Below are 62380 nucleotides of genomic sequence, written 5' to 3' on the forward strand. Positions count from 1 at the left end.
GTCTTTTAATTTCATGGCTGCAATCACCATCTGCAGTGATGTTTAACAACCCAGAATTGTTAAAAGTCATGATTCTTCACATAGAAAGTTCACTCTAAAATCCAGGAAGAAAAATAAAACTAAACCTACACTTAGAGTTGTAAAAGTGGTATTCTAGAACATCAGGGATAAAAGAAAATCTATGAAGCTACCAGAGAGAAAAAGTAGATTACAGGAATTATTTACACTGACCATAACCTTCAGTAAAGAATCCGCCTGCAGTGCAGGAGACCCTTGGTTCAGTTCTTGGGTTGGGAAGATCCGCTGGAGAAGGGATAAGCTACCCACTCCAGTATTGTTGGGCTTCCTTTGTGACAGCTGATAAAGAATCCGGCTGCAATGCGGGAGAACTGGGTTCAATCCCTGGGTTGAAAAGATCCTCTGGAGAGGGGAAAGGCTACCCACTCCAGTATTCTGGCCTAGGGAAGTCCATGGACTGTATAATCCATGGGGTCACAAAGAGTAGGACATGACTGAGCAACTTTCACTTCACTAACCTTCTCACCAGCAGCAACAGATACCGGAAATGCTTAGCAAAAACAAATGACAACCTGGAATTTTTTTTTTAATCTAGCTAATTGATCATTCAAGAGTGAAATCAAATTTAAGATACACTTAGATGAAGGGAATTTCCTACCCACAAACAAACAAAATCAGGGCTCTTGAGGTAGCTACAGCTCTGGCCCACAGGGAGGTCAAGGGTTGCCAAGAAAATGTACTGGCTCTGAAAACAGTTGCCACGAATTTGTGTCCCACATGCCAGGCACCATCTTACTTTATCCTTCAATGCCCCCACCATAGGAGTAGTGGAACTACATAAATGTCAAACGGGGGATATGTAGGTATTCCCTGTTACACGTTACTTTGCCTCTGCAATAACTCATTTGCTTGACATCTTTAGAGGATAGAATGTTATATATTTTCCAGATGAGATGAAAAAGAAAAGAGTAACACTCCCCTCACTAGAAAATTCTGGCCAGCACAATTGCTTGCAACAAATTCCACAATTATTACGAAGAATGTACAACCCCATTATGAAAGCCCAACACCTCACAGATAAGAGCCCCTTAGAATTCAGCCAGACCTCTTCTCCTTTTATTTACTGCAATTCTTCTCTATGTGGTAGCCCAGAAAGCAAAAGGGACAGGAAATGTTAGAGATAGATATGACAACACCAGCAAAGAGAGAGGAAAACGTTTTGAAAGCAAGTCTGGAAAGATCCCTGAAGTTCCAGCCTCACCACAAGGCTGATGTCCACCGTCCCCACTAGACTTTGAGCTTCCTGAGGACAGGAACTGTGCCTGCAGACATCTGTAGCTCCAGACACAGTGCCCAACACACAGAGAGTAGGGCCTTGATACTTACTAGGATGGAAGGGGGAGGAGATGAGGGAAGGAAAGGAAAGAAAAAAGGAAGTAAGCTGAAAGGAACACTCTGGAAAAAAAAAAAAAAAAGCAAAAACCCAAAACCTGCCGAGAAAGCCCCAGTCAGCTGATCCTAAGATGTATTGACCTATTTTCTCTCTCTCCCTCTTTTTTTTTTTTTTTTGCCTGCGCTGTGAGGCATATGGGATCTTAGTTCTCTAATCCAGGATCAAACCCACACCTCCTGCAATGGAAGCACGGAGTTTTAACCACTGCAGGACCACCAGGTAATTCCCTATTTTCTCTATTCTTTATGCTTTTGGGGTCTTGATCCTGGAGAGACTGTCCCTCCCCACCTCCCCCACCCGGACCAGCTAATTCCTAGAAAAAGCAAATGACTCCCCTGCAAGTGTGCCTTTAATATACAAATGAACCAGCCAATTCAGAGCTCAAGCCCTAACCCTCTGGTTTATCAAACTCTCACACACCAAGCCAGTATTCTCCCTGCCCTAAATTGTCCGGGGCTTCCCTCATAGCTCAGCTGGTAAAGAATCTGCCTGCAATGTGGGAGTTCTGGGTTTGACCCCTGGGGTGGGAAAATTTCCCCTGGAGAAGGGAAAGGCTACCAACTCCAGTGTTCTGACCTGGAGAATCTATACAGTCCATGGGGTCACAAAGAGTCAGGCTCAACTGAGCAGCTTTCACTTTCACTTTAAATTGCCCCAGGGCCAGGTGCTGGAAGTTAGCAACCACCCAAATAGCCCAGTGTGTGGGCGTGCTCAGTCTAGTGTCTGACTCTTTGTAGCTCACCAGGCTTCTCTGTCCCTTGGACTGCAAAGAGAGCCAACCAGTCCTTCCTAAAGGAAATCAGTCCTGAATATTCATTGGAAGGACTGATGCTGAAGCTGAAACTCCAATACTTTGGCCACCTGATATGAAGAGCTGACTCATTTGAAAAGACCCCTATGCTCTGAAAGATTGAAGGGGGAGGAGAAGGGGACGACAGAGGATGAGATGGTTGGATGGTATCACTGACTCATGAGTTGGAGTAAACTCTGGGATTTGGTGATGAACAGGGAGGCCTGGCGTGCTGCAGTCCATGGAGTCGCAAAGAGTCGGACATGACTGAGAGACTGAACTGACCTGAACTGAGGCTCCTCTGTCTATGGAATTTTCCAGGCAAGAATACTGGAGTGGATTGTCATTTCCTACTCCAGGGGATCTTCCCAACCCAAGGGTCAAACTCCCCTCTCTTGCATTTGCAGGCAAATTTTTTATCGCTGTGCTAACTGGGAAGCTGTAAATAGCCCAGAGCCTGCTGAAATCATTTAAACCATCCCATCCTAAATCTACTCAGTGTACCTACTCTGCCTGGCGCATTCCTTCCCAAGAGAATCTCAATAAGGCCCTGGGCCAGGCTCTGTCCTCTCCCTCTCTCCTGCCACCTGGCTGTCCCTGGTTGTTCCCCATGTGGCCTTGTGTGGAGGGTGTGGTGGGCCTCCTGTATCTAGGGATCAGCGTGGATAAATGTCTTCAGGACAATCACGGCCACATCTGTGGGTCTTAACTATATCTGATTAAAACAAATTCTAAGTACATCTTTAATGCACAAAGTGACCTTTCTTTCAGTAGAAATATCTTTCCAACTAAATAACAGAATTGTGTAGGGAATAGAGATAGCGTTTGTGGATTTTTCCCTTAATATCTATTTCATTAAGCAAAGGGAAATGAAGAAAACTCCACAAATTTTATAAAAAGAAAACAAACAGCCCATATCTTTGCATCAAGCCAAAGATATGAGTCCTTTATTTTTTTTAATTTTTTTATTTTTTGATAAAAGTCCTTTAAAGAGAGGGTCTCTTCCTTTCTCCCTCAGGTACACCTTGGTCAAGCCCTAAAGAGATAATAACTTGGTCCTGGAATTTTTTTTAAGTGTTATTATCTAGAGAGCCCAGTTCAATTTCCAGTTGAGAGAAGATGAAATTAACAATACAAGTAGCATTGAATTGCGTGAAGCAGCATTGAGACAGAGCTAATCACAGTCTGTTCTGTTCCACTGCCTCATTTGGAATATTTCTCTTTCTTCAGTTTCACTGTGATTCTCTTTTCCTGGAAATTAGTGTGAACAAGATGAACCCAGTTCAGGCTGTTCTGGAATACTTTTCCTATACAGAAATGAATACACTTCAGCTGTGTATCAATACCCTAGTTAGAAAATATCACCTCCATACTTATTTTTTCTAAAGATTGAAATATCTTTCTTTGTTTTTCACAATTCCCTCTGTGTAACTAAGGCCATCAGAGTAAACCCACAACCATAGATCATTGCAACCCTTTTCTTTTCCCCTGCTTTGGTTTATATTTATCTTCTTAAAGTGTATTAATTCAATCAATATGTATTTATCGAGCACCTACTAGCTGTCAGTCCAGTAGATATTTATTGAGCACCTACTAAGTGTCAGTCTACTAGTTGGTTCACTAGATATTGTCCATTTCCTCATGGAGCTAATAATCTAATTAGAGACACAAATGTTAATTTAATAATCACAAGTTAATGATTAAATATTATCTGTATTAAGGCTGAGATTAATTTCTGCCAATCACTGAAGGAGCAACTTTTAAAAGAGCAAGTTCAGGCGCTGAGTGCAGGCAACCATAGGGTTAATCCTGACAGAGAAATACAAGAAGCCAAGGTAGCTAAGGAAGAAAGAAGAGTAGGCTGTGTAATTTCACCCCAGAAAGTATCACTCTTTCCTTGTGTCTCTAAGTAGTCTCTTTCTGCACTCATATCCTATCAGATATTTCTCCACAGCAGTTTAAGCACATGTATGGTCAGGGAAACAAATTATATCCTTAGGTTGTTCTCAGACTTTTTCAGAATTGTTTTGAATTCTTGAAACAGTTCTAGTCAGCTCTCAGGTCTCTACTGGAGAACTGCTAGGGGCAAGAGGACTACACACAGGTGACAGCTGGGCCTGGGGTGTTAACCTAGATGCAGGCCTGGCTTCCACATGATAAGTTCTAGCCATCATGAACCACCGTGGCAGGATATTTTACAGATATTACCTCATATCCTTCCTTCTTCTCTCTCCACCCCTTTCTCATCCACAATGTTTTCCTTTGGTTTCCAAAACCCTAACCCCACTGAGATTAACCTAAGCGTCACCGAGTAACACACCAAAAAGCATTAAGAATGCATTTGATCCAACAAACAGTGGCCTAATAAAGAGGAGTTTCTCTTTTCTTTCAATCAATAGATAGTCCTGAAGTAGGGCTTTGTTATTTGGGTTCAGAAACTCTTTGATACCAAGGACCTGGGGCCACATCTCTTGAGTTCAATCTGCGTTCCCATCGTGGATGTAAGACAGAGTGAGCACGTTGTGTGTAGCAGATGTAGTCACCCCATATCTCTGTGGCAGACTCCATTTTCAGGGATGCTGGCTCAGAGTCCAACTGCCAGCACCTTTCCACTACCCCACTCCTTGCTGATCTCTCTCTGGCCACCAAAACCTCCTAGAACAGCACTCAAGTAATAAATGATGAGCGCTGGTGAGTAAATCCTGCTGCCTTGACCCTGAAAGGGGTGATCACATTAAAGTTAAGGTTCTACGTTGCTCCCCCAGGGGGAATATGTCTCAATTACCCACACTGGGTGACTTGCTTTGAGAATTCATCTTTTATTGTCTTTTTGTCCTTCCTGGTCTCTCTTCCCCACTTTTCTACCAATGTTTCCTGGAAACACCTTCCAAAGAAACCACTGATGCTCACATCCTTATTTCAGCGTTTACTGCTAGGGTAACCCAAGCTAGGACAGGAGGTGATGACACCAGAACCAGAAGCTCTTTTGTCCTCCTGCCTCTGAGGAGAGGGGGAATTTCCCAGAAACCCTCTGGAGATTCCTCTTACAGCCTATTGATCCAAGTGACTCATGTGGACTCCCACAGCTATTGGGAGGCTGGAAGAGCGGCTACAGTGGAGGATGGACGAAAGACTAGGGCTTGGTCATGGTGCTTGAGCTGGCCAGTGTATTTGTCAGCATAAAGCTCAGGAATAAGGGAAGGAAAACCCCAAACAAGAGTGACTTAGACAAGGTAAAAGGTTATTTCACTTTCTCACATAAGAACTGAGAGCCCACTACACATTCCTTGGTCAGGGGACTATAATTTACTTTGTTGCTCCTTTGCTCCACAGGCCTGATTTCCACCCCAAGTTCACCATGTGGCCTGAAAGATTTCCTATGTGGCAGGTATTGTTCTAAACTTCTCATGTGCATTGTTTTGTGTAATCCTCTTAACCTGGTGACTTAAGTGCTATTATTATGGACATACTAAGGGGTTAAGTATCTTGCCTGCTGCAGAGTGGCTGAATCAAGGGCAATCTGGATCCCGAGTTTATGCTCTTAAGCTGTGCTTTTAAGATAGTATCTCCCTGCCTAGAAACATGGATGTATCTGCATTTATTTAAGCATTCTTTAATGTCTTGTGCATTTCTACTATACTTATTACTGTTAGAGACCTGAGTTCTTAGACTCTTGTATCAGTAGAAATTGAAAAGAGGCTAGATGAGGAATTCAGGCAAGGCTTTTTGGGGCTCATGGAGCTGAAGGAGTGGGAGCAAGAACAAGCAACAGGTGCCCTTGCTCCTTTGTGTGAGTGTGTATGTGTGTGTACTCTTACTCCGTGTGTGTGTGTGTGTGTGTGTGTGTGTGTGTGTGTGTGTGTTGGTCGGGGGAGGGGGGAGGCAAGCTGGTCGAGCTGGTCCTTTAAATGCTGGGATGGTGGAGGGGGGTTCTGTGGGGTGGGTGTGAGGGGTGGCTTAGGCGGTCTGCCCACCCCCTTGGTGGTGCTGTGTGCAGAGATTATGAATAATACCCTGCATCATGCTCCCTGCACCTTAGAAGTAGCAATTGGGTCTTGGCCCTTTGGTTTATAATGTGCCTCACCTGTGCATGCGAGCAGTTATTTTTAGTCTCTTATGGTATTCTGTTGCTGGAGGAGATCTTTGTTCAGATGCAAGCACTGAGGTAAAGGGCCTCAGGTCTCAGCCTATCTCATTGATAGGGTCTTTATCTTTCTATTGTTAATGGCATTTTGGAAACTTTTCTTTATGGCTGGCGCATCTAAATATAATGAATTTTTTGTATATTGGCTCTGTATCTCTCCATCTTACTAAATTTATTAATTTGTCTGAATAATCTTGGGTTTTCTGTGTAGACATGATCTGTGAATAAAACCAATTTTGTTTATTCATTTCTAACCCTAATACTTGCCTGCTTTTCTTCCCTCCTTCCTTCCTACCTTCTCTTCCTCCCTCTTCTCCCCTCTTCTTCCCTCTTCCCCCTCCTTCCTTAATTCAATGGCTAAAACTCTAGTACAGTGTAAAATAGAATAGTGTAGATAATAGTGAGCATCTTTTTCTTGTTCTTGATTTTTAAGGATACCGTTTCTCATGTTTTATTAATTAGGATTATTTTGACTGTAGGGTTTTTGTAGATACTCTTTATCTGGCTAAAGAAAGTTAACTCTGTTTCCTGGTTTGCCAAGGTTCTTTCTTCACAAGGGCTTTCTATACAACTATTGAGAATATAGTAGTTTTCTTCTTTAATCTATTAATGTAATGAATTACATTTATAAAACTTTTTAAAAAATAATATTTATTTTTATTTATTTATTTGACTGTTCTGGGTCTTGGCTGCAGCATGTGAGATCTAGTTCCCTGAGAAGGGACTGAACCCCAGCCCCTGCATTGGGAGCACGGCGTCTTAGCCCCTGGACCACCAGGGAAGTCCCCTACATTTATAAAACTTTTAATGCTAGATTGGACTTGTATTCCAGGGATAAACTGAATTTAGTTTAGTTTAATTTATCTTTTCTACACATTGCTGTGTTCAGTTTACTTATATATTTTTTAGGGTTTCTCACCTATGTTCATACATGAGATTGGGCTGTAATTTCCCCTTTTTCTACTATCACATTTTGTTTAGGTATCAACATTGAGGACTGTTTCTTCCTTTTGTATTCTTTGGAAATCTTTTATTAAACTGGAAATGATCTATTTCTTGAAAGCTTAGTAAAGTTTTCTTATTGTCTTGATGATTTGTTCTATTTTTTGAAGATTGTCTTAACTTTTTATTTTGAAATAATTTCAGCTTACCAAAAAGTTGCACATAGACTAGAAAGAATTCCTATATATCATTTAGTTGGATTACCCCAGCTGATAAGGTTTTATCTTATTTGCCTGATATTATCTTTGTATTGCATACATATTTTTCTGAACTATTTGAGAGTAAGTTGCAAACATAAAATTTCATTATCTCTTAATTCTCCAGGTTATGTTTCCTAAAAACAAAAATGCTCTTCTACATAACTACATACAATCAACAAAATTAACATAGATACTGTATTTCCATGTTTCCACAGACCTCATTCAGATTTCACTGTTAATCCCAATAATGTCTTCAAGGGCTGAGATCCAATCCAAGGTTAAAATTGCACTGACTGTTATGCTTCTGAGTCTTTATTCTGGAACGGTTTGTCTTTCACGACCTTGACATACTTTAAAAGAACCATTTCGTTACTTTGAAAATTGTGCTGAAATTTGGATTTGCCTAATTCCTCATAATTATGTTCAAGGTATGCACTGCTGACAAAATATACAAGTGATGATGTGTTCTCAGTGTAACATATCAGAAGGTGCATAATGTCTATTTGTTCCATTACTGGTGATGTTAACTCTTAGCACTTGGTTAAGTTAATGTCTTCCATGTTTTCCCACTATAAAGTTAATTAGTAAGTATTCTGCACTATTAATTAATAAGTAATCAATTACTATTTTGTGAAAAGAGACTATTTAAATATCTTGTTCCTCATTCAACTTTCAGCCATATACTTTAGGATTTATTGACAATTCTTATCTGAATCATTTACTACTATTACAGTGGTGGTCAACTGATTTTTTTTCTAATTCTAATATTCCTTCTATATTTATTTGTTGGCATATACTAAAAGGTAGAGCTTTACTTTTTCCATTTATCTATCCATTTTTTTATCACAATAGACTCAAAGATTCCTTATTCACTATGTTAAAATCTGATGTAATTATTTATAAAAAACAAAATTACTTTTATAGCATAAATTATTACATGTCATACAGTGGGAACCCCTCAATACTTGGTTTATGTCCTTTTGACATGCTCCCCATAATTCTTTGAGGATTTCCTTACTTTTCAGTGCAATAAGAAGTTCAAGGTAATTTCTCCACCCTGGACTTCTGTTTCTATCATTTCTCAAGGAACCTTGATTCCTTTTCCAGGAGAATGATATTTAGTTAACTTAGAAATGAAGACCTGAGTTCTAGGCACGTTCATTGTGTCTGGTGTGTCTTTCTTCTAGTTCTAGGCTTGTTACCGTAGATTGAGTTAAGCTGCCTTTTAAATTCTCTGTACCAGGCTTTGGCTCCCCTGGTAGCTCAGACAGTAAAATGTCTGCCTGCAATGCAGGAGACCTGGGTTCAGTCCCTGGGTTGGGAAGATCCCCTGGAGAAGGAAATGGTAACCCACTCCAGTACTCTTGCCTGGAAAATTCCATGGATGCTTGATAGGCTAAAGTCCATGGGATTACAAAGAGTCGGACATGACTGAGCAACTTCACTGGGGAGTGCAGTTTCCTAGAAGCCCAGCAAGGAACCAGCTACTGATTAGTTCAAGCAATATCTACCACATATCTACCACTATACCAGGCTTTAAATGACTTGAAGCCAGACCTGAGCTACCAGCCTAGTGAGTTCCCACCATCTCTTTGCATCAAGCCAAAAATTTGCATTTGGGATATAATAAGAATTCTAATGGCTTAAATAGAGGATAATAATAGCAACAAACATTACATGCTAGACCTTATTTTGAGTGTTTTGTGTATATTAACTTATTTAATTTTTATAAAATTTTATGAGGTGGTACCATTATTTCCCCCATTTTATTAATGAGAATTTTGAATCATGGGATGTTTAAGTTTTGTGTATATTAGCTTATTTAATTTTTATAAAATTTTATGAGGTGGTGCCATTATTTCCCCCATTTTATTAATGAGAATTTCGAATCATGGGATGTTTAAGTAACTTGCTTAAGGGACTCAACTAGATCCTTGTATCAACAGAATTAATCAAACAAAATAACGGGAACTTCTGCTGTGATGCAATCAGAAATATAATATAATATGTAGTGTTCTTGCTAAAAGATTATGAACAAAGTATTGCATTTCTTTCTCTAAATCTAATTATTATTGAATCTTCATTCCACCAGGCTGGTGAGAAATTCAACCTCAGTCATTCCTGGGGCTCCCTTACCTTCCACACAAAGCTCCAGGGCATCTAGAAAACAACAGAAGACCTCAGACTTCTAGCTCATATCCATTCCATCAGTCACTGCTCATATCCTCATTTCCAAGCCACAAGGTCCCTGTTCAGTCTGGCCACCCTGCAAAGTTAGAGATCAGAAATCCCTGCCGAGGCTGTGATCTCTATGTCTGGGTCTAGCTTGCCTGCCCCCTAATGGGAACACTACCAAGTTTGAGGCCTGTTGCCTACCTCTCCCAGGATCTATTCCGGATCCATCATCCTCCCTGCCCACTCCTGGATTTCTAGCATAATCTCTTCACAAAAGGCAGGAATAGCCATTTTCAAGAAGTTTCTTTAAGTCCTGTAAAAAAAGACACAAGAAAACAAGGACACTTAAAGAGCCTAACTACCTTCTTGGAGTGCAGAAGAGAGGAAATCAAGGAAAACAAAGCATAGAAATTATCCGGCCCCAAATCTAAGTGGTCCAATTGATAACTCAAGACCAAATCCTTGCTGGTTCTAACAGAACAGTGGTGAAATTCCCTGTAAGGTGATGCATGGTCTTCATCTTCTTATATGGGACAGATCCAGCCGCAGCCATGCCATACAACCTAAGCACCAAATCAAAAAGATGATACCGCATATAAAATCTTGACTTGAAAGAACAACCAAGTGGAGGGCTTAAAAATGTGCCGCCAACTAGCCAAGTTCTCACAAAACCCCTTTGGAGGACCAGTGAGAAGAGGATTTTTTCCCGTTAAAGATCCTCCTCTGATGGCAGTCCTTCAAATCCACAGAGTAAAAGCCAAAGTCCTTTCAGTGATTTTCAAGGCTCTACATGCTCTATTCCCATCTGCCCCCAGTCAATGTTCACTTTAAGACTTATCATTGGAAGCATAAGGTCCCATCTGTGTTGACCAGTGTCTTGATGTGGTCACATCATTTTGGGGTCTCGTGCACAGATTTATGGCTCTAGAAATTTGCTTTTGTCCATAAGCCAGAATTAAGCAAACAGACTTAGGTTAACCATACCATTTCTGTTCGTTAATTTTACAGTGAAGAGGATGTAACTATCCAGTGAAGGGAATAGGTGTGTCCTCTATCACTGTATTCCTCTTCTGCCCATAGGGGCAGAATTATTGACCAAAAGGCTTCCTGGAAGCATAGCATCAGGGTATGTATTTCTGGAGGTGAGAGGGCAGGGTCAGACAGAAGATATATTTACAGCTGACCCTTGAACAACACCGGTTTGAACTGTGCTACCTACTTATACAAGATTTTTTTTTTCACTAAATATGTACATGATCTGCAGTTCATTGAATCCCAGGATTTGGAACCACTTATATGGAGGGCTGACTATAAAGTTATAGGTAGATTTTGACTGTGGAAGTTGGCACCCATAACCTCTGAGTTGTTCAAGGGTCAACTATATTTAATCCACGAAGTGGATGTTCTCATACACTTTGATGGCAATGGCAAATTGGTATACCTTGGGGAGCAATTAAGTACAATCTATTAAATTTTAAAATGCATATAATAATCTCACAACTAGGAATATAGTGTGGCTTTCACTTATGCAAAGGACATATATGCAAAGATATTCACTGGAGCATTGTTTAGAAACAGTCTAAATATCTATTACCAGGGAATTGGTTAAATAAAGAAATGGAATATCAGTTGATAAAAAAGAATGAGTTAGTTATGAATTGAAAAATAATAATGTCCAAGGTGAACTTTTAACCACTTTGTTAAAAGTTATATAGAAACACTATGCATATACTTCTATAATCCATGACGGGTACATGAGAAATGGTGATAATGGATAGCTATGGACAAACCACCTGTACCAGTCAGGGACCCTCACCAGCTCTGAGGTCAGGTAGGTGAAATCTGCTTAGCATCACTGTGATAGTGAATAAGGTAAAGCCCTTTTAGTGACCTTTGTCTCTTTGTGTCCAGAAATGTCCCTCTACCTTGAAAAGTACTTTGGGCAGTGTGATTAGATTAAGCAAATAGGCTGGGAAGTCAGTTCATCTGGGTTTGAATCCCAAATCCACTACTCATAAATCCTGCAATGTTGTTTAACTTACTGAACTCTGTGATACAGTGTTCTCATCTGAAAAATGAGATCATAAACTGAAAATATTCTGAGAGCTGTGTGTGTGTGGTGGGGGGTGGGGGTTGAATGAGTTAATATATGTAGGAAGTTTAGTTTTTGGCACACAGTAACCACTAGAAATATGTGATCTATTGTCATATTATACCCAGAGAGGGAAGGAAAGCAGTCTCTAACTCTGGCCATATTAAGACAAGAATGCTTGTTTTCACTGTATAAACACTAGTAATGTTTGATCTTTTTTTCTTAATGATGAACATGATTTCCTCCGGGAGAAAAAAATTATTCTGATGAATTGAAAAAAAAATCCAGGCATGGTAGATTTGAATGAACTATCTAGTTCTCTCCCAAGGTACACTGGGGCAGGTCATTCATTCATTCATGAAGATTAGGGTCAGATTCCTTCTCTCCATAGAACTGGCTAAATGTACCCATATTTATCATGCATATTATCCTCTCTTTATTAATTCTTTCTTGAAGGACAATATAAAAGACAAAAATTTTACATTTATATAAATATAAAGTTTGATCTTTCTTAGTTATAACCACATCAGACCACACTGTCCTGATATTTCATCCAGATGATTTTAATTGACTTTGACTGCCCTGAAGTCAATCTCATCTTCACAGGCTGCTTCATACCTCAGTACTTCTCATCAGGTCTCCCCATTCCCAGGTCTCCTCCTGAAACTCCAGCCCTCATATTGATGAGCAGAGTCCTTCCCTGCTCAGAATTTTCATTGGCTCTCTCAACTGCTTAGAGAAATAAGTACTAATTTAAAAGTTTTAATTCCAATCCCAAAGAAAGGCAATGCCAAAGAATATTCAAACTACCACACAATTGCACTCATATCACACGCTAGCAAAGTAATGCTCAAAATTCTCCAAGCTAGGCTTCAATAGTATATGAACTGAGAACTTCCAGATGTTCAAGCTGGATTTAGAAAAGGCAGAGGAACCAGAGATCAAATTGCCAACATCCGCTGGATCATAGAAAAAGCAAGCGAATTCCAGAAAAGCATCTACTTCTGCTTCATTGACTATGTTAAAGCCTTTGACTGTTGATCACAACAAACAGTGGAAAATTCTTAAAGAGATGAGAATACCAGACCACCTTACCTGCCTCCAGAGAAATTTGTATGCAGGTCAAGAAGCAACAGTTAGAACTATACATGGAACAACAGACTGGTTCCAAACTGGGAAAGGAGTATGTCAAAGCTGTGTATTGTCACCCTGCTTATTTAACTTATATGCAGAGTACATCATGAGAAACTTTGAGATGGATGAAGCACAAGCTGGAATCAAGATTGCTGGGAGAAATATCAATAACTTCAGATATGCAGATGACACCACCCTTATGGCAGAAAGCTAAGAGGAACTAAAGAGCCTCTTGATGAAAGTGAAAGAGGAGAGTGAAAAAGCTGGCTTAAAACTCACAATTCAAAAAACTAAGGTCATGGCATCTGGTCCCATTACTTCATGGCAAATAGAGGGGGGAACAATGGAAACAGTGAGACACTTTATTTTCTTGGGCTCCAAAATCACTGTGGATGGCGACTGCAGTCATGAAGTTAAAAGATGCTTGCTCCTTGGAAGAAAAGCTATGACCAACCTAGTCAGCATATTAAAAAGCAGAAACATTACTTTGCTGACAAAGGACTGTATAGTCAAAGGTATAGTTTTTCCAATAGTCGTGTTTGGATGTGAGAGTTGGACCGTAAAGAAAGCTGAGTGCTGAAGAACTGATGCTTTTGAACTGTAGTGTTGGAGAAGACTCTGGAGAGTCTCTTAGACTGCAAAGAGACCAAACCAGTCAATCCTAAGGGAAATCAGTCATTGGAAGAACTGGTGCTGAATCTGAAGCTCCAATACTTTGGCCACCTGATGTGAAGAACTGACGCATTGGAAAAGACCCTGATGCTGGGAAAGATTGAAGGCAGGAGGAGAAGGGGATGACGGAGGATGAGATGGTTGGATGGCATCATTGATGGACATGAGTTTGAGCAAGCTCCAGGAGTTGGTGATGAAGAGGGAAGCCTGGCATGCTGCAGTCCATTGGGTCACAAATAGTTGGACATGACTGAGTGACTGAACTGAACTAATTAAAACCAAAATAGAATAGGAAGTTGGGAGTTTTTATTTTATTTGTTTGACTATCTTGTTGGCAAAAATTTAAAAAGTAAAGAGTTCATATATTGCTAAAGATGTTGAGAAACAAGAATTCTCATATACTACTGGTGTGATTAACCATCTCTCTGGGGATACATCTGAGAATATGTATTAACATTTTTAATGTGCATGTCCTTTGCCTCAGCATTTCCCCTCTGGAAATTTAATTTAAGAAAATAATCCAAATATACAAAGATGGTTGCATAAGAATTAAATGTAGCTTTAAATGATAATAATAGAGAATTTGTTTTCCACTTGTGGCGTATTATAGCATGGAATACCATGTACCCATTAAAATGACTATACAGATTTATATTTATTGACATAAAAAAAATCTAGTATATAAAACAATGTTTGGCGCATGGTAGATATTCAATAATATTTATTGGATGAATCAATCTATAATGGTAGTTATAAACAATATATATATTTCTATTTTTGTTTTTTAAAAATATATGTATCTCTGTGTTACATTGTATTATATATACGTCTCTGCCTCTCTCTGCCCCACCCCCTTTCTCTATCTATCATTTACCTATCTCTACCTTACTCTCTGAAAAGAATCCTAGAAAGGTATTGATTTAAAAGTGAAGAGTAGAGTTGGGAGAAGCAAGGTTTCACTTTCTGCTAATTGTTCTTCAGCATTGCTTAATTTTTTTAATTAGCATATATCAATTTTATGATTTATTTCAATTCTGAAAGATCAAAATCATATTGTGTGGAATGTACAAATAAATAGAAATTCATACATATGATGGAAGGGTAAATTCCTACAATCCTTATAAGGATAATTTGGCATCTTGTTTCCAAATCCTTAAACATTAGCATAGCACATGATGCAGCAATCTCACTTGAAGGAATTTGTACTAAGGAAGCAAATAAAAATTCCCACTAAAGTGCCTAATAAGAGAAGGTAGTTAAGTAAATTATAATATCCATATGAGAGAATAATGTCAGCCAAACAATATGTAATTACATTTTGGGGATATTAAGAAAGTGTCCCCCACATTTCCTTGAATCATTTGCTCTCTTCCCATTAAGTATGTGTAGTTGTCATCTCAGTAGAAGAGCGAAAGATTTTTAAGGTTCAAAAGGTGAACAGGCCAATGTAGATAGATGAAAATGAGCTCAGACCAGATACTAGTCTTCTATTTCCTTCCCCCAACCTTGGGCAGAGAAAGGGGAAGGATATTTAATCTACAGAGAGTCAGTTTCCACTCCTAGATGGAAGGGGGCTTGAAAAAAATATTAAGTTCACTTATATAGAAGAGTTTAAAGAGTTATGATTTTTTTCTTGCACAGCTGAGTTTATATCTAACAGAATTCTATGATTTTTTAAAGTGTGCATGAAGGGGAGTTCCCTGGTGGTCCAGTGGCTAAGACTCTGCACTCCTGATATAGGGGGGCTGGGTTCGATCCCTGGTCAGGGAACTAGATCCCACATGCCACAACTAAGATTCTATGCAGCCAAATAAATAAAAATAAAACGTTTAAAAAATAAAAATAAAAACTCATCAAAAAAAAAATAAAGTGTGCATGAAGATTGAAGAATGTATATCAAAACATTCACATAATGAATTTTTCTCAATTTTGGCTCTTTTTAAGAATTAATAAGAATTACCTTTGGAATTGAAAAATAAAACAGTGTTAATAGAAATGCTCCTAAGTACAACTTTTCTTGCTTTTCCTTTTAATAATATACTGTAAACACTCAGTCTCCACTTTGCTGTCACTATCAAGGTGCTATATTAACAGCTTTACCTTTGCCAAGCTTACCTTTTTTACTTTGCATTAAATCCAGTTTTCTGGGAATTTTTCTCTCAATCATGTTTGTTTTTTCCATGTTTCCATGGTGAAGGCAGAAGTAGGCACTGGCAGCTGTTGTCATGGATATAGATGACACTAAGTTGGCTTAGAAGTATGTGATGACAAGATAACAAGAAGTAATTATGTAGTCTCTGAGACAAAATTGTCATGTTTTTTGAAAAAATTGTCAGTGAAAGAAGATTTGACTGTGATTTCCATAGAGCATTTTCTGCTTTCATTGTCCTTTTACAATTATATGGCTATGAAGAGAGATGCCTGGTGGTGTAAAGGTCAAACCTGGACATGACACAAAGCTGATCTTACTTCCGTCACTAATCCACTGTGTTCAAGGTCCTCTGAGCCCATTTCCCAAAGGGTTTAAACAGTGACCTGGAAGAGCATCCCAGTGTTCAGAATAGCGCATTAGCTCCAGCTTTCAAAACCTTTTTGCCTGCAGGTTTCTCTGCACATTATATATTCTGAAAACAATAAGGTATTTAATTCACAGACAATGAAATTGAGAAAGAGATAGATTAAAAGTTGGCTGAGGTTGAGGCTTCTCTGGTGGCTCAGTGGGAAAGAATAGCCTACCAATACAGGAGACATGGGTTCAATCCCTGACCTGGGAAGGTTATACATGCTGTGAAGCAGCTGAGCCCGTGGGCCATAACTATTGAGCCTGTGCTCTAGAGCCCAAGAACCACAGCTACTGCGCCCACATCCTGAAACTACTGAAGCCTTCATGCCCTGCAGTCTGTGCTCCCCAACAAGTGAAGCCACCACTTCACTGCAAGTGAAGCCTCTGCACTGCAATGAAGAGTAGCCCCTGCTCTCCGCACAGCTAAATAAATAAACACAACTATTTTTTTAAAAAGTTGACCAAGGTTGCTCAGCTGGGTTGGGAGGCAACGGAGATCCAAACCCAGGACTTCAGCTAGAACACTAATCACTACAGGAAAAATACACAAGCAACGACGTTTGTGAAGTGCCTCCTATGGGCAGGAATACCGCAGGACTTGTTCATGGTGCTTTAAATTTCCCCACAGCCATGAATGCTGAGGGAGAATTATCATTCCCATTAAACAGATGAGGAATGGGAGGAACTAAAAGCATTTGTGACTCCCCCATAGGAAAGGGCATCTCAGGCATGAATGCAGGAATTCAGCTTCTACGTCAAATGACCTTGAAGGAGTTTTGAACATCCTTTTCCGCAAGGCTTGTAGGACCCTAGTTCCCTGCCCAGGGATTGAACCCAGGCCCACGGCAGTGAGAGCACAGAGTCCTAACCACTGGACCTCCAGGCAACTCCTGAACAACTTATAACTTTAACATTATGGTTAAAATGAAGGTCAGATTACCTCTGGGTAGGGGTGAGGCTCGATTGGAAATGCCCATGAATGAACTCCATGGGAAGTAGGGAACGTTCTCTACCTTGATCTGGGTGATGGTCTGATAGTTGGATCCCTATGAAAGCAGTCATTGAACTGTAACTGTAAACTTAAGATTTAGGCATTTGATTGTAAGTAAATTTTATCTCAATAAAGTACCACAAAAATATTGCTCACTGTTCTACCCCAACACCTGTTTTACAGCAGTGTCATCAGCTATGACAAACCTAGACAGCATATTAAAAAGCAGGGACATTACTTTGCCAACAAAGGTCTGTATAGTCAAAGTTACGGTTTTTCCAGTAGTCGTGTATGGGTGTGAGAGTTGGACCATAGAGAAGGCTGAGCACTGAAGAATTGATGCTTTTGAACTGTGATGCTGGAGAAGACTCTTGAGAGCCCCTTGGACTGCAAGGAGATCAAACCAGCCTAAGGAAATCAGTCCTGAATATTCATTGGAAGGACTGATGCTGAAGCTGAAGCTCCAATACTTTGGCCACCTGATGCAGTGAGCTGACTCGTTAGAAAAGACCCTGATGCTGGGAAACATTGAAGGCAGGAGGAGGAGAGGACAGAGGATGAGATGTTGGATGACATCGGTAACTCAGTGGACATGAGTTTGAGCAAGCTCCGGGCAGTGGTGAAGCACAGGGAAGCCTGGTGTGCTGTGGTTCATGGGGTTGCAAAGAGTGGACATGACTGAGTGACTGAACAAGATCTGCACGTATGTGCAAGGATGTGATATCTTCTTTTTCACTTATTTTGATAAGAAAATATTTTCCCACATTGTATCATAATGTGCATATTTGTCATCTTGAAATGATGATGTTGACATGTTTAGAAATATTCTCCTATCCTTTCACTTGATTCTCAAAGCCACTCTGCCAGATGGGAAAAACAGACATTATATTCTCATCTAGTAAATAAAGAGAAATAAGACTCAGGGAAATAAATAACTGATTTTATTTATAATGATTTATTTTCAATCTGCTTTCAAAAAATATTAGAGGTATCAGTTAAGAGACTTGTCCAAAGCCCTGAGGAAGGAGGGGTAGAACAAAGGCTAACTCTGGGATTGTTGCTCATTCCTCTGGGCCACAGGTTCTCATAGCTGCTCCCATCTGTGCATCTGACAGGTGTGTACTAGGGCTCAACGCAACTGTTCATGTGCACCTGGACATCAAATTGGTCTCTGATCCTTTCAGGTGAAAAGATAAGAAAGAATATGCAGCACAGTTACATACCTAAGGTTCTCCCCCTTTGTAAGATTACATAAACTACACATTTTAATTGTAGAAGAATTAGAAATCCAGATTTGGCACAAATTCAAATAATCACTGAAACAGCAATGCTCAGACATAACCACTGCTAATATCTTGGCCTGTGTCCTTTCAGACTATTCTTTGTATTGGTATATGCATAGCTGTATTTTCTTTAGGTTTCCACCATATCACAACATTTATCCATATTTATAAACATAAAACTGCGTCATCTCAATAATTACACAGGTCTCATGATATAACCACACAGTTCTTTTGATGTAACTAACCTTATTTTAGCATCACAGGTTACTTCTAATATTTCTGTATTACAAATAATGCTTTTTTTGAATACTCTTAAATGGATATATATTTTATATTTAAATATATATTGTATTTGCTTTATTTTCTTAGAATACATTTCTAGAAATAGAATTGTTGAGTCAAATTTCTGGGTTTTAAAAACATGAATATATTTTAAAATTACTTACACAATCATGTTTTATCAATAATGACAATTCATGAAAAAAGCCATTTCATTTTTACCACTTTTCTGATATTTTTGTTTTTCTTTTTAAACCTTGTCCATAAACATAAATAATTTATATAGCTATAGTTTGCTAACCTTTCTGTCTCCTTTTTTCTTGTAACTTTATTATAACATTAGCACCTGCTCTTTGTAATTTTCATTTGTAATGACTGTATACTAGTTTATCAGCTGGAAACACTGTCTGTATTTAACAGGCCTGTATTGCTGGACATTCGGATTGTTTTCAAACTTTCAATTTTATGCTATTTTCATTGTTGTAGATGCAGGCCTAATAATATTTTGGCTAGTTTGAGAAGTCCAGTATTGGCCTAAAAGGCATGGTTCTTAGGTGAGTCCAGTGACCGACCACAGCTTCATGATGACTGGGGCACACCCCAGACCTTGCAGAGCAGGGCTCTCAGCACCTGGAACTATGGCCACCCCCTGTGTCAGCACAATCAGGAAAGGCTACCGAGGGCCTAGGTTGGGCTTACCTCCTTCTGCTTCTCTTGATTTACCTCTGCCTCGAGAACTGGTTTTAAAACCTACTGCTTCTAAGACTTTCTCTAAAGACTCCTCATCATGTAGAGATGCCTGTAAATACCACCAATCCCATCCCTACCCCACCATACTTGGTTATACAGATACTGCTCTGCACAGCCCTGGGGCTTGCAACCCAATGGGATACTCCCGTTCTTACCTCAAATCCAACCCCACACTAAAATACACACTTAGGAACTCAACTGTTAAGTTGACTCTGTGGCCCCTACTTTGCAAGGAAATTAAAATCACTTAGAAATTTTAAACAATGCAGTCACGAGTAGGGGTTATGTAATAGATATTATATATTTGTTAATACAGATGGTCCCTGACCTAATGATAGTTTGACTTATACTTCTTCAACTTCGAGATGGTGCAAAAGTGATACAATCCAGTAGGAACTATACTTTTTTTATTGAAGTAGTTGATTTATAGTGTTGTATTAATTACTGCTGTACAGAAAAGTGATTTAGTTATACATACATACACACACATATATGTATTCTTTTTTTAGTCATTGAGCTTTTTATCCACGGGTTTTTTTTGAGTGTATCTGAATTTTTTAGCAGCCTATAAAACTTTCCAGTTACATTTTATTATGGAAGTATATTTGATTTACAGTGTTGAGCCAAACTGTTGTGCAGCAAAGTGACTCAGTTATATCCATATATACATTCTTTTTAAAAAATATCCTTTTTCCATTATGGTTTATCCCAGGAGATTGGATACAGTTTCCTATGCTATATAGTAGGCCCTTGTTCATACCTTGAATTTTGAATTGTGACCTTTTCCAGACTAGAGATTCATAGTATGACACTCTCTCCTGATGGGCAGGGCAGCAAGCCACAGCTCCCAGTCGGTCATACAATCATCTAGTTAACAACCATACACTTACAGCCTTTCAGTATCCAAACAACCATTCTGCTTTCCACTTTCAGAACAGTATTTAATAAATTGCATGAAATATTCAACACTTTATTACAAAATAGGCTTTGTGTTAGATGATTTTGCCCAACTGTAGACTATTGTAAGTGTTCTGAGAATGTTAAAGGTAGGCGAAGCTAGGCTATGATGTTAGGTAGATTAGGTGTATTAAATGAATTTTCAACTTAAGATACTTTCAATTTATGACAGATTTCCTAGTTGGGACATAACCCCATTATAAATTGAAGATCTGTACTTTATTTATATTATTTTTTTGGTCTGTCACAGACATCTTTCTGCCTGTAAGCACTGACACTATTAACATTATCCCCATTCCCCAGATAAAGAAACTATAACATAGAGAGACAAAAATTAACTGGCCAAAAGTTATATAGTTTTTAAGTGGCATAGCTAGAGTTTTTAACTCCAAACCTATTATTATGCTAATCTTATGAGAAAACACCTTCTGTTCTACCTGCCCCACCAAAAAATTCTCCCATAACCTCACCTCTCAGTGACAGTCACAAGTAAAATTTCATGCATACCCTCTTTCCTTTCAGTTCAGTTCAGTTCAGTTGCTCAGTCATGTCCGACTCTGTCACCCCATGGACCGCAGCACACCAGGCCTCCCTGTCCATCACCAACTCCTGGAGTTTACTCAAACTCATGTCCATTGAGTCGGTGATGCCATCCAACCATCTCATCCTCTGTCATCCCCTTCTCCTCTCGCCTTCAATCTTTCCCAGCATCAGGGTCTTTTCCAGTGAATCAGCTCTTCTCATCAGGTGGCCCAAGTATTGGAGTTTCAGCTTCAGCATCAATCCTTCCAATGAACATTCAGGACTGATCTCCTTTAGGATGGACTGGTTGGGTCTCCTTGCAGTCCAAGGGACTCTCAAGAGTTTTCTCCAACACCACAGTTCAAAAGCATCAATTCTTCAGTGCTCAGCTTTCTTTATAGTCCAACTCTCACATCCATACATGACTACTGGAAAAACCATAGCCTTGACTAGATGGACCTTTGTTGGCAAAGCAATGTCTCTGCTTTTTAATATGCTGTCTAGGTTGGTCATAACTTTCCTTCCAAGGAGTAAGCATCGTTTTATTTCATGGATGCAGTTAACATCTGCAGTGATTTTGGAGCCCCCCAAAATAAGTCTGCCATTGTTTCCACTGTTTCTCCATCTATTTCCCATGAAGTGATAGGACCAGATGCCATGATCTTTGTTTTCTGAACATTGAGCTTTAAGCCAACTTTTTCACTCTCCTCTTTCACTTTCATCAAGAGGCTCTTTAGTTCCTCTTCACTTTCTGCCATAAGGGTGGTGTCATCTGCATATCTGAGGTTATTGATATTTCTCCCAGCAATCTTGATTCCAGCTTGTGCTTCATCCAGCCCATCGTTTCTCATGATGTACTCTGCATATAAGTTAAATAAGCAGGGTGACAATATACAACCTTGACGTACTCTTTTTCCTATTTGGAACCAGTCTGTTGTTCCATGTCCAGTTCTAACTGTTGCTTCCTGACCTGCACACAGATTTCTCAAGAGGCAGGTCAGGTGGTCTGGTTTCATCTCTTTCAGAATTTTCCATCTCTTTCAGAATTTTCCAGTTTATTGTGATCCACACAGTCAAAGGCTTTGGCATAGTCAATAAAACAGAAATAGATGTTTTTCTGGAACTCTCCTGCTTTTTCAATGATCCAGCAGATGTTGGCAATTTGATCTCTGGTTCCTCTGCCTTTTCTAAAACCAGCTTGAACATCTGGAAGTTCTCGGTTCACGTATTGCTTAAGCCTGGCTTGGAGAATTTTGAGCATTACTTTGCTAGCGTGTGAGATGAGTACAATTGTGTGGTAGTTTGAGCATTCTTTGGCATTGCCTTTCTTTGGCATTAGAATGAAAACTGACCTTTTCCAGTCCTGTGGCCACTGCTGAGTTTTCCAAATTTGCTGGCATATTGAGTGCAGCACTTTCACAGCATCATCTTTTAGGACTTGAAATAGCTCAACTGGAATTCAATCACATCCACTAGCTTTGTTCGTAATGATGCTTCCTAAGGCCCACTTGACCTCACATTCCAGGATGTCTGGCTCTAGGTGAGTGATTACACCACCGTGATTATCTGGGTCATGAAGATCTTTTTTGTACAGTTCTTCTGTGTATTCTTGCCACCTCTTCTTAACACCTTCTGCTTCTTTTTCCTTTAATGCATTTTATTAGTGTTACATGTTCTACATATAAATAGTGTAATATTCTATATAGTTCTATATTAGCTGTGTACCCATAAATTTCTCAATTTCAGTGTTCATCATCAAAATTCTTTCAAATGGCTCCATTAAGAGTTCATAATATATCTGTGTCATAATTTACCATTCCTCTAGTGATTGACTTTTTATTAGTCATGTGGCATTGGAATTTCATTTTTATACATCATTTAATAATTTTATAGGAAAAAGAGTTCAATGTATAATTATTGAGTCACTTACCCCCTGAAGACAGGTGAGGGGAAATACATAAATGTTTTATCTTTCTTCTTTGTCTCAGTGGACATGTTCAACCTAGCATAGTTGCATGGGTGTAGTGAAATTTTAAAAATGATATGGATGTTAATACTTCATTAATAAAGAATAAACATTATAGGAGCAATCTAATGAGGTATTATTGCTGCTGCTGCTGCTAAGTCGCTTCAGTCGTGTCCGACTCTGTGCGACCCCTTAGACGGCAGCCCACCAGGCTCCGCCATCCCTGGGATTCTCCAGGCAAGAACACTGGAGTGGGTTGCCATTTCCGTCTCCAATGCGTGAAAATGAAAAGTGAAAGTGAAGTCGCTCAGTCGTGTCCGATTCTTCTTAAAGGATTCTTCACTTGCTTGATTTTCTGTCCTGGGTTTATTTATTTATTCTCATGCTGGTGTTGTGCTAGATTAACAAAACTAGCTTCATCCAGTTTTCTTAGAGTTCTCTGTGTGAAAGACAAGGAAGTCATCTGTATTAGTTATCTATCATTGCATAACAAATTAGCAGCTTAAAGCAGAAAACATTTATTAGCTCACCCTGTCTTCTGAGAGTCAAGGATCTGGGAGTGGTTTAGCATAGTGTTCTCACCATATAATGTTCCTCTGACTCCAAACTCAGTCTGGCCCTGTCATAATGGCATAGCTGACACACCGTTCATGCCTATCTTTCTGCCACCACAGTGCTCATGTCCTCACTTACTCTGATGGAAACACAGCTTGATGCTATGTTTCCTGTATGTCCTCTCCCATAAATGAAACCAGTCTCTTCAAAGCAAGACGCATTAGGGAATAATGGTGGCCAGGGAGTGTGGCAGACACTTTATATAACACCAGTGAACCCAAACCAGGGGTTGTTACCCTCCGGGGAGAACTGCCAACATCTGGAGACATTTTTGGCTGTTCCAGCAGGAGTGGGTATTACTGGCATCTAGTGGGCAGGGGCAATGAATGTTATTTAATGTCCTACAATACATGGAGCATTCAATATGTCAGCAAATCTGGAAGACCCAGCAGTGGCCACAGGACTGGAAAAGGTCAATTCTCATCCCAGTTCCCAAGAAGGGTAGTACTAAAGAATGGTCTAACCATCGGACAATTGCACTCATCTCCCATATTAGTAAGGTCATGCTTATAATCTTGCATGCTAGACTTCAGCATTATGTGAATCAAAAACTTCCAGATGTCCAAGCTGGGTTTAGAAAAGGCAGAAGAACCAGAGATCAAACTGCCAACATTCGCTGGACCATAGAGAAGGCAAGGGAATTCCAGAAAAACATCTACCTCTATTTCATCGACTACACTAAAGTCTTTGGCTGTGTGGATCATAACAAAGTAAAAAGCTCTTAAAGAGATGAGAATACCAGGCCATCTTAACTGTTGCCTGAGAAACCTGCATGTGGATCAAGAAGTAACAATTAGAACCCTGTGTGGAACAACTGATTAGTTCAAGATTGAGAAAGGAGTATGACAGGGTTGTCTCCTGTCACCCTGTTTGTTTAATCTATATGCTGAGCACATCATGAGAAATGCTGGGCTGGATGAGTTACAAGCTGGAATCAAGATAGGCGGGAGAAACATCAGCAACCTCAGATATGCGGATGATACCAGTCTAATGGCAGAAAGCAAAGAGAAACTAAAGAGCTTCTTGATGAGGGTGAAGGAGAAGAGTGAAAGAACTGACTTAAAAATAATATTAAAAAAAAAAACTAAGACCATGGCATCTGGCCCCATTACTTCATGGTAAATAGAGGGGAAAAGGTGGAAGTAGTGACAGATTTCCTCTTTTTGGCTTCTAAAATCACTGAGGATGGAGACTGCAGCCAGGAAATCAGAAGACAATTACTTCTTGACAGAAAAGCAATGACAAACCTAGACAGTTGTGTTGAAAAGCAGAGGCATTATTCTGCTGACAAAAGTCTGTATAGTCAAGGCTATGGTCTTCCCAGTGGTTGGTCATATACAGTTGTAAGAGTTGGACCGTAAAGAAGGCAGAGTGTCAAAGAATTGATGCTTTGAACTGTGGTGCTGAAGACTCCTGAAAGTCCCTTGGACAGCAGGAAGATCAGATCAGTCAGTCTTAAGGGAAATCAACCCCAAATAGTGAAAGGACTGATGCTGAAGCTGAAGCTCCAGTATTTTGGTCATCTGATGTGAAAAGCCGACTCACTGGAAAAGTCCCTGATGCTGGGGAAGATTGAGGGCAAAAGGAGAAGAGGGCGTCAGAGGATGAGATGGATGGATGGCATCACCAATGCAATGGACATGAATTTGGACCAACTTTGGGAGATGGTGAGGGACAGGGAGGCCAGGCATGCTGCAGTCCATGAGGTCACAAAGAGTCAGACAAAACTGGGCAACTAAACAACAACAACAATACATGGAACAGCCCCCACAACAGTAATTATCCAGCTCCAAATGTCAGTAGCGGCAAGGTTGAGAAACCATGCTATACACTGTCTCATTTAGTCCTCACAGGAGACCCACAAGGATCTTATCCTCTTTTTTCCAGATAAGGAGGCTTTTCCTTTCCTTGGTTTCCTTTTCCAAGAAACTGAGGCTGAGAAGTTTTTGCAGTCCCACCCTGTGGTGTTAGGAGAATTTGCACTCATGTTTCAGTTTAGAAAAGCTATGGTCTTTTTTTCTGTTACTTCCTACAAGGAGCAGGGCTCTCCTGACTGCCATTTAGGAACAGCTGGGCAGGACTGAGCATGCTCTGTGCCAGTGTTGTTCAAACTGCAGTTTCCCATCTGCTAATAGGTTGTACATAAAATTAGTGGTGGTCGGGATCAGCAAAATAACAATCATCATAATAAAAGAAAAATATTAGAAAACATGTAGTATTGTTTTGTGAAACTTTAATTTCAGATATGTGGGTGGGTGGGTATATACACTTCTGCTTATGTGAAATTTATATCTTCTTAAAATATATATATCTTTATATCTTAAGATATATTTATATCTTTATATCTTAAGATTTACTATCAAAATGTTTGAGAAGCCTGCTCCACATAGTTGCTGAGTTGTGGGTGTAACCCATTAAGAAATCCTTAGCCATGATCCTTGAGGATAATGAAGCCAATTTGATCTAATTCATGGATGATAAGAAGGAAAAGGTAAAATTGGGTTAATTATATACTGGAGATACTATCTCTGCAGTAATCACCCATTCATCAAATATTTACTAAGCATCTGCTCCACCTGGACCTGCTGTAGGTGGTAAAGGTACAGTGGAGAACAAAACAATTATGTTCTAATGGAGCTTACATTCTGGTGGAGGAAGGCAGGCAAGTCATACCAGACAAAGAGTAGAAATGACCCACCTGATAGAGACTGCAGTCAGAGCTGCTGTCTTTCTGGGAACTTCCTTCCCCTCAACATGCCCAGTCAGTCATTCCATTCACAGGTGAAACCCTGGTTTCTGGTGATTCTAGTTCATATCTCCCTTCAGAATCAGTGCAGTGATCAGCCTCGGCACACACAGAATTCAGAGACAGGAGAAATTAAAGAAAAGGGCTGAAGATGAGTGAGAAATTGGATAATATAATCCCCAAGCCTTATAATTTACTAGACCTTTTAAAATACTGTTAAGATGCTTCAGAATTGCCATCAAGAGATGGCAATAAATTGTAGAGTTTTTAGCCCTTTAGTTAAAAATATTACAAATTCGAGAAACTTGTCTTCCCAATTTGTTTTTTGAAGAGTTGGGTTCTTTATCTTTCAGGGGCATCTATCTCATGCTTATAGATGATGAACAATGGCGTCTGTACATAGGAGTTAGGAATGAGCTGTGAATTATTGATATGGCGTTAATAAATAACCAGAGTGGTGCTTCCTTTGTTGCTGTGATACAGTAACACTGTTTAATATAGATGTACTGTTAGGATATGTTACACATATTTGGAATTTTACAAGATGTATACATGCATGAACTGCATCTGACTAGGGCTGGAAGTGTCTGGTTTGTGAACTGAGTTGAAAGTTTTAGGTCAAAGGGAGGTAAGGACATTACAAAGGATAACACGTTTACATGGAAATAGTCTTTAGGCTCTGGGAGCATGTGGATGTGTGTGGTGCTTGAACAGGTTAACTAGTTGAGCTTTTATTTACATCTTTGTCAAATGGTTAATCAGAATCAGTTGTGTGTGTGCTAGACACAGAAGCTCAAATGGTGATCAAGGCATAATCCCTGCCACCTAGGGGCTTGTCATAGGAAGACAGGCAAATGAACCAGCATTTATATCATGAGAGGTAAGAGGTGCTATGGGGCAGAAGCAGGAAGCTCACGGTAGAAAGTCTAACTTACGAAGTTCTTTTTAGAAGGGGAAAGATTTGGTAAGAAATGGAGGAGATAAATAAAAGAAGGGAGATCACAGAAGGGCAGGGCGTGTCTAAGTCTATGTGAGCATTGTAAGGGGCATTTTGAGACCTCTTGCCTACCAGCAATTCCAGTTTGGGTTTAAGTAAGTGTTAGTCACTCTGTTGTGTCCAACTTTTTGCAGCCCCATGGACTGTAGGCTCCTCTGCCATGGGATTCTCCAGGCAAGAATATGGGAGTGTGTTGTCATTTCCTCCAGGGGATCTTCCTGACCCAGGAATCAAACCTGCATCTCTTGCATTGGTAGGCAGGTTCTTTACCTCTAGTGCCACTTGGGAAACTTTGGGTTTGGGTATTGTTACAATGATACTGTTAAAGTACACACATATTAAAAGGATGGGGAAAGAGGGTTAAAGTATTTCTTTAGTTTGCCTATTTTACTGTGGAAAAATAATATTTTTGGAATGGGTAATGGGACTCTTTTTAACATAGTAATTAAATTCCACCACAGAAGACACTGCAAGATTCTTTCCCCTCTTCCACTGAACAAATACAATTGAATAAAAATACTTTCTTTTGCAAGCAAACTGCCTTTCTTCCCTCTACAGATTTCATGGGAGCCTCCTGTGGCCACTCTTATGTAGCTACAACACTCACACTCGAGCCCCAGCTGTGTCCATGTCCCCTCTCACAAACCTCTTTTCCCCTCAATGGAGATGGCTACCTCTCATTTAACATGCCTGCAAATATTACTTAGATCTGGTTCTGAAAGATAGAAACAGGACATGTGGCTTTGAAAAATGCTGCAGAAAAGAACTAAAATAGTAGTCTGAAACCAACTTTTAGTTATAGAAGTATTTGAGAATGTGTTCCAATTATGGGCTCTTCTCCCTGACACACAGACACACACACACACACACCACCATTCTCCCAAGACGCACACACACACACTCTCTCTCTGTTTTGCATAGGGCCTCTGGCATCAGGTCAGGAATGTCTGGTTTAAGGCACAGGCATGGGTAGTCCCCTGTAGAGGAGACCAGGGCAACTGTTTAGGAACCAGTGAAGGAAAGGAGAGTCTCAGGGAGCGAGGACGAGGGACTCAGAAATCTCGTGATTTTTCCAGATATTGGCCCTGGAAGGTAGTAGTGTACCATGAATAAAAAGAAAGCTATGCCTCACTAATAATGTAGGGTAAAGATTCTTAACCATTCTTTTAGAAAGAAGGTTTATTCACACACTTAATGCTATAGAACAGGCATTGGCAAACTACTGTCTTTAGGCCAAATCTGCTTGTGCTTATTTGATCAGCTACCTGTTTTTCAGTGATCCAAAAGCAAAGAATGGGTTTTACATTTTTAAATGGCTGAAAAAAATATTGACAGATACTTAATGACTTGAAAATACATGAAATTCAAATTTTAGTATCAATAAAGAGTTTTTTTTGGAATATAGCCACACTCATTCATCTATGGCTGCTTCCCTGCTACAGTGGCAAGGTTGGTAGTTACCATAAAAATCATATGGTCCACAAAAGCCAAAACTATGTATTATGTGGTCCTTTATAGGCAAAGTTTGTCATCCTCTGCTTTAAATAAAGGTATAAGGCATGGGACTTTCCTGGTTGTACAGTGGCTAAGACTCTGTGCTCTCAAAGCAGGGGTCCCGGGTTCAATCCCTGGTCAGGGAACTAGATCCCACACGGCGCAACTAAAGATCCCACTTGCCGCAACTAAGACCCACTCAGTGCAGCAAAATAAATAAACAAATGTTTTTAAAAATAGGCATCAGAAGATTTAAGTGATGAGATGAATTATTTGGGGCTAATATCAATGAAATAAAAACAGACCTCTGAATTTCTTATACACCAGTTGGACTAGAGAGATATTTTACAAAGATCTTTCTCATGTACTCACATTCATATTAATTCTTAGGGAACGTATCATTAGAGCTAAGACAGCTTAAAAAATGCAATAAATCTACATATGAACTATTAATCTAGGGTGATTCCTTACTTAAAATACAGGGGGAAATCAAGGGATATAAACATCAAGGTATAATTTTAGAGTTGACTCACTCTACCTTCCATCCCCTTAACAAACAGAACTGCCTGTTCACTGATTAGTATGTATAGTCATTCTGCAAACTTCAGTGCTGTCATATTTATTTTAGCATCTCTAACATCTTTGTATGCTACAAATCAGAGTACTGTGACAATCACACAACTTTAAAAAAATTCTTCTAAAATTTAGTTGACCAATTTGGTACAAGAATTCTATCAATGAGCGTGAAGTATGATGCCTCTCAGGAAAATTTCAGTTAAGATCTAAGGATTCTTTTATGATTTGTAAACTAGTGTAAGTGTTAGTCTCTCAGTCATGTCTGACTCTTTGCAATCCCATGGACTATAGCCCATCAGGCTCCTCTGTCCATGGAATTCTCTGGGCAAGAATACTAGAGTGGGTTGCCATATCCTTCTCCAGGAGATCTTCCCAACCTAGTATCAAACCCGGATGTCTTGCAGCACAGGCAGATTCTTTATCGTCTGAACCATCAAGAAAGCCTGTTATCCTAAAGATATTTATTTCCTGTGTTTGAGAATTAAACTGCCGGCTTGTTGTTGCATAGGAACAAGTTGATAATAATAGTTAATTTGACACGTTAGGAGAAATTATTCTAAAAATTTGCCAACTTTTTTTTTTAATACTTTATTGTAGGGTTTTTCTTTGGGTTAGAGATTGCTTTGCATGTTCATTTTGAAATTTGGTGGGGCAGAGGGAAGGGTCAAGGAGAAATCAGTAAAAATCAATTTGTAAACAAATGATAAAAAAAAAGTGGGTTATTTTTTAACTTTCTGTTGAAAACCTGAAAGTCTGCCAAAGTTAAAAAATTGTTGAGCCTTCTCATATCCCAGCCTTTTCTTTAAAAACTATTGATATAACTTACATACCATAAAATTTACCAGCTTAAAGTGTACGATTCAGTGACTTTCAATATATTCAACCAGAGGCATGACTCTTAAATGTGGCACATTCTTTTTTCTGGTTGATTGAACATGGTTTCACAACTGAATGTCTGTTTTATTCAATGCTTTATTTTTAGGTCAACCTGATTGGGTATTCTCACTAGTGTCCATCTTAAAATGTAAATGCCACCAGGAAAAGAAGTATGTCTAAAATAGACCTGCATCCACCACCTAGGACAGAACCAAACAAGAACAGAGAAAATGAACACTTATTCCATAATAATTGTACCATTTTTAATTGGAACCTGTTTGTTGGAAGGGATGATTGTGATTTCCACCATAGATTTAATTCATCCGCGAAAATGAATATGTACTCACAATCTCTACATTCTTACTTTTCCTCCTTTCTCTTACTTCTTTCGGCTCAAAACAGCAAAATAGGACCCTTTGAGTCCACTTTTCTTGGAATATATATGCTTAATGGGGAATGTGTATTTGCTACTGAAGACAAATACTTATGCTCTGGTTAGACAAATGAGAAGTAATAGAAATTATCAGAAGTTTAAAAAACATTGATGAGCACAAGGGAGACCATTGCAAATTATGTGAGGGTAAATGAAAGTAGGCTTCATGATTTTGAAAAAAAAAAAAAAAGAGTGAATGTTCCCAGATATATTTTTATTAATTCAGGCACTTGACTCTCCCAAAATACAGCACTTTAAATTTTAAAATATATAACTTTGCCCTTTTCAGCCTTAATATGAGGTCCATATACAGAGCTTGCTCGATTTAGGGGTTTACTATTTTTTGCCTTTTTAAAATTAAGCTAAAATTTTTTGTTGAAGTATAGTTGATTTATAGTGTTGTGCTACTTTCTGCTATATAGCATAATGACTCAGTTATGCACATATATATATTATTATATTCTTTTCCATTATGGTTTATCCCAGGAAACTGGATATAGTTCCTTGTACTATACAGTAGAACCTGGTTGTTTCTCCTTTCTAAATGTAATAATTTGCATTTATTCCAGCTCCAAACTCCCAGTCCCTCCCCCTCTCCTGCTTGACAACCACAAGTCTGTTCTTTATGTGTATCTGTTTCTGCTTTGTAGGTAGTTTCATTTGTGCCTTATTTTAGATTCCACATATAAGTGATATCATATAGTATTTCTTTCTTACTTAACTTCACTCTATATGATAATCTCTAGTTGCATCCATGCTGTTGCAACTGGTATTAGCTCATTCTTCTTTATGGCTGAGTAACATTCCATTGTATATATGTACACCTTCTCTATCGATTCATCTGTCAGTGGACACTTAGGCTGTTTCCATGTCTTGGCTTTTGTGAATAGTGCTATGAACATAGGTGTGCATTTATCTTTTTAAGTTATAGTTTTGTGTGGGTATATGTCCAGGAGTGGGATTGCTGGATCATATGGTAGTTCTATTTTCAGTTTTCTGAGGAACTTTCATAGTGTTTTCCATAGTGACTGTACCAACTTACATTCCCACCAACAGTGTGAGAGGGTTCCCTTTTCCCCATACCTATTTTAGTTTACTCTTTTGACAGATCCTTTTGGAATTTTTGATTGATAGCAACATTATATTTATTACAAGCCCAAATTTAAATCCAGGCTCCCCCGACCCCCTCTCTATCACTCCCTTTCTCAAACAGATGCCAGGCCCTGTTATAGGGGCTAGGCACACTATAAAGAAAAAGACAAGTACTTGCTCCCATGACACTTACATTCCAGAAGAGAAACGTTCAGTTTTTCTCTGCCTTCAATTGGTAACACCCACCTGTAGCAAGATCAATATTCTATTTATCTATGGTAGTATAAAAAAGTATAATTTAAGAAGCCTCTCCTATTAGGTGCTCTGGTGCTAGAAAGTTGCTGAGCATGGCTTTCTCTGGAGAAAAACTGGGACTTCAGAGTAAAACTGAGTTTTCCTTTGTATTGCCACTCTGTACACCAAAAATGCAAGAAAGCTACAGTATTCCCTCTGCAAAATTTACACTCTTATCCCTTTCAGCACATCAGAGATAAATTTCTAGAACTCTGAAATTCCTGGTGCAGAGGTATTAGATGTCCATGAAAGCTAAATAAAGAGACCAGAGGAGTGAGAAGGTGTAGTAGGAACCTTATGGTGACACTGTTTGCTAGAAAGATGATTTCACTTAAAAGTGAGTCCACCCTGCGATTTATCCAAGGATATTCAGTTACTGAAATATCAAAAAGGCCTTGTTAAGTGTGGGCCTGAATCCTGATGTAATATGTATCTTTTTTGGCTTATTAACCACAGTTTCAAATTTTTCAGTGCCCATTCTCATGTAGATTCTGCCCCTATCCAGACATCTGCCTCTTGTTTCTCTTTCCACTTGATTCTCTCCTACTGCTCATCAATGGCTAAGAGCTTTGAGATACTAAAAAGTGAATTTGGAGAAAAATATAAGCTTAACATACCACAACAACTACTTCAGGACATTGTATTAGGGTGCTATCAGTATCCAGTAAAGGTGTCAGGGGAAGACATAGGAGATGGTGGATACCAATGCGCCTGATATATATAGTCATATTGGAGTATGCTGGTAATGAAAAAGATTGCTATGAAAGGTCACTTTAGTTTCAGTGTCGTTATTTTCTCCTTTAAGAAGCTAAAATGCAGGATTTATGAATAATGATAAAAGATTGAATGTATGGTTTTATTTTTAAGAAGTGAGGAATGACATCACCGAGACGGCACAATAATCCATTCCTGACTTCGGTCCCCCTGACAAGAACAACTTAGAACCATTCAAGAATAAGACATCACTGAGAGAATCCTAGATCATGAGAGTGAGACCCTTGCACCACATGGCCATGCTGAGGGGTCTCCTTTGAACTTCTATTTCCCGTAGCAATCACAGAGCTAAAAGCAGTTTTAAATATCAATGTTCTTGTCTTACTCTCACAGGTCACTTTTCCCCCCAATACTTATATTTAAGTAAAAGGGCAGATTTTCAACCTTCATTTGGAGTTGGTAGGATGTTCTACGATGTTCTAAGACACTGAAAATATTCACATTAGAAGTTTTCTAAAAGGCAAATTCGAAGGGTATTTTAAGAAGGTGTTTTCAAATTGGCTGAAATCCTTTGCATTATACATTTTGCTCATAAAAAACATCTACTTTTTTTCTGCAAAGCACTCTTCCAGTGATTGATCTAATTGTATTTCTCCACCCCTCTGGTTATAGTTGATAGTTACAGGGAGGGCATCTAACCCAAGCAGATCTCTTACAGGATTTTGAATTGGGCATCAGAGAAAGAAAAATTTTCTATAGAAGCAGACTTGGAGATCTGGGAGATGTTGTACTTCTGTTTTTGACTTGTAGAAATCAGTTCCAAAGAAGAGAGCCAAAAACCAGAGATGGTGAGTCTTGGGGTTGTGCCAGTCCAGGGTTGCAGTCATCCTGAGGTTTACAGTGGAGAATGGTAATATTTATCTGGTCCTTATTAAGTACTGGAGATTCAGCTCTAGGTGTTTTTCATTGAACATTGAAAAATCCTAAGAGATAAAAACTGTTATGATAATCCTCCTAGTTTTATGGATAATATTGAAAAATAGGTTAGGCTTCAGAACCCATGCTCTGAACCACTGTTCTTTTGTCTCCAGGCCAGCAAATAACTTCCCTCATCAAAGTTTTAGTTGTCCCACTTTTGGCCAAATTATGTAATATGTGTAGTAATACACTAACCAAAGGAATATCTCAATATATGTCCAAAGCCACTTTTAATATCCTCCCCCCTCACGGTTTCTCCTAGCTTCCCTTCCTCACTAAATGACATTGTCATCCATTACAGAAAAAATGGCATCTTAGGAATCATTCTGGATCCCTTTCTTCCTTAACCTCCACGTCACCTCATTTTATATGCAAAACCACTTTATTATACAAGCACATACTGGGCAGTCACTACGGACAAAACTCTTACCTTCAAGCCAGTCCCCTCTTCTTTATTCCCATAGTTAATGCTCTGGTTCACACAACTGACCTTGACTTTCCTTCAGCCTTTTTGTGCCCTTTTTCCTCACTTGTAATCTGGGGTCAATAATACCTATTCCAGAAGGCTATTTTGAGAATTAAATGTGATAAAGTATAAAAATCAGTAGTCATTCAACTATCAGAGTATTTCTTCTAAGAATGAAACCATTCTTACATGTGATCAAGGAGATTTTCATACTGCTTGCTTTTACAGTAAAAACATGGGTTGTAATGGCAAAGATTCCATGAAAACAATTTCATATTTTTGTACTTTTCCAGTTAACATGATTGCCTGCAGAAATCTTTTAACATAAATTCTTAGAATACACACATAAAATCCCACCATAAAACCCAACAACTCTAAATCCCCCCTCCTTATACTCAACTAGCAGATATGCTGAAGATTATGTATCTGAATAGTGCAGCACATTTACAAGAAATACATTCATAAGGCAAACTGAACTATGAAGTATTATTAATGGGATAGATAGGCACCTACTACAACCTCCTTAGATATACCAAATCACCTACTGGCGCTTTAAGTTAAAATTGCTCCGCTTGTTTAGCAAATACTCAAAGGTACAAATTCATTTATTAAACAGAAGAAAAGGGTCTATGTATCATATATGGTGGGGCTTTCCTGGTAGCTCAGCCGGTAGAGAATCCGCCTGCAATGCAGGAGACCTCGGTTTGTTCCCTGGGTTGGGAAGATCCCCTGGAGGGCATCGCAACCTACTCCAGTATTCTTGCCTTGGAGAATCCCCACGGACAGAGGAACCTGGCAGGCTTACACGGAGTCCATGGAGTTGCAGAGTTGGACACAACTGAGCAGCTAAGCACACCATACAGTGGACGTACAAATACACACACTATTCACATTCAACTTACAGAGATTTTTATCTTTTCCTTGATGCCAATCTGTCCAGGTATTTGAACACATTTCAGGCCTTTTATGAAAAAGAAAAACTTCAGTTTTATATGTGGAGCAAATTTTTCTTTGTAGTGGCATTATTTTCTTCGATCCATGAGATCAAGGAAACTGCTATCTACACATCTGACTTCTTCAGAGGCATTGATGTCCATCTTGGAAAACAAAAATCAGAAATGTTCACAATATGGAACAAAATCTCTGGCTAAACACCTGACTATAAAAATGCAAGGAAGAACATGAAAATAGAAGAAATTTTAAGACTATCCACGTAACTTCAGCTTCAGAAAGGGAGAGGTATTTTCAAACATGACATGAAATCCAAAGACTGACAAGAGTTTCCCTGGTGGTCCAGTGGATAAGATCCAGTGCTCCTAATGCTGGGAGCCCAGAGTTTGAACCCTGACCAGGGAACTATATCCTGCATGCCACAACTAAAGAACCCATGTCACAACAAAGATGGAAGACCTTCATGCTGTGACTAAGACCTGGTGCAGTCATATACATTTTTTTTAAAAAGTTGACCACATAACATTTGTTACAACAAAAGGATCTCATAAATCATGTCAAAAAAATTGGCAGGAAAATTATTTGTAACACAAAAAATATTACTACATAAGTAACTCCTATCAATTAAAAATAATTTGTAAAACTAGCAATTTATTGATAAGGAAATGCAAACGGTATGAAAAGGATGCTCAACAAAAATATCAGACATGCAAATTAAAACAAGATGCCACTGGACTGGCAACAAAATCAGACTCAGTATTAATTTGCAGTACAAATGAAGATGTGGGATAATGACTACTGATAGAAGAGTACATCAGTACAAGCTTGACTTCAAAAATTTCTGGGAATCCATCTGTAACTACTCAAGTCTTACTATACATTATGGAAAAGAATGTTCACAAATCATCTAAAAGCATAAAACTACAAACAACCTAAGTGTTCATACTCAGTAACTGATTCAGTTGGGGAACCTCCATACAACAGCTCACAGTGTCCCTATTGAAATCAGATAAAAAATTCTTTTTACCACTTACAAGACACTGTGTCTCACACAATTATTACTTCATCATGATTTATGTTTTACAGATGAGGAAACTGAAGTACAGAGAGGTCAAATAATTTGAGACACTACACTACACTGCTGGTTTTGAAGAAGGAAGGGGCCAGGAACCAAGGAAGAGATGGCCTCTAGGAACAGAGACAAGCAGATTTTGCCATCAGAGCCTCCAGAAGGAACCAGCCCTCACACTGTATTTTGGAATTCTGACCTCCAGAACGAAAACAAATGTGTTGTTTTAAGCCACTCAAGTTCGTGCCTAAAGCACCCACAAGAAAGATAAGGAATATTAAAATACATGGACATTTTGCAGAAATGGTTTAATGCTCAATGCAGGGTCATCAATTTCTGATCAAAACAAGTTTCTGTATCACTTACAAACCCACTGTTCAGAGCAAACAGGTCTACAAAAAGGTTAACAAACAGTTTAGTATAAATTTTTCCTTTTCTCTGTATAAACTTTTGAAATTAGTAATGTGACTGTCACAGCAATCCTCACAATACCTATAATTTAAGATGGCAGTTTCAACAGCCTAGAAACTAAGTATCAAAATTTCACTCTGATGAAAAGTTCCTCTTTAGCATCACTGGAAATTTTAGTCAGAAAATCTTTTCATGTTAATACATATTCCAGTTGAAACTACTAAACTCAAAGGATCTAAAACAGGTACTCTAACGCCTTAGTGGTGAGTCAATTCCTAGGTAGCTTGATAAGTCCAGGGTTCCCAAAGACAAAAGGGTCTGGAGCCCTAGAAAAGGAGAATGGGGTCTGGGGCTCTCAAGCAGAAAAGGACAAATTCTTTTCTACATTGCTTTGTCTTGGTCAATATACCAATGTAGTCTTGCTAGCTAGAGGATGTTTCTCCTTAACAAAAACCTGACTAATCCTGTCATCTTAAAATGTATACTATGGAGTGGGTCTAGTAAAATCTATTGTTCATTGTAATCTTGTTAACTAAAGATGTATGTTGTGGGAGTGGGTCTGAAAAAAGCATGTAAGGCCTTGGTAAGACTAGCTTGGGAGGCATTCCCCGTCCCCCTTCTGATGTCTGTGTCAGAAGCTTCCTCTGTCCCTTTTCTTACTTTAATAAAACTGTGCTACACAAAAGCTCTTGAGTAATCAAGCCTGGTCCCTGGTCCCAAAGCTAAATCTTTGGAGATCACAAATCCGACATCGTTCACAGTAAGCTATCGGTGATACCACTGATCGTATTTATAAACATGATGTTATTGATTCAATGAATGTGTCTCTACTCCCACCATAAAGGTCATCAGATAAAGAAAAAAAGTGTAATCACATAAAGGAATATAAAACTATTTATTGACCACTGTTCACCAGTATTTACAATAAAGTAAACAATATACAGTTGAATAACATTCTGATTACTACAAAGTTATTGTTTTTCTTGGCTTATGCTGAACTAGTAACCCAAAATACTGAGAAAATTGAGCCTTCATGTAAGGAATGGATTGGAGTCAAGTCTGAAAAAACATGCAGGTCAAGCATAGATTAGAAAAGTTTGTTCACTCATTTGTTCCTGTAGATTGTAAATTGCCAATATTTATCTGATTAGGTTTCCATGAACAAATCTGAGACATCCCATGTATCACAACCTTTCCTAAATATAGCACAAAGACTTCAATTTCTTGTAAAACAATGGTTCACCAAAAAGAACCATCAAGTGTCTGTTTAACTAAGTTTTGCTTTGCTATATTAAAACATACCAGAATTTTTCTACTTTTTTATTTGGTTGGGAAGGTTGTTGATGGTGATAAAAATTTTCCTTCCAGGGTTTCTGCATATAAAACTGCATTTATATGCAGATATGGATGCTTTAAAAAATTACCCAATTTAAACTGCTTAATTTGTCTAATTAATTACAAAATTATTTAATTTGAAAGGTTCAGACTTAAATTTTTAATCTAAGTTGAAGTTATTTCTTATATTGCTCAAAATGATGTAATTCCAGAACATGGGCTTATCCATCGTTATGAAAGGCTGTTGTTTAAATATATTTACCAAAACAAAAACCACAACAAAAAATTAACTCCCAACCATTTACATGTGTCTTTTATGTATACACTTACAAAAAAACTTAGAATGGTCCTCAGGCATATATGAGTTAAATGCTAAATTCTGATTGAGTAATGACTATGGAGATTTCCTCGAACATTTAGAAAAACTGTTCTCTAATGCTGAGGAAATAATATACCATGGCATCAAATTCTTTCCTACTGAAGGAAGCAACTACAGAAAGCTTTTATTTGTTCAAAGTAACCAGTGCTACAGATGGAAAAAAAAACAAAACAAAAAACCCAATGTAACTTCCCCAATATTACTTCAAAACAAACATATCAAACCTGATTTTCATTAGAGAATGTAGTTATTTCTTCACACTAATAAATCAAAAAACCAAGACCCACATTTTATATATATATATAAATATATATAAAAGGCAATGCAAACAATTATTGAGCTTCATCTTCTGGACAAGAATGCCAAGTTAGTCTCTCTTCATAAAAAGCAATTACAATTTGAGGACACTTCATATTTGCCTCTTTTGCCAGTACCAAGTCTGCCTCATCGGAATCTTTCCTGTCATGAGAGAAAAAAGTATTCAATTAAAAAGCCTGAACATTTTTTTGTCAACTGATAACCATGCATTTAAAAAAATCGTAATTTAATCAAAACATGTTTAAGTGCTTCAAGAGGGTTATGTGGTTACTTGTGGCTGTGTTCCAATAAAATTTCGTTTTCCAAGACAGGTCACAGTTTGCCAATGTCTGCTTTAGCTAAGTAACGTGAATCATTTTTTCAGCAGATAACTACTTTCTACCTAGAGCTTTCCTGGTGGCTCAGTGCCAAGAATCTGCCTGCCAATGCAGGAGACAAAGGTCTGATCCCTGGGTCAGGAAGATCCCCTGGAGAAGGAAATGGCAACCCACTCTAGTATTCTTGCTTGGAAAATCCATGGACAGATGAGCCTGGTGGGCGATAGTTCTTGGGATTGCAGAGTCAGCCAAGACTTAGTGACCAAAAACAACTTGCTACCTAATGATGGTTAACAATTTATAAAGCCTAGGTAGACAGGTTTTTTAAAAATCCACAAGTTTTTTTTTTTTTTTTTTTTTAAACATCTATTCTTACTTTAAAATATTATAATAATAGCACACTCACCATTTCATGAGGAACATTAATTCTCCACTGCTGTCTGTGGCACCAATTATTCGTTCTGGATCAAGACCTCTGGCAAAACCTCTCGGTTTATCAGCCTGTTCAGAAGAAGTTAAATGATTATATAAATGTTCGCACACATTTCAACATAGAGCAAACTAATATTAACTTCCAATTTGTCTTCATGACATATAGCCTTCTGATAGCGAAACAAATGATTAAAGGAAGAGTACTAAAACACCTTTTAATTTACATTAAACTTATAAGCAGAAAAAATAAATCTGGATGTCTCTAAAAATATTCTGAATCATAAATCAAGAAAACAAATTTTTTTCAAATACACAAGGCAGGAAAAAATCCAAATCTCTTATTTTTAATTAATGATTATAAATTCTTGAAAGTAGTATTTCAAGTTACTTCTAGGAATCAGTCTAAATTACATATTTTAAAGCACAAAGTATAAATAGCAAAATCATAAAAAGTTAACAAACTGACAGTAATCAGTACTGTAATCAATCTGAATGATAAGAAACCTTATAAAAATAAACCCGTGGCTCTCAAAAGTGTGGTCTGAGGTACCCCAGGGATGCTGGAAACCTTCTGGACTATTTATCTTCATGATCTCCTTTTTTCATGTATCTGTGACTTTACATAATCTTCACATACTTCTACCAAGCAACATATCACAGCAAACTGAATACTGAACTAAAGTCTTATTAAGACAAACACTGACAAAATTTGCAAAAATGTAAAACGCCAGGCCTTGTTATTCTTAACTGAAAATACAGTATTTTATAAATTCTACTTTAATTTCAAATGCAGTTAGTACTGATACTTATAATCCATATAAACAAGTTTTTTGGGATCCTCGAGAACTTTGTAGATTGTAACAAATCCTTTTGTTCCCCCTTGAGACTTTTACATCATTAACCTCAAGCTCTGGAGTCACACTGCCTAGGTGATAATGATGCCTAACCTTTGTGGCTTTGGGCAAGTTAACTGCTTTGTGATTCAGGCTCATTTTCCATAAAATACATACTATTAATACTATCTGTTTCATAGACATTTCAAAGTATATGAAACGCAAATTTAGTTATTCAGAACACTTCCTGGCACATTACAGGGGCACAATACAGGATAACCATTGTTCCCTGGTGGCTCAGTGGTAAAGAATTCACTGGCAAATACAGGAGATGCAGGTCCAATTCCTGGGTCAGGAAGATCCCCTGGAGAAGTAAATGGCAACCCACTCCAGTATTCTTCCGTAGGAAATCCCATGGACAGAAAAGCCTGGCAGACTACACAGTCCATGGTGTTCCAAAAGTGTACCACAGGACTTAGCAACTAAACACCACTGTTATTAAATGGTGCTTCTGTGGAGCATGTGGTAGACTTTCAATTTACTTATAACTGATTCTTAACATTGCCACCTTTTTGCTTTGGTTGCTAAAGCATTCAGAACCAAATCTGTAGCCCACATCTGTTTTCCTTCTATAAAAACAAAAATAAGACACCTATGATCTTGACACAGTTGTCATTAAGTTAATGGACTACCTGTAAAGTACTTAGAATATAGTTCAAATTACTTATTTTTAAATCCAAAGTCCCTATCAAGAAATCTGTATTGTATGTTAGGTCCCCAAGCCTAGATATAATTCAGACCCAAGACTTTTCCCTAAATTACCATGTTAGCCCAAAAGGCAGGGCAAGTATAATCAGTTTTAAAGTTGAGGGTAGAAGCAAGGATGTAATTTGCCCAAAGCCACAGAGAAATCAATAAAGCAAAGGCTGGTTCAAAATATACACACAGTGAGTGAACCAGTTTTCTCAATTCAGCCAATAAAAAAACTATTATCCAAGATTATATACTTCAAAATTGAAGTATTTTTTGGAAATAGAGGGATCAAACGCCAAAGTTTTGGTCACTACCACTCACTAATGATTTATAATCAGAATGTGCGATGTAGATTGTTTTCACTGTATTGTAAGTGATTTTTGATGATCTAACTTTGTATTGTTTTTATTTAACACAGCTGGTTTAGATCAGAGGAAATTGTCTCATCTGGTGCCAAATCCATCAATGTATCCAAAATATCAGTAGCACAATGATTTAAAGAAATGTAAGTGCTTACTGGACATTTATACAATGTAGGGTTAAACCATGCCTCTCCTTTCATCCTAAATATTATGTATTTAATAAGAGCCTTTTTAATGATATTTTTGAAGTATCCGTGTCTTAAGCCATCCTTTTACAAAGAAGCCAGTCTGCTGGCCAATGTTTTATACTTACAGCATCTCTTTTCTTCTTTGATTTGCTATCATCAGATTCACTGTCAGACAAAGATTTTCTTTTTGTTCCATCTTTTTCTTTACCAGCTTTTTGAGAATTAAGAAATGCTTCAATTAACTCTGGACAATCTAAATTTTCTTCAGGTTCCCAAGTATTGTCTGCACTGTGTTGTTTTAAAATAAAAAAAGTTCTTGGTTAATAACCACCGTCCAGATCAATTTAATAATACCTGACAAAAAGCCCTCTGTACTGCAGATACTTCCCCCTACCCCCTAGCTCCTACATGAAGAATCTGTACTTCATTTTGCGTCTACTTCCACAGTCCGTGCTAAATGGGTAATCTGTTGAACTACCTCCCAGGTAACTGAACCTGACTAGCAGAATAAACGCAGCTAATATTTTTCCAAGTTACACAGACAACTCACTTTGGAATTTCTCACTCTTTCAGAAAAGCAGATTCTGGATTCCACCCCATATTACTTTATCAGATAGTGCCTAGGGTTAAGGCCTCCAATACTGTGTTTTAAAAAACGTAATTCAGAAGCATTCTCAAACATGAGACAGTATTTTCAATTTCTGCTGGGTACTCAAATTGGGAAATGAAGAATGTTTTTTACATTTTTAATTGGTTGGGAAAAAATTTCAAAATAAAAATCATGTTTTTGGGACCCATAAGCAAAAGCATTATTAGAACACTGTTTACTATATTGCCTGTTGTTGCTTTTGTACTACAGTCACAAAGTAGCTGGGACAGAAAGCCACAGCCCCAAAAGCTCAGATTATCTTCTAGTATGGGCTCTTTAGGGAGAAAGCTTGCCAATCCCTGATATAAGGCCAAGATGATCATTTTCATGTTTTTCAGAAGGGCTGGAAAGAAAATGAATATCAATTACCACATGTGAAAGTGAGATCAGCCTGCAACATTTGTGACAAGATTGCCAACTTTCTGTGCTTTGATCCAAAAGACTTTTAGAGAACTACACACAATGAAACGAATCATTTTAGAGATGCTGGGAAAGATGCTCTAAACCTCTGGTTACAACAAGGTCTGTTGATGTCTCAAAGACTCTAAAATTGGCAGACTTAAGAATGGAGGAGGACAAAAGAGCTAAAGTGGAGCCTGCATTCTGCAGTGTTATTATAATCAAATATTACCTAATACATTATACAGCACATAGCAGGTCCTATTCACACTAGTGGCCACACTAACCATGAAGAGAAAAAGGGAGGCGTTAATTTTCCAGTGTTTTGATGGGTAAGATACAGAGACAAACAGCTTTTAATGCCTCACAGGATAAAACAAAAGCCCACAAAACTGTCTGCCATATGAGGGTAATCACTTCTTAGCAAATTGGTTAAGTCTTACTTAAAATACTACAGACTTGGTTCTAATTGCAGGAATTTTTTTCCTAGTGCCTAAACCACAAACTTACATATATATACTTAAGCTCAACTAAGGGTACTGCAAGAATAAAACAGAGAAACATAAATCTTCCACTCAAATCATAATTCCCAAATTGCTGTGGAGGTGATTTTAAATGTGAATGGTAAAAAAAGCAGAAGATAAGAGAACCATCATACTCCCCATCTCAACTAAGCTCAGGAAACTTTTGTCCATCTCCACCTACCCATTTTCAATAGTCACTACTCAGAGTCTTGCTGTTTTTGTGGTGTTAAGATTAGAATTCAAGTAGACTGTACATGATAAAAGTTTGAGTATAATTTCTGCATGTAAGTTATTCATAAAACAGTATCATAAAGACTGGTTTTGATAGCAATTAGTAACAGGGAATATGAAGAACCAGGTCGCTTAAAAAATGACTAGGCTCTACTTAGAGATTAGGAGAATAGTAAGCCTAGAGTAGGATCTGAATTATGATGAGCACTTCCATTTAAGACCCACTAGTATACCTTATATAGCTTCAATATTTTTTAACGTCCACTGCAGGGAAACAATATAATTAATTAGTACAGTATCCAACTACATTAAAAAAAGCAACCTGTACTCTATATAATTATATAAATTTGACTCTACAAGGTGATCAACTAGTCTCAAATCTACTTGTTAACAATTGCAGGCTAAAGACTTGACTCTTTAAAAAAGATACCTTGGATTAAACGTGCCTTTAAATTAAAAAAAACCTATAAGAAAATGGATAAAAAGATTTTAGGCTAAAAACAAATTTTAAACACTACTTAACTACAGTTAAACATATAATGAAAGTACTGAGATTTCTTACTCTGTAAATCCCTTCCACTTCAGGAAATACTCCACCTTCCCATTCACTACACGGCGGTCCAGTACTTTTTCTACTACAAATTCTTCAGGTTCTGCCTCTTCAACTTTTTTACTCTTTCCATTTTGTTTCTTTCCCATTTTTTGCTGAAACAAAAGAGATTTAAGAAATGTCTTTTTCTTTCTTGTTAGATTTTTGAGTACATTTTAAAGGCTAAAAAAAGTAAATAAATAAATAAAGGCTAACACTGCTGGTTTAACACCTAAATTTTCACTTTTATCCCAAGGCAAACACTTTCTGAATAAGTTAACAGATAATCAGCAAAATAAAGGAATGGTTGATTCTGTGGGTTTAGCTCAAACCTATCACCCACCACCCTTCACTGAAATAATTTAATCAAAGACATTTCTCTTGAAAATTGTTTTATCTTTTCATAGTCTTATTTTTACATAGTCTACAAGACCAAGTTTAGTAGAGTTTTCACTCATTGTAACTACAAGACAGCAAAAAACAACTATTAGAAACTCCTAGAGATTAACACAAAGGAGAATAACAGCAACAGGTCTTATTAGGTGAACCATAGACCCATTAAAAATACAGCCCCCAAACACTACATAAGACCCCCTTTTTCAATTCAAACACCAACGTTAAAATCTGAACAATAAACAGAAAAGACAGCTGCAGAACGAAAACGTGGTTCAGAACCCTGATAGCAATTGCAGGGTCAACCAAGGAGACCATGAATAGGTTGAGGACGACAAAACCTTTCCCCATAATTTCTGTAGACATTACCGACCACTTGAAACAAATCTGTAACACTGTTACTTCAAGAGGCCAAAATGCTGGATCATTTAAATTCTCTAATGAGAAAAAAAAAATCCTTTTTCTTGGTTTCTCAAGAGAAAGACTCTAAATTGGTCAATGAAATTCACTTAAAACCAGGTTTAAGTGTGTCTCTGTGTGTGTGTGTGTGTGTGTGTGTGTGTGTGTAACACTATTGGGAGAGAAGCAGGACACCAAGATCCTCTCCAATCAAAGTACTTTCCAGTAACTCAAAATGGAGACTAAGGGGGGAAACTCCACATTATGCTCATCTTGGAATCATTTCACCTTAAAACAGGTGTTTAAAAAAAAATCTTAATTGTCCAATTACTAGTCATCCCTCACATTGCATGAAAGCAGGGAAATTAACACCAATGCCTCAAGATTACAAAGGACATTAAAAAATATGTAATCATTTAGAAGTGTATACACACACTTCTAAATAAATATCCTGTGAAATAAAATCCTGTGGAAAAAAAATAAAAATCCTGTGAAATTTAAATAATGCAGCAAGCATCTGATTTTGTTGGATATCATTCTCCATGTTAAGCCGTACAACTTTCATGAGTCAAGATACTTGGGTATTGTACTCAGTCCAATAACTTTCTGCCTCTGTACAGTACAACAAAGGTAGTGGTAGTGGGATGAAGAAAAATTAACATAGACAAAAACTTACTAAATACTGATCCTAAATGAAAAGCAAAACTATGTCCAAGAAAGTTAAGAGGCTAAGGGAGTAAAGAGACAAAAATAAACACAGAAAATTAAAAAATAAAAAAAAATTTAGCAGAGGAAACAAAGTATTTACTACTATAGCACTCATAAGCTAGTTTCAAATGCTCATCTTTCTCTTTTTAAGAGAAAATCCACTCACTTTCCCATTTAAAGCACACATTACCTCACAACACTAACGAAGTTTTAAAATGAAAGGTAGATACGGAAGACTATCAAACTGTAAGCAGGAGCAATTTAACTTTAACAGAAACATCTATTTGCTTTCTCTATCTATATATTCATCCCCACAGTCTCGGACAGGTAGCTCCTTTCCCATCCAATACTTTAAGGTTACTGGTGATTGTGAAGTCAATTTAATTATCTACATTTTGGTTTACTGATAATGAAATTTGAAAGACAGTTCATTCCTGAGAAAGTGTTGGAAGATGCTTTGGGCTTTCCCCATCGGTGACTGGGAATAAATAATGCCACCAGACAGGCTTTATATTTCATATTTAAACATTTCTCAGGATATTTGACTTAAAAGTGCAATCTAATGATGAAACAAAAAACCCACCAACTTGCCCTTTTAGTTGTGAAACCCAAGGGGAGAATTCACAAACCAAAATGAAATGTTTTGCTCATTTAAATCTTTAAAACACTAACCTTCATATACTTGCAATTATTAATGCAACGTATTAGAATTACATACTGTGGGAACCATAACTTTGAATTTCGTGATTTTTACGTAAATATTTCAATGCTTATGTTAAAATTTGTAGCTTAACATGGCTGAATACACATATGTCAACATATTTGTAGAACTTTTAATGAAATCTAAGAATGCAAACTGTGGGTTTAAGAAACTGCTGGAGAGGAAAAAAACTGCTCGGAAGATCTAGTCTCCTCTCTTTTCTGGACATGTGTGTGATGTTTTTCATGCTGAGTATTTTAAAAAACTGCACTGCAATGGTTTAAATTTAAGGCCCTTCTGTATTTTAGAATAAGCACGTTTGAAATATGACAGTGACCAAAACAATTCAAAAGACACAATGACTTTCGTCTCAATGTACAAGATATCCGTTCTTTAAACAGGGCAATACTGAAAATACCTGCTTTCTCTAGAACTCAGTATAGAGTAACTTAGAGAACAGTATACCAATCAACAAGGTTTTATTGCTTTGTCTATGCTTGTAACCTTCTTCCATGTCACATAAATTTCCAAGATAAAAATACTTGGCAAAATTCACATTGTGCTACCCTCCCAAAATTAGGTTTCTTTTAAATGAATCGAAACACTATGAAGTTAAGTAAATGTAATAATTTCCTTTTTCGCTCCTAACTTCTCCCCATAACAGCTGTGGGGGAAAGGGGACTTGGAACTATATATCGGTGTAATTTCTCAACCACAGAGATGCAAAGTTAAAATTTCTGGAGGAAAAAAGTTTGAGTTAGATCCTTAAATACTTGAGGTTTTCATTAACTTACCAATGTAGTTTTATTGGAGGCCATTTTTTATTGCAGACTTGAAGAGCTATTACTAGAAAAATGCATGACAGTTAATAAGTTTGTAAGACATAAAAAGATAGCTACACACAAGTTTTCTTTGGATTCCAACCCCGACCTAGGTAGCTCATGTCATCAAATGTATATGCAAGTCCCTATGAGAAGCAGTTTTAAGATTCTGTGTAAACTAGGGATACGTGCCTGAGAGTGTATCAGTGCTGTGACTTATCTATACAACCTTACTGAGGACATAATATCCGCGAAAGCTTTACAGGATAAAATTTGACAATTTTTTTTCCCCAATCCAAATCCCATTTAAACCACAGTCAGCATTTTAAAAAACGAGCAAAATAACTTGGTTCAAAACCAGACAACTGCCCAATCGATTACAATAATTAGTGTGAATTTTTCCTCTATTATTTTCCTCTACTTATTTATTAACAGTCCGAAGAGTCGTCTATGTAATATAATTCCAACTTGGTTTCTTCTTAGAGACCTTCCCAATCACTAGTCGAAAAACTAAAACACACCGAGATGCTCGAGTTACATTTCGTGCCACTTCTGAAAACAAATCAGCTATTTCTGCACTTTCATCCGCTCCCCTTAAACCCCTACCCCGCCCGGCTTAACGAGGCCTTAGCGCCGGGCCCCCACCCCCGCCACACGAGAGTGCGGGCCTCGTGGTCAGCGCATCCGCGGGGAGAAACAAAGGCCGTGGCGCGGGGGCTCAAGGGCACTGCGCCACGGGGCCCGCGCCTCTCCCCACCCGGAGGCGGCCACGTAACGGAGCGCCCGCCGCAGTCTGCGGACACTCGCCTGCGCGGATGAGGGAGAATGCACCGCCCTCCCTGGAGGCCCAAGTCGCCGACCAGGCACGGGACGGGAAGGAAGGCCCCCTCAACCTCGTCCGGGATGGGGGAGGGGGGAAAATGCGCTTTGTCTAGAAATAAGGCGACTAGCAATACAGCTTTCAACCTTGTGAAGTCTCGTCCCCTAAACCAACTACAGACGCCGGCCCGGAGCCAGGCCCGCCGCGGGGTCTCTGTTCGCTTCTCCCTTCCTTCCCGCCAGCGACTCCGGCGAGAAAGGATAGGAAGCGGGGAAATGGGGGTCTCTGGGGCTTATGTGGTATCTTAAGCAACACCACGGAGTGAAAGCTAGAGAGAAAGAAAAACACCGACTTCACCGCCTCTGAGCTGCTCCGGGTCCCGGGTCTGCGGCGTCTCCGGCCCTGCGCGCCTCAAGCTCCGGTCACATTCGAGGGGGAGGGGGGCTGGGAAGCAGCGCCGCGCGCGGGGCCGCCGCCGGGGGGAGGGGAAGGTGGCACCGCCCACGCCAGGCAGCCGCGAGGGGCGGGGTGGGCGCGCGCCCCGGGGGGGTGGGGCCGCGAGCCGCGCAGTGCCCGCCGGGAGCCCGAGCCCGAGCCCGGGCCCAGGCCCGAGGGAGGGGGGGAAAGGAGGGAGAGGTGACAGAGGCTCTTAAAGAGTTCGCGGCGTGGCGCCTGGTGGTCCCCGGAGGGGAGGGCGAGAGGGGCCTGAGGGCCGCGACCTAAGTCTACTCGGCGGAGGTGTTTCCTGCTTTGCTGCAGCCTTAGCGACTGGCGCCAAAACAGGACTCCGCCCACTTCCTCGCCCCTGGGGTTGGGTGGGAGGAATCGGGAACTAAGAACGAGCACCACTTGCGACTACCCGAAATGTGGACCCCAAAAACACTGGCCAGGATTAGGGTGGTGGATCGTTAAGTGTAATTTGTTGACTAGAAGTCGCTTCGGGTGTTTCCGGAAGGGGCAAGTCGGTCCTCCGCGCAGAGAGGGGAGGATAGGAGAAGGTGGGGGAGGGAAAACAGTGGAAGAGGCTACAACGATTTTTTTTTAAAACTGGAGGCCGGGGAAAAGCTATCAAAGCGTGGCTGTAAGGACCACCTCCCAGGTTGAGGGGGCTGGACCTTTGGGTTGAGGATTAAGCTCCTCCCAACAGCGTTAATTTCAAACTGCGCGACCGTTTCTCACCTGCCTTGAGGGGGCAGGCTCCAATTCCGAGAGACAGAAATACGCAGGACTCGAGCCTTCCGCAATTTACAGAGCCCTTTTACGCAACTGACGTCCAGCACCAGTGCTGGCCTTAAGGGGGGAGGGGCACGTACTTGGCGCTAGGAGGTCGTAGAGCGTTCCCGCCATTGGCGGCGGTTAGGACGTTTACGCAACGACCTGACGTAGGGGAAGACGCGTTAGTCGGGGGGAAGGTTCTAGAAAAGCGGCGGCAGCGGCTCTAGCGGCAGTAGCAGCAGCGCCGGGTCTGGAGTGGAGGTGCTCTAGCGGTGTTGTTTCTCGAGCAGCGGCAGTTCTCACTACAGCGCCAGGACGAGTCCGGTTCGTGTTCGTCCGCGGAGATCTCTCTCATCTCGCTCGGCTGCGGGAAATCGGGCTGAAGCGACTGAGTCCGCGATGGAGGTAACGGGTTTGAAATCAATGAGTTGTTGGAAAGGGCATGGCGAGGCCGTTGGCGCCTTATTGGAAGTCGGCCATCCGCCTCCGTGGGAGAGCGGCAGCGAAATTGGGCCACTTCATAAGCGGTTGGTCTCAGGATATTTTGGGAGAGGGTCGTTAGTAGAGGCCTAATTGTACAGCACCTTCCCCACCCTCAGCCTCACGGCGCCATTTCCCTTTGCTGGGGGTGGGGGATGGGAAGCGTCCACATGGCGCACGCAGCCCCACTTTACTGAAAGTGGGGCGCGGAGGCAGGAATTCCTACTCCGTTTTTAAAGAAGGGTGGTTTGGGGGTCCCGGCGTCCCCGCTTTGGAGCGTTTCGGCGGGTTTCGGGTCCCAGCGAACCGGGCTGCGGAGCTTCCCCTCCCCCCCTCCCGGGAACCGGATTTGGCGGCCGCCATTTTCATTTCTCTCCTTTCTCGCAGCGATTTCTTTTTAACTCTCTAAATTTGACTAGCTTGACTTCTTATCAGTGAGGAGTAGAAGTGGGTAACTATTTCTTTCTCTTTTCGGACTGTTTTCATGCTGTTTCGAGGTGGATTCCGAGTGTTTAGGGAGCTGGGAGCTTTAAAGTCCTGCGCACCTCATTAGAGGCTCGCTCCCTTCCCCTCGATGAAATGGCGCCATTGCGTTCAGGAGCCGCACCGAAGGGCGGGGGGAGGGGCGGCGTTCTCCTGGGCGGTTTCGCTCGGCTTAGGAGGTAAAACCCTCTAGGGTGTTGGGCCCGGTTTCACGCGAGCCACGGTATAAAGACCCCATGTTTTGTTTTTCAGTCCTTGTTTGAGTAACAGTTTTACCTGCGTTTGCGGTGATTGAAAAGACCGTTAAATCGTAGGAAACTTAAAATGGAAAAATTTAGAGAACATTACTGTCGATTTTGCGGGAGGTCGTGGGGAAGGTGGTCTTTGGCGGGGGGCGGTGTTCTGTTGAGAATCCTTTATTTTCCTGACGGATTCTTTTTTAATCGTATGATTTATTTGTATTTTAAGTAGTATTTTTACCGGGGAATTTAATCTTTACTGGGTAAGGCCACGGGTGTTTTTTAGTGATATACTTGAAATTATGAGTTTAGTTGTACTCTGATTAAAACGTGGCTCGGTCCCTCAATGCGTGTTCTGCTGTATACAAAACTTATTAGGCTGAGCCACTATGTTTTTGAACTTTGTCACTTGCTTTTCTCGTTTATGTTTGCAATCATGGTTGATGATTACATTGATAAGCATAAGGTCTCAAGCGAAGGGGGTCTGCCTGGGTATTTTCATTGACCCTAAGCACGCTTATAAAATAACTTTGTTTGTAATCGATAGTGGACAGCGGGTAAGTTTGGAAAATGAGGTAAGTAATGAGTTTTTGCCTTTTGTTAGTGATTTGTAATGTTGTAGATGTATTTTAGTCTCTATAATTTATTTGGGTTTTAAAAGGCCAGTTAACTGACAAGTGTTTGGAATAAATAAAATATGCTTAAGTTGAGTGTCCAAAATACCAGTATGCCAAGTTACCGTTTTAATAGATTGTTCTTTAAGTGTTTCATAAGCTAGTTTGAGAATTTGTCTTTTCAAAAATTTCAGAATCTTCAAAGTAACTATACAGGCAAAGAAGTCTGAATTATCACTGTTTTCTGAACTATTGGGAGAATTTCGTGCATGGAGAGAGAAACTTCATGGAATTATGGGTTGAGTGTTGTAGTTCTATTTAATAAATTTAAGTACATCCACTTGGTGGCTAACTTTCGTTTCTGAATGTTATTTAACCTAGTCAACTGAGAACCAAATACAATGATCCAAGAAGCTTCCGTAACTGATAGCCCAAAATACAGAGCTATTAATGTAACTTACATGCGTGCTGGTTTGTAAGGATTGAGATTTCAGCTCAGGCTCTTTTCACGTGAAAGTTGTTTTATGCTGTGTAATTTGCCAGAAGACCACTGACTTATACATGGTGAAGTGTAAATGGTAGTAGTGATACTTTGTAACTAGAGGGGATAGTCACAGTGGTCATTTAAATATTTTTATGGTTTTTGAAAAGTGAGGTGATTACAGTGTCTTTTACTGTATTTGTCTTTTGGTTCAGTAATAGTTTATTGTGCCGTCAACAAAACCAGCTATGTTAAAACTATGTGCTTTAGACACCGTAAATCATAAAAGTCATTTTACCTTGGTCTGAAAAGATAAATTTTGAGGCTATTTTGCCACATATATTGAACGTTTAAGATTTTCTCTGGAGAGTTGGTAATAAGTTTTTCAGGGTTTTGAAAATTGAGTTACATTATAATCACCACCAGAGGGAGCAATGAAGGGAAACTCACTTTTAAATGCTAAATCCAGAAATAAATGGGAAGTGTGGGTTATAAAGCAAAAGTTATATTTTTAAAATTTGTGTTTGAATATGTAAAAGTGAACTTTTCTGTTCTGAGTTATAGGATCGAATGCAGATGTTGATAAGAATCTTTTAACTTTACAGTCACCAGGGAATAGATTTGCTCTTTTTTCAGAAAGATGTTTTTTTTAAACTAAGTGATGCTATATTTGTTTAAACTCATTTAATGTCAAGTAAATTTATATCAAGCATAATGATTTTGAAACATGTAGTTTGGCTGAGGCAATTTTTTTTTTTTTTGGTGTAACACAGCTAATATACAGTTTAACATATGGTTTAAATTTGATGTAAGTTTTTTTTTTCCCCCCAGAAAACTTTAGAAACTGTTCCTTTGGAGAGGAAAAAGGTACTCTGCCAGCAGGTCACCTCATATTTAAGAATTTTATTTCCAGCATACAAAGAGAAAATGTAAATAAAAATTGAAATGCTGTTTTCCTTTGCAGAGAGAAAAGGAACAATTCCGTAAACTCTTTATTGGTGGCTTGAGCTTTGAAACTACAGAAGAAAGTTTGAGGAACTACTACGAGCAATGGGGAAAACTTACAGACTGTGTGGTACGTTAATTCTGGAAGTGCTTAGGGGTACTAGTCCTTCAACTGTTAGATTTCTCTGTTAAAGATGTTAAGTGACTTAGGAAAAAAATCACTTAAATTCATGTTCCATTATTTTAAAATGCTGTAAGTAATGAGATTAAATGGTAACATCACTGCTTTGTATTTCAAGGTAATGAGGGATCCTGCAAGCAAAAGATCAAGAGGATTTGGTTTTGTGACTTTTTCTTCCATGGCTGAGGTTGATGCTGCCATGGCTGCAAGACCTCATTCAATTGATGGGAGAGTGGTTGAGCCAAAACGTGCTGTTGCAAGAGAGGTGAGCAAATAGGCAACTTGCTTGTTCAATAAAGAATTTGGGCCGAAATTCTGTTTCACAGTTAGTGGCTTTTGAAAGAACAAAAAGTTACCTGTATGAGACTAGGTTCTTTATCATAAAGGTGCCTTACTTAGTATTTGGCCATAAGATAGAAGCCATACTTATTACCTAGTGTGCTCTTAGTCCTGTTTGTGGTTTTTCTATCAGGATGACTTTTTTCCCTCTTATTTCAGGAGTCTGGAAAGCCAGGGGCTCATGTAACTGTGAAGAAACTGTTTGTTGGTGGAATTAAGGAAGATACTGAGGAACATCATCTTAGAGATTACTTTGAGGAATATGGAAAAATTGATACCATTGAGATAATTACTGACAGGCAGTCTGGAAAGAAAAGAGGCTTTGGATTTGTTACTTTTGATGACCATGATCCTGTGGATAAGATTGTGTGTAAGTGTCCATGAGTGCTAGGATTGTGGCTCTTACATTTTAGGTTTGGGGTATGTTAACACCTATAACTTTGTTTAAAAAAAGCTTAGCTCTTACAGGATGCTGACTTAATGGACTCTGAACTTTTCATTCCAGTGCAAAAATACCATACTATCAATGGTCATAATGCAGAAGTAAGAAAGGCTTTGTCTAGACAAGAAATGCAGGAAGTCCAAAGTTCTAGAAGTGGAAGAGGAGGTAACTTGTAATTCCATTTTTTTCTTAAGATTTATTTGTATAAATGTTAGTTACTAACCAGGGTGTTTATTGTAGGCAACTTTGGTTTTGGAGATTCTCGTGGTGGCGGTGGAAATTTTGGACCGGGACCAGGAAGTAACTTTAGAGGAGGATCTGGTAAGTCCACCTTCTAAGCTTAGGAGGGTGAATGTGCTTGAAAAACAGTTTTGATTGGAATCTAGGAAGTCCAACCTACTTTGTTATCTGTAAGACTTAAAGTGAGATCTGTCCTAATGGGATATTCTAATTTGGTTGGCAAGAGGTAACATTTAAAATCAGAGTTGTATAGCTCTAATCAAGGACAGATAATTGCAGAGATTGTTTTATGGTCTTCAGTTTCTGGAAGAGTTAAAAGGACATTGTAGCCATTTTAAATTTAGGAGACATTTTACAAATAGTGGAAATACTGTAGAGATTTGAAGAGATCTAAAAGTTTCTTTGTTTTAGGCTTTATATATGGATTAATCTCAGTTATGTAGTAAGTAGAAAAACTGCCACTGTCCATTGTTAACTGCTTTTTTATAAGTGGACAACCTGGAGGAAGTAGAGGCTAAAAAATTGAGTGACATGAACCAGAATAAAATAATCCTCCTTTTCTTCTGCCCTTAACAGATGGATATGGAAGTGGCCGTGGATTTGGGGATGGCTATAATGGGTATGGAGGAGGACCTGGAGGTCAGTTTTTTCTACTTTTTGATAACACGTGTCTAAAATCTTAATCACACTATGTGCTGTCCATTTGAGCATAAACATGAAATGTCTCTTCTAAATTTTCATCTTAACTATTGAAAATTAGCAAAAAAAATTACTTGCGGGTGGTGGTATACTGCTGCAACATCAATTGGGTAGATTTTAAATGAGAATTTAAATGAGATTTAAATGAGAATTTAAAAGATGCCCTATTGTTTCTCAAGCAAAAGAATTGGGGAGAGAGTGTGATATTTTGTATAGTGTTTTCCCTAAAACTTAAAAAGTGGTTATGAGCAAGATGAACACTATGATAGGGTAGTGTCTGTAGGAGCACTGTGGTGTCTCATCTCTTACCAGGATGAATCTACCAGGACAATGTCCCAAAAGCCCCAAAAAGAATTTTTCCAGAACATACCTAGTGTGCTTCTATGTCCAGCTAAGGTTTTAAGCCACTGTTAAGTATTAGTTCATGTGTTTTATTGAAGTACAGAAAAGATGGGTACCTACTGACAAATGTCATAAAAAAGAAGTTTGAAACTGAGCTGAGGATAGACCTCATTTCTGGTTTTGCACTGATTAGGCATAACTTAATCCTACACGTCACTATATTTAGCTTTGCTTTGAAATCCAAATATTGATTTAGACTTATGAGAAAGATTACTTTTTACACTTAACTGCAAGCAATCTGAAACTACCGATTAAAGTTTTAAGTCAGTGCAAGTTTACTAATTTCTGGTTCTCTCCCCCCCTCCCCCCATTTCTACTGAAGAGAAAGGTATGGTGGACATTTTATTTAAGAGAAATGGTAGGTAATTCACATTAGCCCACACATCTTGTCTGTCCCACCTTACCCCATAATCTTACACAAATAAAACTTAGTATTTCAAGATACTGTCAAGAGAATGCATAGTATCTTTAGTTTTGGGGGATACCAGTGGCATTACAGGTTATTTGTAAAGGTTTTATCCAGTTGGTTTGTGGGTAGGCCTTCCCCACTGGCAACTGTTCACCAAGGTAGATATTCAGAATCTGCCCTTGAGGCTATTTTAGAGGAGATGTTATAGAAAGAATCTTTTTTACTTATAAAATTGAGTTGTTTTGGAAAGCTGGAAATGGATGTAATAAGACAGTTCAAATGGCGTTGAAAATACTAATTACTTAAAGGCTTATTTTATAATAGGTGGCAATTTTGGAGGTAGCCCTGGTTATGGAGGAGGAAGAGGAGGATATGGTGGTGGAGGACCTGGATATGGCAACCAGGGTGGGGGCTACGGAGGTGGTTATGACAACTATGGAGGAGGTAATAAATTCACCTGCAACCTTTATGTGGGAATTTGGATTGGAATTAATGGCTTTAACACGTAAGATTTTTCATTTCATTGTTGTCAACAGTTTTTAAAAATGTAGAACTGTAGATAGGTGTTTTGCATTCTGATTTGTTTTTGTGGGAAATTTGTCTAAAATACTTAGCATGTATCATCGGTTTAATACTTGATTGTATGAGGTTCACTGTGCAAAAATTTCCAAACTTTTTTACAGGAAATTACGGGAGTGGAAATTACAATGATTTTGGAAATTATAATCAACAACCTTCTAACTATGGTCCAATGAAGAGTGGAAATTTTGGTGGTAGCAGGAACATGGGGGGACCATATGGTGGAGGTAATTAGATTTTTCAGATTAGTGATGAAATATTAACTTTTCATGACTTGAAGGAAGATGGCAATTGTTCATTATTTATGTTTGGGTAACATGTCCCACCAAATACCAAGTGTTATGGAGATTAGAGTTGTGGGAAAATAAGAATGCAGCATCACTTTGGGAGATTGTTGGAGAGGTGGGGTATCCAGTAGTGTAAAATAAATGAATTACATGTTTTCAGTGGGATTTTTCCTTTTGGCTGACTAAGAAAAAGCCAAAATTGCTGTGAGATCACTTTGCAAGTGGTATAAATTTTGTATAACTGTATCTTTGAAAGCTAGCTTAGTAAATCTGAATTTTTAGTTCAAATTGTTGTTGAGAAAGTTTAGATTTTTTACATTTTCTTAGGCTGGATATACTTCAAAAATCTCTTTTAACTTGTATGATTATGGAAAAGAGCCCTCTAAAAGAATAGCAGTGTTAATCTATGAATCTGGAAATTTGTCTCGAGTAAAAAGGTTAACTAGAAACAAGTAATGGTCTGTGATCTGCTTGTTTTAAAGAATGGTTATAAAATAATTTGGGAAATTAAGTTTGCTTTCTCTTATCCCGTTAACTTTAGGAAACTATGGTCCAGGAGGCAGTGGAGGAAGTGGGGGTTATGGAGGGAGAAGCCGATACTGAGCTTCTTCCTATTTGCCATGGGTAAGTAGCTTTTAAGTTTCACATTGTTAATGTCTTGGGAGACCTAGCTGCCAGGAGTTAAAAGCTTTTTAGGATCATGTTATCTTTCCTTAAAGTCTGGTTAGATGGATAATTTCATAACCTATTTTTTTTTTACTCTTTACTTCTGTTGAAACAGGCTTCACTGTATAAATAGGAGAGGATGAGAGCCCAGAGGTAACAGAACAGCTTCAGGTTATCGAAATAACAATGTTAAGGAAAATCTTATCTCAGTCATGCATAAATATGCAGTGATATGGCAGAAGACACCAGAGCAGATGCAGAGAGCCATTTTGTGAATGGATTGGATTATTTAATAACATTACCTTACTGTGGAGGAAGGATTGTAAAAAAAAAAAATGCCTTTGAGACAGTTTCTTAGCTTTTTAATTGTTGTTTCTTTCTAGTGGTCTTTGTAAGAGTGTAGAAGCATTCCTTCTTTGATAATGTTAAATTTGTAAGTTTCAGGTGACATGTGAAACCTTTTTTAAGATTTTTCTCAAAGTTTTGAAAAGCTATTAGCCAGGATCATGGTGTAATAAGACATAACGTTTTTCCTTTAAAAAAATTTAAGTGCGTGTGTAGAGTTAAGAAGCTGTTGTACATTTATGATTTAATAAAATAATTCTAAAGGAAATTGTGTAATTATAGACTTTTTATTTTAAATAAGTTAAGGAGTGGGTAGTATAATTAAGGTCTATTGCAAAGCTGTTGTTATATTTGTGTAAGATAAATGCTGGTCAGATGTTAAGTGTGTTGTCTGCAATTCATGAGGATTAAATTATCTAGATAACTTAAGGGATATCTCTGCAAGGAGAAACACCTTTTTAGATCTTTTAGATGCTGCTGCTTCAATGCAAGGAAAGGAAAATAACCCCAGCGAGGTACTCTTCAGGGATACAGGTCTAGTACAAGAGAACTCTTTGACGGCTACTAAGGTCAGCCAGTCTTAAGAAACTGTGCTGTTTCTACAAAGCTTTAACTACAGTAGTTTTTAAGGATGCCAACGAAAGCTGAGGGTGTAGAGCAAAATAGTTCTAAGCTTCAGTTAAACTTCTTTAGGTAAGATCTCATTTACTTTTCCTTTCTTAATTTTCCTCCCCCAAAGATAAACTAATACTCTTCAATGGTCTTTCAGTATAGTTGGTTCTTATGTAGTATAACATAGCTATAAATTAAATTTAACAATTTTATAAACTCAAGAGAATAATTTTATAAACCCTGTTTTCCAATCTGTCATTTTACTTATATTATTTTGGTTGTTTTTTTTTTCCCTTTTTTTTCCTTCTTTCCCACCCCCTCCCCCTCTATGAAGATTCAGGTGCTTAACATATCATTTTTTTCCCTGCTGGAATTTTAGCATTGATATGAACCATGGACAAGTATATTCTGCTGCCACAAAGACTGTAAAGTGCTTCATTTCAACAGCTGAGGCAAGCCAAGTGATCATTAATAAAGCTTTTCTTGGTTCCTTCAGTGGTGTTGGTAGTAAAATGGTAGGTAAAAGTTAGGCTGCAAGTTCAATAAATCATGAAATTTCCCATCGTTACACCCTTCTGTATTCACATTTCTTGGATCAAGCATTTTGAGTGAACTAGGGTTTTTTTTTTATTATTAAAAATAAAGACTTTTTTTTATTTTGATACTGTTCTAGCTTTACATGCATATCAGGATCAGGCTAAGGAAAAGGTAGGGCAAGATGGTTGGATCTACTTTCAGATAATATGTATTTATGAATAAAGTGTCTACATTATAAATCTGTACATATCCAATTCTAAATACTTGGGTTTAAATGCGGTAATTCTTTCCCAATCCCCTACCCTATAGGAGAGATATAGGTTGGCTGCTGAAATTTCATTTCTTAGATGTCATCAGAGATTGATTGCCTGGCTTTATTGCCTTTTCAGGAATGTGATAATCAGGGCATATTCTACTATATGCACCTGTGAGGAGTCTTTGATCCTAAGACCACCACTGAAGTTATTTAGGTTCTTTGGACAAACATGATAAACTTCTTCAGATACTTTTTTTTTCCTTTGGCAGGAAGGTGTCTTGCTGCAGGTAACTAATGAAGAAGTGGTCAACCACAGAGTCTTCAAGAAATAAGAAATTCTGTACCATCTGAAAGTAGTTCTTGTTGGTGCCTTCATTTTAAAAAAGCACTTTTAAGATTAAAGGGAAATGTTTTCTGATAAAACCAGACTTCATTTAGTTACAGGGTCTTAATATAAAACAATTACAAATTGAGTATTGTTTGTAAAAGAGTAAACATCAAGTCAGCTAGAGAGATAAATGTTATGTTTTGAATTAGGTTTTGTGAGTAGACAGATTAAAATTCTATTTTAAATATAAAGTTATAAAATAAATACTTTTGTATTCAAATACTTGGTGTAATGTTTACACATAAAATGTGAATCTTGTTCTATGAACATTAAGTTGTCTAAAGGATTGCCATCCCCTAGATTTTTAAAGCAGTTTCACAAAGCAAATGCATATTGCCATTTTCCTTTCAATATTGATAGACAAATGAGAAAAGCATTGTGGACATTACTGGCTGTCCCTAATAAAATGCCATTCTTTATACACTGTATATTCAGCGTTTGAATAATGCTATAGATTTCTGGCTTTGCCTTGTATGTATAACGTTGCTGGTGGTGGTTATAAAATAATTGCAGATTTTAACCAGCTGAAGTGGTCCAAAAGAGGCGGCTATGCAAATACATGGAGACATAAAATCTATGAATTAGCTTTGTTTTGTTGTATTACACTTAGTATCATGGTTGTCTTGAAGGGTTAAACATGATGGTATAGCGAGCAAAGACTGTTAATTGGATGTTCACTTGAAACAAAAACTAAAGGGGACAAAGTAAAGTTGACTGTACTGTTTTGGTTCTTAATGAGGTATCTCAGGTAAGTCAAACTAATGGCTGCTAACAGAAGATGAGCTTTGTTTACAATCTGCATCCATTAGCTATAAACTTGTTAATATCTGGCTGTGGCTTTATTAGGAAAAATAAGATCTTAAAAATGTCCAGCTCTGCGAAGAAGTTAAACTTTGAAGATAAATCAAGTTGGTATAATAGAATCCTAGAACACCCAGTGTTTAACACCAGCACAAATTGGGGGAAGACCTTTTAGTATGTATGAACAGCCTGAAATGAACTTATTTTGAAATAGGTAATCTGGAATGTTGGCGTGTCTTGTGTTGAGCTGCTAATTTTCTAAAAGAAATGAGGTTTAAGAAAGTTTGTGGATAGATGGAAATTAGTACTGTTAAATATATTCACTTCACAGTGTATTTATACATAAAGCTTTTGGAAACAGCTTAACTGATTCTAGCTGAAGTTCAGGGTTGTATAACCTGAGCTTGAAAATGTGATTGGGGCTTGAAAATTTGAATCCAAAATGGCCTAAAGATAGGTGCTGGCTATTTCCTTCACCCATAAAGCAACAGACTCTTAAAAATGCAACCCATGTTTGAAAGTTGTCCTGTGATCACATGTGGCAGGGGAGGGTGATCACATGTGGCAGGGGAGGGGGAGTTGGCTCATGTGATAACCAAAAGGCAAGCATTACTAGGAGCCATCTTGGGGGGTGGCTCCCACCCCTGGTGTCTGCTGCTCTGGTGAAATGTTTTGAAACTGGGTATTCTTTGGTTTTCACTATCCCAAGTAAGTGTGTGAGTACAAGTTAAAGTTGGTCTCAAACTCTCAAATTGTATCCAGTTACTGTTCAAGTGTGGGGTATATGGTGCCTTTGCAGGAGGCAGAAAATATCACTGATTTCAGTATACCTGAAGTGCATGTTTACAATTTTGTCTTGGTTTCACTTACATGTCTTCAAAATTTGAAACATGTTCTCAGGTAGTATATATTCAATGATTTTAATGCTCTGCTGTAACTGAAAGTAATGAAGCAAATTCAGATCTTTGCAGATGATGGGTGAAGGGAGACTAATTCAGGTATTTTAACATTTAAGTGAAATATGTTTAAATTGTCAAACAATGATACATATTCCATAGGATGACTTTTTCTGTGGTAGGAATTCTGGCATTTAGGCTTTCAACTGCTTCTGTATCGTAAGGGTCAGTGCTGAACTGCAGCCAGCCTTGAAATGGACCCCAAATATCCAGATCTTATTGAGTACCCATTGTTTGAACTGCCTGGTGGCTCAGGAAAGAATCCACCTGCAGTGCTGGAAATTTGGGTTTGATCCCTGGGTGGAGAAGGGAATGGCTACCCACTCTATTCTTCCCCAGAGAGTTCCACAGGATCCCAGCAAGGCCATGGGGTCAAAGAGAGATGACTGACTTAACACATGAATTGCTTGAACTACATACAGTAGTAATTTCATCTGGGGATATCATGGCCTGTTAGGTACCAGAAGGGGGATGTAAGCTTTTAATAGGGGGGAAAAATGGTTGAACCAGATTTCACCTTATTTTCAACTGATGTAATTTTATCACAAAGGGATGATTTCAGGACCAACAATGTTCTATAGGAAAGGGACTACTTTCATGTTGAGAGCAATTCAAAATGAAACGTTTGGGTCAGTCTGAACTCGGGAAGACCCCAGAACTAGAACAGTCTGGTCAGTCTTGGGGTATGAATTGGTAAGTAGGGAACTTCAACAATACTGGGATGAGGCTTTGACTGCTGATAACCACTGGAGAGTAAGCAGCTTCAGTATTGTACCAGAGTCCAATGTGTGTATTGTACAAAGTGACTGTCAAGCCCATGGCAAATGAGATTGAACTGGCTGGTGATATCTCTATTAATGCGCCTTTGGGGACAGTGCACCAAATACCTTAGATCTTGAAATGTTTAAATTTTACTGTGAGTGTTTACAACTATTCAACTGTACCCCTTTCTTCCCCATTTGATATTCTGTAGTTCTGTGTTGTGATGTTTTCAGGGACTAGGGAAGATGGTGAGCTTGAAAAGGACACTCAGTTGAGCAAACCAGGATATATCTGCAGTTGCAGAAACTTTCACAAGTAAATTGGTTTTATGGACATTGTTACAAACTTGAAATAACTTGTGGTCCTGCCTCTAAGAAGCCAGAATGCATGAGGTGTGTTGTCTTGCAAAAAAAGCCAATCAACACTGAAGTGGGCATTGTACAGAACTAGTCAGAAGAGCTGAACTTTGGCATTATGCTTTGAAACATACCTAGGTTCAGTTTAAAATGGAAGTTTTCTATAACTTTACTTCAGTAAGCTAAAAGAACCAATGTGATACTAGGTAGTGAAGATTCTAATATCTGACCTTATATATTTACTAATCAGATACTGTGTGTGTAGGTGTTCAGTTGTGCCCGACTCTGAAGTGGGCAGCCACTTGTTGCAGGGATCAAAGTTGGCATCTCTTGGATTGGTAGGTAAATTCTTAGCACTAGCACCATTCAGGGAGCCCTATCAGACGGGACAGATCTGTGTTACTGTTCTCAAACCACCACAGTTTGGACAGCTGTCATGTTCTAAGTTAGTTTTCAAGTCTCCTTTGTCCTTTTTATAAAAGCATTTCTTTTTGCCTATTTCATAATGTTCATTTTGCTTTTATTTGTTCAGTTTGCTCATTTACTGATTTATCCCTTTGTGTAAGTCTTGAGTTTTTGTATGATCCATAATGTTTTCACATTTAAGCAAGTGGGTGTCTTTTTTTTGGTGTGAACTTGGTCAATTTCCTAGATAAGGCAGCTGTCCCTACAGGCTGGCTTTACTGCCAGGGAGTTCCAGTTTCTCATATGCAGGTAGTTAACGTGGGGGGAGGCTCTGTCCTCAGACATTAAAGCCTAATGTAGTATAGTATTTTGAAAGCTCCTGGGTTATTGGGGGTGGGGTGGTGGTGC

General features: G+C 38.6%; 2 protein-coding genes and 1 long non-coding RNA gene across 10 annotated transcripts; 2 read left to right on the forward strand and 1 right to left on the reverse strand.

Annotated features, from left to right (window-relative positions):
• Positions 1-1630: 1630 nt before the first annotated feature.
• LOC133072352 (uncharacterized) lies at positions 1631-36854 on the forward strand. The gene is made up of 3 exons (XR_009696697.1): positions 1631-1690; positions 5595-5649; positions 36310-36854. It is a non-coding gene; the product is annotated as an uncharacterized LOC133072352 (long non-coding RNA).
• A 720-nt stretch (positions 36855-37574) lies between these two features.
• On the reverse strand, positions 37575-48336 carry CBX3 (chromobox 3). The gene is made up of 6 exons (XM_061165499.1): positions 48206-48336; positions 47007-47058; positions 43986-44128; positions 41746-41908; positions 39459-39553; positions 37575-38876 (listed from the first exon to the last, which is right to left on the reverse strand). Exons 2-6 carry the CDS (start codon positions 47028-47030, stop codon positions 38750-38752), a joined length of 552 nt encoding a protein of 183 aa, XP_061021482.1. The 5' UTR covers positions 47031-47058; positions 48206-48336; the 3' UTR covers positions 37575-38749.
• A 916-nt stretch (positions 48337-49252) lies between these two features.
• Positions 49253-59120, forward strand: HNRNPA2B1 (heterogeneous nuclear ribonucleoprotein A2/B1). 8 transcript variants are annotated; one of them, XM_061165486.1, is made up of 15 exons: positions 51156-51182; positions 52197-52232; positions 52330-52440; positions 52610-52756; positions 52990-53200; positions 53336-53437; positions 53513-53593; positions 54089-54151; positions 54936-54971; positions 55347-55466; positions 55706-55828; positions 56430-56512; positions 56670-57592; positions 57891-58026; positions 58574-59120. In XM_061165486.1, exons 1-12 carry the CDS (start codon positions 51171-51173, stop codon positions 56489-56491), a joined length of 1104 nt encoding a protein of 367 aa, XP_061021469.1. In that variant the 5' UTR covers positions 51156-51170; the 3' UTR covers positions 56492-56512; positions 56670-57592; positions 57891-58026; positions 58574-59120. The 8 variants fall into 8 exon arrangements, with proteins under 8 accessions (XP_061021474.1, XP_061021469.1, XP_061021470.1 ...); XM_061165491.1 differs by lacking the exons at positions 51156-51182; positions 52197-52232 and adding an exon at positions 49253-49473; XM_061165487.1 differs by lacking the exon at positions 56670-57592.
• Positions 59121-62380: the final 3260 nt, after the last annotated feature.

This window comes from Dama dama, chromosome 18 (genome assembly GCF_033118175.1).
Source record: "Dama dama isolate Ldn47 chromosome 18, ASM3311817v1, whole genome shotgun sequence".
NCBI lineage: Eukaryota > Metazoa > Chordata > Mammalia > Artiodactyla > Cervidae > Dama > Dama dama.

What these genes read in the sequence shown, in the direction of transcription:
- CBX3 (XM_061165499.1), bottom strand. Translation starts at nt 47,030, where the DNA reads ATGGCCTCCAATAAAACTACATTG. An exon ending in CCTCCAATAAAACTACATTG is followed by an intron (nt 44,129 to 47,006) that starts GTAAGTTAATGA and finishes CTTTTGTTTCAG; the next exon opens with CAAAAAATGGGAAAGAAACA. An exon ending in AAGTGGAAGGGATTTACAGA is followed by an intron (nt 41,909 to 43,985) that starts GTAAGAAATCTC and finishes AAAACAACACAG; the next exon opens with TGCAGACAATACTTGGGAAC.
- HNRNPA2B1 (XM_061165486.1), top strand. An exon ending in GTATGGAGGAGGACCTGGAG is followed by an intron (nt 54,152 to 54,935) that starts GTCAGTTTTTTC and finishes TTTCTACTGAAG; the next exon opens with AGAAAGGTATGGTGGACATT. An exon ending in GGGGGGACCATATGGTGGAG is followed by an intron (nt 55,829 to 56,429) that starts GTAATTAGATTT and finishes CGTTAACTTTAG; the next exon opens with GAAACTATGGTCCAGGAGGC.